This window comes from Athene cunicularia, assembly GCF_003259725.1.
Source record: "Athene cunicularia isolate RWA chromosome 11 unlocalized genomic scaffold, athCun1 chr11_part1, whole genome shotgun sequence".
Lineage (NCBI taxonomy): Eukaryota > Metazoa > Chordata > Aves > Strigiformes > Strigidae > Athene > Athene cunicularia.
In genome coordinates this window covers 2,858,291-2,930,379 of record NW_020799113.1, presented here as the reverse complement: position 1 = coordinate 2,930,379, position 72,089 = coordinate 2,858,291, and the positions used below count along the sequence as shown (strand labels likewise).

The 72,089-nt window shown below is 37.8% G+C and overlaps 1 protein-coding gene across 1 annotated transcript; it reads left to right on the top strand.

Moving 5' to 3' along the window:
* Positions 1 to 14,546: 14,546 nt before the first annotated feature.
* CDYL2 (chromodomain Y like 2) lies at positions 14,547 to 42,642 on the top strand. The gene is made up of 6 exons (XM_026856689.1): positions 14,547 to 15,153; positions 23,155 to 23,372; positions 30,252 to 30,424; positions 34,980 to 35,190; positions 35,912 to 36,055; positions 38,100 to 42,642. Exons 1-6 carry the CDS (start codon positions 14,973 to 14,975, stop codon positions 38,256 to 38,258), a joined length of 1,086 nt encoding a protein of 361 aa, XP_026712490.1. The 5' UTR covers positions 14,547 to 14,972; the 3' UTR covers positions 38,259 to 42,642.
* Positions 42,643 to 72,089: the final 29,447 nt, after the last annotated feature.

The following is a 72,089-nucleotide window of genomic DNA, read 5'->3' as shown; positions in this document are numbered from 1 at the left end:
ATAATTTTAAAAGAAAAGTACTATCACACCTATTTTCTGGCTATGGTACAGTTTTATTAATGGACATGTATTGTAAATTATATGTTCTTGGACAGGCTACTTTGGAACACTCAAAAACTAAAAAAAAAAAATTACTTTTATAAAATTATTCCAGTGTGCTTTAATACCAAAAGCTGAGAAATATGGTAGATATACAAAGAAAATTAAAAGCCCTAGGGCTAAATATTTTTATAAAAGTAATTTAAAAAACCGAACTTGAACAAACCAAGTTGACCTTGCTTGTTGCAGTGCTGGAGCAATTCGGTTCTGCATAGCTATGAGTATAGCACTGTTTAAATAACATATCAGAGTCTACCAGTGGTGTAATGCTTTGTGACTTCTACTAAGACATAATCTATAGCTTTTGACTCAGATGATTAGGGAAATGTCTGATATGCTAGGTTCTACTGTCACTTACGTAATGTATGTAACGTAATATATGTATATTTAAAAAAAAAAAAAAGCTATCCTACTATTTGGTTAAACTATCTTTCCCTTTCTTTTTTGTGATGCCTTTTGAAAAGGTTTTCAAGTATCTAAAACCAAAACATTCCTGAGGGTGTGGCCCTTATGTGAAAATACAACTTTCCAGAATGGTCATGGTGCAAAAGACTGTGGCTTTCTTTTAGGAAAATGAAGGCATCCTAGAGCACAACAGGACTGGTGTGCCTTTCCTTACGATAGATCTGTGCTGCTCATTTTTGTGTGTGTGTAGCTTAAGAAAGTAGTAAATCTCTCATGTAACATACGGCTAAGGCAGTCACTTTCTTCACCAGTGGGGACATGTAATTTAGGCAATAGGTGCAGTGATTTCAAGATCATTCCTAATCCCAAACTGCTTGTTCCACTCTGAAGTCTAAGGCACGTCCTCGATGCTCGGCCCTTTTCTGTGCTTTTCCCATCCCAAATCATCCCATCCCTTTGTGCTGTTAGTGGAATTTCCCCGGATGTTGCTGCCCTTGTCTGTGGGAAATCATCCGGCAGTCCTGCAGCCCCCGCTGCCCCTCTCTGCCTCTCTGGCACCCCACTGCCTCTCTCAGCTGCCTCCACACATAGGAAAGCCTGCAAAGTAAGACAGGTTTTCCACAGCTGAGTCCATAGAAAACTTGGCTTCAAAATTAAGCTCAATGTGTACAGCTTTCATGTAGGCTACATCAGTATTATAAGGACAGGGAAGTGTAGATTATGTACTTTCATCAGTGAATGAAAATCTCATTCATACTCGGCTGCCCTGGACCACTGAGCTCATGTACCACTAATGCAAACTACTGCCTGAATTTACCCCATGGAGTTTCCTGATCTCTGAAATGCAGAACTGGGTTATTTTAGTATAAATTGATTCACTAGTCCTGAATTTCGTTTGAGAAACTCATGTAATTTTGGTTCGCTGTCTGCTCTGAGGTGACAGCAGTTCTTTTACATACCCCAACAGTCTCCACAAACTGTTTAATAAGTTTGAGGTTGAGAAGAAAATGCTGTTACTTCTTCATTTCCCACAATACAGTTTATGGTGAAGCACCTGAATGGTTTCTCAGGTCAGAAAAACTAACTCCTTATTTTTGGGCACATGTATCCAAAGGATGTCCTTGGATAAAAAGACCTGAATGTACTTTAGTATGGTAAAAAATATACAAACCACTAAACTCGAAGTATTTAAACTTTCCTTATATTTGATTAGTGCTTTATATGCCTGCTTTCAGAACATTCCTAAAGTGCTCTAATTTGTTTAATTAGCATTTTTTAATTCATAGCGTGTGGTTTCAAAAAGCCCAAACACTGAAAAAGTAATTCTTTTAAGGGTAGATTATTAAATTTTCATAGCACGTGTAGCTTCCAGATGTTGCTTCTTTTTAAGGTTTTGCACTTACATAGTATTATGACTTGAAATAAATTGAGATATATATTTAGCATTTGATTTTTTCACAACCGAATGAGGATATTGTTGTCCTGTTTTAGAAAGGGCACAGATTTATGTGGATGTAGAGCAGTTTGTAGACAGATGTGGGTAATTATATAGTTGTATGCAATGATCCAGTATAGCACAGGGGAAAACTGTTCTCTTTGTCCATATGACTGAACACATGGGTACAGAATTAAGACAATAAGTAGTAAACTTTTTGCGTAACAGGAATAAAACGGGCACAGAGCTGAACACTGCGCATCTTCTTTACATTTAAATTTTCCTTTTTCTTTGATCAGAATTGTGCCATCTAAGAGATGCATTATTTTCTAAGCAATGAAAACAAAATAAGTGACATATTGATCTGGTGAATGCAGTTGTTATAGTCTTGCACTTCATAAAAATATTCTCCTTCAAAATTATATGAAATAAGGTGAATTTGAACTTCAAACACAAGTAGTGAACCGTAACAGTTATGATGAAATTTTGGAATACAGCTTCTGGAGCAGCTACAAAATTTTAGACAGAGCCATCACATTAGCACCCAAATTTTACAAAACTTAAAGAAATATGGAGACCATCTGTTCAGTTAGCTGCAAACCACTTTGCAGGATTTAAGGTCTGGAAAATGAAATTAGCTAACAGAGATACAAAAGGTGCCGGTGGCTGGAAGTTTACCCTTCATAAATTAGAAATGAGTACTTTTTAACATTAACATAACATTTTATTTATAGTACTTAGAAAGATTCCCTAACAGCAGTGGTGTACTTTCTGTGAATCTCTTCAAATTAAGATGTGATGATTTTCTAATAGATGTTTAGCTAAATCAGAATTTGCTGTGGAACTGCTGAATGAAACATTCCTGTGTAGCCCAAGACAGGCTAGATGGATGTAATTGTCCCTTCTGGCCTTCAAATCTGTGAATCTGTGGGCCTGTAATTAATGATGTCATGACAGTTAACTAATCAAGTCTGGGCCATCATACTGAAAAGGAACATCCTCTTAAGTGGAAGTGGCACTGGTACTTCTTCAGTGCCATGGTATATAAAACTTATTCTAGATCTGTATTCTAGAGTGTTTTTTCAAAATGTTATCAAGATACTCCATCCCCAAAAGTTTTATAACCACTGACTAATAGTTTGTCAAAAAAAGAAAACTAGTCACATTGGAAAAAATTTTGTGGTATCATATGTCATTCATTCTGGAAGGTCACTATTATTTTAATAGTTTTTCATTTTTAGACTATACTACATAATAAACACCTAAAATGCTAAAAAGCTCAAACAGGCAGAGACTCTTTCACCATTATTATTAGAACATCTGATGAACAGGCTATTATTAGCCTTTTATTTTAAACAGTGGTTACAAACCTATAGTTTTAAGAAAGACATGGTGACCAACTGTTCCAGAATGAGTTCTAGTGTGTGAATAAAATAAGTCCATATCACTCTCATGTAGCAGAAATTTTCAGTACTTTATATTGTTACAACTAACAAACTATTTCAGACTCTTAAGTCCTTAGAATTATAAATTTTCTCACTGTTCATGCAGCATATTTAGATTATCACAGGATGCTATTCATTGTACAATGCCTACAATTACTTACATAATTAGATTTCATATTGCCGACTTACGAGTCCTGTAACTAGACAGGCATTAGATGGGGAAAAGAACCTAGATCCTAAAATACAAACCCTGGGGTAGAAGGGAGCTTGAAAAATCTCTTTGTTCTCTAAATATCTACCATTAAAAAAACCTAAAGCCAAATAGATTTTTATGTTGAACAAAAAATGCAATTATGTTGCTTACACAAAACTGTGTGGCTTATTGATTAACTTGGACTGGACTCTCCACTGTTAATATATATAGTATTATGAATGGTTTAAAAAAAAATAAGAAAGTACATTACCAAACAGTTGAAAGTGGAAAGATTTCAGACATTTTGATTATCTTGACTAAAATTATTTCATATTATATGGCCATCAGAGGAAGTTACTAAACGCCTGAGAATGCTCATCTGAGTTAAGAAAAATTTCCAACAAAATGTAAGAAATGTACAGATGATTCATAGACCTTCTTGTCTCTTACTGTCACCTTCAGAAGACTCTCTCTAGCCATTTAGAGACAAACTGAAGAATGTTCCATCCATTTTTTCCCCAGCGGCTGTCATCTAACTAGCATATATCCTTACATGTGTTGCAGAATATCTCAGATTCCCTTTAAAAGTAATTCACAGGTGAAAACTTGCCTTTTAAAATCTGGGCTATTTGTAATTGTGTGCATTAACAGAATCAACAAGGCAGAAATTGTAAAGATAACGTAGCATACGGTACTGCATGTGTTGTATTTGCCCTGCACTGCACTGTGCGTATTCTGAATACTGCATGTGACATTCAACAGCCAAGGGCAAGGTCTTTTCCAGAATAACACTGAATTTTTATACTGCAAAACTAACATCTTTGTCTTTGGGGCACACTAAGCAATCATTAGTACTGATCTGACAGACAGTCTGTACTAGATTTTGTGATTATCATATTCTGACCATTTAATTTAAAGAACATTATGGCCCACTGCATATTAAAGGGAAGTGCTCACTGCTCCGAGCTCCACCTGTGATGCTGTTAAATAATAGTAATGATCATTAGTATCCATTTAGTAGGATAGATTTGCATGGTGCTTTGTAACTATGAAAATAACATTTCAGAGTAGTAATTGGGGAAATACATACTCTTTAGGGAAATTCTATGATGATTTAAAGACAAACTGTCAGTTTGTTTAAATCTTTCTTTCATGACCACCGGAAGTTTCTAGTTTCCTTGGAATTAAACTAAAAACTTTAACTATGCATATCATCTTGAAATCTTCAAAACATCAAAACATGAAATAGTTTCTTCTTCTTATCTAGAAGACAATTAGTTAATATCCCTCAAATTATTCCAAAAGGATGAGGTTTATGTTCCTTCAGTAGGCTACAGCTGGCAAGCATAATAAAATCAATACTTTCCCCAATATTTGTCAGTATTTCTGTTGAAGTAGTAAGAATATAACACTCCTCCATCATGCGTGTTACTGTTTATTTGTACGTTATTTTTCTACGTATGCCTTTGTACATAACTGCTCTTTGGAGAAAAAGAAAGGTTGACACTTGATCAGAAATTCCTTATGTAATTCCAGAGCCATCTAATCCAGGCGTATTCTTTTTCCCAACAAAAGGAAATGTGTATTCATCTTACGAGTCTCTTACCACAAGAATCTCTTACCACTCCCAAATATGTTAGGACCTTCTTGGTCTTGTCAGGACATTGCACTGCATAATCTGCTACAAAACTGCTAAATACAAGCAGCAGCTAGCACAAATACTAAATGCAGATATTCAGTACAAGTCAATCTTGGGTTTTTTTCCTGGTTTTATATTGCTCACTGGGCTTCAAACCAGATTTGCTTTATCAAAGTTTTCATTTTGGAGACTGCTGTACATAAAAATTACTTCAATGCACCTTTCCCATTTTCAACACCAGGTCTGAAATCACTTTACAGAGAGGATGTTCCGTTCAGATAAGGCACATAAAGAGAACAGCTGAGGTGGTGAGGAGGACTAGGAACAGAAACTCAGACTTTCAAGCCCCATCTAAGTATCCTGTCCCGTGCAGCATTCTGTTACTATCTGTGTACAAACCTCAAGGTTAGGAACAAGAACTACAAGTGCATTTTAATTAGCATGTTTCCTCTTATCTTTGTGGTGAATGTATGGTAACTTCTCCCTTTTATCCCTGTCTTTAATTCCTTCATATTGGATGAAGAGCAAATATGTAGCTATCATGGAGCATGTTGTACGTTTAGACCCCAACTTAGCCCATTCCTTCTTCTGCTTATACCATTATACAAACACTGAAAATACACTGAATAATAACTTCACAATGTATCTCAGTATTTTTAAATGTCCATTTAATGACTAAGAAAATCTTTTTAACATTATGATCAGCTGACCTTGGTTCTCCAACCCATCTCTCCCTGTACATCTCAGAGAGTAGATTGCTCTTGCTGTATGACCTGAAAGTCAACAAACCCTGATGGTATCAGGTCAAGAAAAGAAGGAAGTTCAGAGCTGCTTGTGGGAAACTCCCTTCCAGCCTGGTAAATCCAGATTTGACTTAATGGAGTCAGTTCATACACCCACTTCCACAGACTGCATAGAGCTCAGTTTTCCAAGTGGAAAAGAATTAATAAAGAATTATTAAATATTTTAGGCAACATTTATGTATCATAGAATCATAGAATAATGTAGGTTGGAAGGGACTTTTGGAGATCATCTGCTCCAACCCCTTGCCTAAAGCAGTACCAACTTAATTAGGTTACTCAGGGTCTTGGTCAAGTTCTGAGTATCTCCAAGGATGGATATTCCACAGCTTCCCTGGACATCTGTTCCAGAACTTGACTATATGTGCAGTTTGTGCTAGGAACGACAGCAAGAACATCAGAACATGGACTCATTAGAATTAGAAGACTAATTAGGTGCAAGTTTCATAAGAGTCCCTAACAACTTATTAGCCATTTGTTAAAATTCCTTTTTGTAATTTCATAAAGCGTTTGCAAGTGGGATCTTAGTATTAAATGTGACTCAGAGGTTTCTTATACTTAAGTGTGAGTTTAAGCTTCCATTCATAAAATATCTGGAAAGCAGTATGGGTGTTGGAGCACCAATGTCTGTTGGTCTCTGCACTAACCCTCAATTAATAACAAGCAGACAGCTGCAGCCTTCCACAGCTTCAGTTTGTGACTGGCATAGCGCCACGGAGAGAACATACACCAGCCTAATCCCAGTGAGACAAATGTAGGGAATAAATCTCAGAAACCCTACATTTATAAAAATATAGTGCCCCATTCTATGGAGGCACATGGAACAAAGCCCTTTGCCACATCATTGCTGTAAATGTGTCTAGGAGCAGCTGAGGTATTAACACAACCGCCAAGTTAGGAATCTGACTAACAAATACATGGAAAATTTCCTCAGTAATATATTCACTACTTACATATTCAATACTGCTTCGAGCACAGACATTTCTAAATGGTTCCTCAGCTTCATCAGAGTTCCAGTCTCACCCAGATGCTTGATAACGTCTGCATCATCTGTCAACAGAAAGAGAAGATAGCCGTCAGCATGGAGACGTGGTACATGCCTCCACAGTAACCCTTAGAGTGATCTGGCAGGCACTTGGAGCAGGATGGCAAGAGCTGTACCTCTCCACCAGAGAAACCCCGGTGGTGTTCCTTGGGACCTCCCTGAAAGGAGTAATGGATTCCAGTCTGTAGCAACCCCTACGGCTGGAAGTGCTGCCAACACTCGGCTGAAACCCTATCATCAGGAATAATGACGATCTAGAAGAACTCATCAATTCACACTTCCTTAGCTTGTGTGAATTACCAAGGAGAAACAGGACTCACTGAGGTCAAGGCATGGTGACCATCTGTTGCCAAAGTCGGCTTTTGAGAGGATCTAGGGCCCGAGGACAGCAGAAGGGTAACCTGTGATTGTCTCCTCTGCGGCAGCCGCTCCGATAGCAGCTCCCGGGGGACGCTGCCATTGCTGCAGGAGATGCACAGCAGCATGTGGCCGGAGCCTGCCACGCAGTGGGGTGTAGTCACTCTGACTCACTGCAGACATTTCTACAAGCACAGATGTGTCAGTGCCTTTCATCCACGCCGTACACAAACGTCCTCCTCACACAGAGTCCCATCTAATTGCTCCGAAACACACTCTTACGTTAAATCAATGAATATGCTTTTATGCCTTTGCATCTCCACGTTTAGAGCACTGTCCCCACTTTTTAAATGCAGATTTGCAACTAGCTGCACTCTCAGATGATTTAAAATGCATCCATCTGATGAACACTGACAGCTTTCATAACTGCCCTTGCTACCGTCCGCAAGATTGTTCCTTCCAGGCACCAGTAGTAAGTTGATTTTACATGGGACAGAATTCAGATCTTGAACACAGATCTGCAGCGAAAACCAGTGCAGTAATTGAGGCCAGAACTTGACCTACTGACCCTGCTCATCTGAATGCTATTTCTGAGGGGATAATGATGTATTATTCTTCCTTTTTAACAATTACTCCTTCACAGATAATTTTTGAAATTTTATGTGCCGTTTTCCTGTGATGTTGCACTGGTATCCTGGATACTTACTTGTAAAGTTCTGTGCTCCCATCATGCCATTATAGTTGCCTAAAGAATGTTTCTTTATTCTTTTTTTCTGCTCTACCTTTCTTTTTGGCTCATTCCTATATTCTGCCATCACATTAGATTCATTTGTGTAACCAAGAAAATGAAGAATTCTACTCAATTCTGAAAGAAACCTTTGTGTTTTGTGACTTCTCTTATTATCCCACTACTTTACAAACTGCTACTTCAGCTTTTCACTCAAAGGATTGTCCCTCAACTTTCTATATTGTACAAAGTTACCTATTTTTAGCCCTTTTCTTCTAAAACCTATCCCTGCATGGTATTATTCACAAAATTTGACTGTTACTACCTTTGCTATATAGATGCTCCAACCAGTTGCCTCCTATTCTAGTTTGGATAGAAAGCATGAAACAGACAAATCTTTTATCTTTCTGACATCTCCTTATCCCCGTCCATCCATTAATATAACACGGACAGAGTTCTTAATTTTCTTCTCCCTCCTGTCTCAGTGATGGGGGAGAGATTACCATCCTCCTTCACATTCAGCCCTGTAAACTGGGAATTCTTTTTGCCGTGCTGCTCTGTCAAATATGTATTGATCATTTCAAAAATACTTGCATCTCCCTGTGTACAGTAGCTAGAAAACATACTGTTACTGGAGATTCTTTACACAACATACCCAAGAATTGCTATTCCACATCCTGTATCTTGGAGTAACGAATATATTCTCTAATTATCCATTTGTCCTGTTTTCCAACACAGAGGCTTAATTTTTACCAAGCTGTCATTTCAATATGGGGCATGTTCCTTGAAAATATCTTCAAAGCTATTACATTGTCCTCTTTCTAAGATCCCTGTAAAATTCACTTCAAAACCTTTGGTAGGATGGTGTGTTGTACAGTGGCCACTTAGACTGACCAGTGTCACCTTGTAGCCCCCTCAATACACTGTACCCTCCCGTTGTCTCATCTCCCTGGCGTGTAGGCTTTGCAGGCCCAGCAAGCTGCCCTTGGACAGTCCTCAGTTGTCACATGAAGTTGGTAAAGCCTCTCCGAACAGCTCGAGTTCATGTTCATGTTGAAATCCCAAGTCCTCAGCACCTATGGAAACCACTGACTGACAAACAGCTCCCCAAAACCTAGGCTTTCACTTCTTTGTGCTCAACTTTACCAATTTGCTGTAAAAGGGCTAAGAAAATATTTTTCTACCTACCATACATGAACATGTGGTTTATTTTATGACAGTTGTACCAGTAGCATTTGTAAAGCAATGAGTCACTGAGTGGTAGTACAGCAGAGTAGTTCAGATATTTATTTATACTGTATTATAGCTGAACCTTTGTATTTTTTTAATGTGGAATCTTCACTTCTGACTAAGCGTTGGGATGGATGTAAAAGTATTGAACTGAAGTCCTGGCCTTGAGTTGAATCTGAATGAAGCCCATATGGTGGAGAAAAAGACTGAGTGACTGTACAACAGAACACTAAAATAAGTTAGAATTGAACAAGGTAAGGGAGAACAAACTGCAACTGAGCATAAAACAGCATTCGTTTTTTCTAATGATTTCGGGTGCAACTTTTATGTAAATTAATAATTCCTTCCTGCACTTCTGGACTTGCTTTTATGTCAGTGAAAAGTACCTTTAGTGATAGGCATATTTTTATTTTTTAACTACTGCTCACACATTTCCACAACTGTTTGGAAACGTGAGTATTTTTAAACAAATTCCAGGCAGTTTTACTGAAAGAACTGTGATATGTTCACATAAACATTGGTTTGCTTAGAAGTCACTTCAAGTCCTGCTCCTGTTCCTATAAACTGCTTTTAAAATAAAAGTTAAAAACCTCATGGCTTAAATCCCAGGGATTCCTACTTGAATTTTACTTGCATCTAAGTAAATTGGGAATAAGTCTGCTGACTTGTAGTACTGTAAAGGAAGCATAGGCAGAATCAGGTCCATACTAGGTTGTGCTGAACTCTCCTTTTCTGATAAACACACACATACCCCGTACATACGCTCTCACATGGTATAAAACTGGAGAGTCCCATTGAATTTGGCAGAGAAACATCTGAGGAAGTAGTCCACAGTATTAGAAAGCTGAGAGCCATACATGTGTCCAAAACAGCCAGCTCTTTGTAGAGCTTAGCAAAATATTTTGTCTCCTTGAATTTAAATTTCTCATTCATCTTTTAGTCATCTGTGCTTGTCACAGAAATAGACTGTGCAAAACAGTTCTGCTTAAAGCAAACCTCATCCATGTCTCAATTCTCTTAGATTAGCAGTGTACACTAACGTGTTTTTAAATCTCACTTATGGCAGTAAATAGGAACAGCATTTATTTTTTACTTTGTTGGTCTACAAACCAGGAAAATATCTGTTGTTTCTAAATTTAAAGTGTGCACTATAATGTACAAAACAGCTTTAGCAGTATAGTAAAAATTACCAGCTGTACTTTAGTACTGAAATAAAAGTAAGCATTTATCATCAAATTCAAATGTTCTAGGTAGCATTCTCACAGATTCATTCTGAAATAAATGGTTCTAGCAAGTTTGTAGAGAGTGTGTTCAGAACTAACCCCTTAATAACATAAAGGACATCAAGAATTTGGTATGCCCTGCTTCTTGCTTTCCTTTCCTTAAGAAATATGAACACTGAAATACAGTAATGAACTGATTTATTGCACAAAAGAAGACAGGGAATTGATAAATGAAATGCATCATTATGCTTTAGAATAAATAGAAACCCCCATGTTCTTTGGATTTCCGTATATGTTGTATGTGTTGATTAATGTTTGTAAGTGAAAGGGATTGAAACCATTTATGGGGGAACAGACCTAAAGAGGTCTCCCCCACATTGTGTAACAGTTATTTTGGTGACATGGGTGCACACCTGCACTGCAAAGGAAAAGATCCTGCTCCTCTTCCATATAAAGAACTTCTTTGTCAAGATTACCTTAACCTACTGCTAAAGAATATATATTTTTAGTGCACCCTTCTTGCACCTTTGAAAACCATCTTGCTTTCCAAATGAAACCTAAATATTTTTTTACAACATGGTTACGTTTAAGAATGAACAGCTGTTTGCTGTGCAACCTATCAACAATAAACCCAGGCAGAAATATGTTCTGTATCATGAACATACCCAGTATGAAAGGGTTTATATGATGTAATTGCCTGCAATGACAGGGACTACACATGCTGACCAAGAAGTCCCTGCCTCATCCCTGTGTCATCTGACAATTTGCCTTTTCCGATCCTTTCCCAAGGGACGGTGTCAGTCTGTACCAAAATGGCCTTCTTCCAGTGCAAGGTTCTTGTGTATGCTACTATTCCTGTTCGCTCCAAAAACCCAAAATGATTGTGGCACTTCCACCACAGGTATTATTTACACACGTACACTTAAATATCCTAATTAAAAAAAAAAAAAAAAAGGGGTTTAAATGAAATGCTTAGTCTTTCCCAAATATATGTTCTGAATGTTTTTTCTGGAAACCGTTTATTAAATTTGACCCAGTTTCATAAATACTTTTATTCTCCCTTCATGATGTGTTGAACTGGTTAATCACATTCTCTTATTGCCAGTATTTTGTTTCCCAGGAACAAAGACCACTCATGTTTACTCCTTTTATCCTCTTAATTGAAATGCATAATGCCTCATCACCAAAATACTCTTTCCATGTTAAAAAAATGCTCTCCATGAAAGCTTTTCCCTTCACTTTTTCCTCCTTGGAGTAGAGCAACAATTTGAAAATGAGAAATCAGTATAGTTAAAGATAGGTGCATGAGTGAAAAAAAGGTGAGGTTGAAGGCATGTTTTTTTGTATGCGATTCTGAAAATGGCAAAGTATTTGTCCATCCTTTCTGAGGTTCTTCCTTCAGTGAGCAAGTGGGGGAATCCAACCAGTGTAATCCCTTGAAAGAAAGAAGTTACACCGAGGTAGCATCAACCTGACACAGGGTTTGTGTTCCAAGTCCAAACTCCTGGATTAAACAGGGAGGGGAATGCATGTGTTGTTTAGCTAGTACAGGCGGAATAGCACTAAACCAGATTCTCTACTGCAATGATAGATGTGGTCTACTGAGTTCAGCAGCAATTTGATTTTTCCCCAGGACATACATACATACACATATGTTTTGTTCCTCACTATAGTGAGCTGCAGTAATTAACAAATCCTCAGACAACCACAGGCCACTACAGAGTTCCCTGGTTCGATGTATAGTCTTTCTGGCTAGTCCCAGATAGGAGGATGAAAAGTATTTTAAAGCCAGGGATAATTTGGACAGCTTCTCTCTATAAAGTCAACAAGATCTTAAGTCTATTAGCTCAACAATTGAAAGCCACGCATCCCAAATGAGGACCAAAAAAATGCCAGTTCATCTTTGTTCTGAAGACTTTTTCCTCTTTTCAGACAAATGATCTCAAACTTGCCTAGACTGAGCTTCAGTTAATTGTTTTGCCACCCTGAGCAATCGTGAAGGGGACTGTGCTCAATTCAGAGTAAAAAGGATGCCTTGCTCTGCTTCTGCAGTGGTTCTGTGCAGATATTTGATAAGACAGAGCACAGGAACGAGCTATTTGGGATGCTGCAGTTGAGTGCCCTGGAGAGGGAGGAAAGCTGTCCACTATGACTCAGACACAGATATCTTAGCACAGTTCCCATGTAAATGAATTGAGATAGTAGTATAATGTTTAGTTGCTAATTACATTTAGACTCCTTTGGGGAACCCACCAAGATTTCTATGAATGTACAGTTCCAGCCAGTGAACAGACAGAATTAATCCACTGCTTTGCTCTAACAGGGGACCTAAAAAGAACAATTACTTACACTGCTGTGATTGCCCTTCTTCAAGGTTAAATTCTCCATACAGATTCCACTGTTGTTCTTCACATGAGATGATTTTTCTTTGAAGAGCAATGAAAGCTATTACATTAGCTATCCACTTATTTATTTTTCTAAATTAACAATAGTGCTTTTGGTTAATGATAATGATTTTTTTATTCATTAGTGGCATCATTATCCCTCATAAGCCACATTTTAAAATATTTAAAAAATTAAAAGAATTGGAAAATAAAACTTGGGAGAGTCTTCAAAAGGTTTTCTCATCATAACCTGATTTTCCAGCCGTGACTTTTCATGGCAGGTGTTTGTATAACAAAAAATGTTTGTTCTAAAATCTTTCCGTACCTTCCCCACCTTGCCTATTCTAATGCTTCACTCTGACTACCATTCCATTTTTCCTAATGACTTGATCTAAATTTCGCTTGATGCAATTTAATCCCATGACTAGCTGTCCACTGATTGTACTTGGGTTTCCATATGCACTCTGCCACTAGTTGAGATCTTGCCAGTGCTGAGGTAGCACAAAGATTTCTTCAGTTGTACGGTCTGTTTTCCACAACAGCATGATACTGTTAATTCACATTCAGCTTGCAGTCCCAATACAGTCCCTTATCCCTTGGTGCAGAACTGGTCCTTAAACTGACATTCTCTAGCATAGATTAATGAAATTCAGTACTTCTACATAATCCTGCTTTTATGCCTGTCATTTGCTTGGGGTTTTTTTAAATTGGTGTATTTACTCAAATATTGCATTGATTAAAAAATACAAATTTTTATAAGTTGGAAGTAGCAAAGTGGATGTACACTACTTTAGATAAGATCTTTGGTGCGAAATACTGTAATTTGTAATAATTAGTTCTAGTAGTATGGGGAAGTTTATAGGGACATAATGCATGTGTGGATTCAGGAGAGTGATCAGTGACAGTATAGCACAAGATGCTTTATTTAGCTCTTTCAAAAAAGAAGTAGCTGAGGAATGTAACAGTAATAGTCTCATTTTGCAACCAGATTTTAAAAAAATCATGCTTTTGTTAATAGATTTTCAAAAAAACATGCTTTTGTTAATGATCTCCAGGCTCTCTCTTGTTTCTTCACATTGTGGCTGTTGCAGGTTCTCAGATCAGATTTGGTCAGGTGTTTATGTCTCTCCTTAATGTTTTCAGAAAGAGAAATGGCCTTGCTGGGACTACTGCATTCCTCGTATTGCCAGGTCTGTTCATGGGAATTCCTAGTCGAACAGAAACATGTTAACACTGATTCCTAAATGTTATGTCAAGTGGTTTATACACACACCAGGTAGGTTTCCTCAGCATGCTCTGTATAGGATCCAATGGGAATATAGTGTTGGACTAAATCCTGTGAAAATAAGGTAAATTTAAATCTGTAAAATAGGTTGCTGCATTTTGGTTAGCCTGGGTAGGCTTTTCATGTCAGTCAGTTCATATTTTAGGCACTATATTTTGGGAGAATATCATGAATACTAAGGCACCTTTACAGTCAGTGTCAGGGAGGCCTCCCTAGCTGTAAATGAAGAACACCCCTTTCATGACCAAACTATTTTTCTTTCTAAAATGCTATTTTTGTTTTTTCTTTTAGGTAGAGAGGATTGTAGACAAAAGGAAGAACAAAAAGGGCAAATGGGAATATCTCATCAGGTGGAAAGGCTATGGAAGCAATGAAGACACCTGGGAGCCTGAACATCATCTACTACATTGTGAGGAATTTATTGATGAGTTCAATGGACTACATGTTACTAGAGAAAAGCGACCAAGACATGGGAAACAGGCCACCACTCCAAAATTTTTACGGGAAAGTCGAGGGTATTCTGTTGAGAAAATACCACATAGACCTTCTGAATCTGGAAAGTCTAAAGGGTCAACACACAAAAGGAAGAGAATTAATCCATCTCTTCAAAAACCGAAAAGAGGATACACAGCAAAGCCGGCATCCGCTAATGACAGGGCTGCTAAAACTGTGACTTACCGAACTACTCCCAGCGGTTTACAGATCATGCCACTGAAAAAGCCACATAATGGTCTGCAGAATGGAGATGGCAGTCATGAAAAAGATTCTAGACATTTTGGGAATGGCTCACAACAGCAAAATATGGATTTAAATGATCATGAAGGAGAACAAAATTTGCCCAGCATGTTGGAAGTTAGTAATGATTCACCTGTTGTGAACGGAATTGGTATGTGATTTAAACAACTACTGTCTTTGGCAGGGGGCTGGGGGTGGTGTTAATTGCAGCAGCTGCAAATAGAGAGTCCACTACTGGAAAAATCATCGTCATGCTACACTAGTGATATGGTGAGAAGAACATAAACAAACTTCATGCTCTTTCCCCATATATCAGACCATTTTTTTATCAATTGGCTTCTCTCCTTCCGTTTCCCACAGAGTGACATGAAGCAATGTGGGCTTTGTTACATGACTTTACAGTATAAAGTCCTTGTGGGGAAATGATAAGGTACGGAGTGGGAATGACAACTGAGGTACGTAGAATACTGCAGCTTCGGGTCTGTGTATCACCAAATAACAAATGACTTCTCAGTTTTGTGTGCACAGACCCAATGGATCTAGAAAGATTTGGATTATTTTAGAAACAGAATTAATGCCACTCTTGCTAAAGTGTCCTAATAAGTACGGCTGAATAACATTCCAGTTCCTCAGTATTAATGCTCATCATATTCAGGGGCACTCAGAACTGCCAGGCCCTTGTCTCTGACAGTGACTGAATACATCAGAAGTCTCAGGACATACTTTACAGGAAGGTACAAACAGCCTTGAAGGGGACAAGAACAAATAGGAATTTATTTCTAATCCTCATAGTTACTGACTGGCTTTGTTCTCAGAGAATAAAGGTTTATGTTCTCTATAAATACTATTCAGCTTAATGCATCTAAGTAGCTTCTCATTATCTATGTATCCAATCTTTTTTTTTTTTAATGCTACCAAATTTAAAGCCTAGACAGTGCTTTGTGGCAGTAATTTCCAGGAGTTAACAATGAGATGCATGTTTTATTTGATCAGGGGTTTGGGTTTGGGGTTTTGTTTGGGCTTTTTTGACCTTTACTTTCATTGAATAAGCTCTTGTCCTTATATGAAGGGATAAAGTGGAAGACGTCCTGTCAATCAGCATGTAGCCCCAGCCTTTTTTGCCTTCCTACCACATGGAAGTCTTTCCAGATTCCTGGTCGTTTTCAGTATCCTCTTGTGCCTTTGGTGTGTGGGGTTTTTTTAATACCTTTTAAAAACAGCAGGAGCTGTTCCAAATGATTTCCTACTGCTTACTGATATAGTGGTGATACAACCTTTTGAGAATTATTTTTTCTGCTGTTACACACTGCATAAAGGTTTTCATTGAGTGATACACGGTTGCTGTTAGGTTTTTTTTTTTTCCTTGCTGGTTACAGTTAATTTAGAACACAGCTATATGTATGATTCTTTTCATTATGCATTTAATATGCTTTACTCTTGCCAATTCACCTTTTTCTTATGACTCAGTGAAGCTCTTCAAAATCTTTCCTACTTTTTACTCTACTTACTTTGTATTCCCTTCAAATTTTCCTCTCATACTTCTCTTCCCAGTTCATTAATACGTACATTAAATAAACTAATCTTTCTGCAGGTCCTTGGGGCAGCCAACTACTAATCATTTGACATGATGAAAAGTAACCATTTGTTCCAATTATTTATTTTTATTAGCCACTTTCTATAGCCCATGATAGCACTCATTTCCTTAACAGCTTCTTGTGAATTGCCCTGCCAGAAACTTTTCAAAAGTCAACATAAATTATATCACCTCGCTTTCCATTTTCCACCCTACTGGCAATCTAGCAAATACTACTTGATTTGGGAAGTAGAACTGACCTTGCCTAGTCTTACTGGTTACATCCTATGACTACTAGGATCTTTCAGCCCAGGCATCAAATATTTTAAGACTCCCAAACCAGCAAAATGTTATGTTCAGCTTTAAATGCCTAAATGCCTCATGTCAGTGACACTTAAAACTGAGAGTGCAGGCTTTTGTATTTTGACGAGTTTGAGCTCGTGTAAGACTGCTTTAAAAGTAGCCTGCTTCTTTTAAAAGGCTTGCATCTATAATTACAGATGCATATAAAGTTATTTTTCTTTGCTTTCTTACTGTTTCTAATGACGTTTTTTTTTAATAATTTGGTTTATGTTATTCATTGGGGATGTTCTCATACAAAATACATCTTTAAAATGCATTAATTGCCATATTTCAGAACCTTTCTCTTTTTAATGAAGAACTAAAGGGCCACAGAGAACTGTAAGGTCAAACAAGCCTTTCTTTTGTCCCCACAAGAGCTAATGAATGGCATCCACCAGCTCCTGTTTGACTAATCCCTGTAAGAGAGCTCTATTTCAGTAGAAAGCTGCTTTGCCTAAGCAGCCAGGTGTTCTGTCATGTACAGAGGGCTCCTGGCCTAACAGCTGATGTATGCAGCTCCTTTGAAACATTTCTTTATGATGATTTTTGCATTCTCCAAATCCATCACTTCTGTTCTGTGTTTTGCTCTCCTTTCTCCCTTGCAAGATGACTTCCCTGTAGGCAAAAGCAAGAGATCTTTAAATCTCTACCTGGTTCTCATCTGAAAAACCCATACTCAGCAGCACTCCCAAGGTCAGAAGTCCCTCCAATCTTGCTTTGTCATAGCCAGCACATGCATAGTGGGGAAAACTACAAAGAGGAGAGATGAGACTACCAAAGTAAGAGCAGACAGAAACCGGTGAAGAAGGGTCAAAAAAAAAAAACCCCTAGCTTTTTTCCTAATACTGCCCTACAAGTTTGAGAGAAGTCACATCTCCTGATGCAGGATTTTACATCATCTGAAATGTCAAATCGAAGAAACTTGCACTACTCTTTAACTAGTCCAACAATTTACTGAAAACTCCCTCACTATTCACATTCCCAGGGAAGTAGCACAGAAGATGCCAGTGTGATTCTGCCATGTGTCCTGTTAGCATCACACAAACTCATTTTAATCAGGATAGATGTCACAATAAAACCGGTCTGAAATTTTACAAATTACAAATGAAAAAAGTTACAGAGAAAAATACCAATTTATTGAATAACAGAAGTTTTGTTCCAGACATCTTGGGTTTCAAAACTTTCTCCAAATCTGAGCCAAGATCCCAAGGCTTTGTCCCTTGAGACTGGGAGCAATGTGGCAGTCTGCTTGGCAGGACTCCCACGTTTAGCTTTGAGGCAGCCAGCTATGCCAGAGGTTTCAGGCAGTCTGCCACTGAGTCTGGAAGTCGAAAGCCCGCCATGCCCCATCAGCGCTCGCAGGGCTCCAGGCACTATGTGTAGAACAAAGAGGGAGCCTGGAGGACCTGGGTTTGGCTCCCAGAAGCTGTGGCTCCCAGGCAGCCCAGGGCAGGATCCGATAAAGTAGACATTTGTGCCAGCTTTGAGATTGCCTATATGGAGCTCAAATGAACGTCAGACTCATTTCACAACTGACTGTAAGAGTGCACAGAAAATGTATACGACCATTTCAAATTGGTCTTGAGATGAAGTCTAGATTTGGAAAACTCAAAAATTCCCCACAATTAGAAAACCCAGCTGTAGGCCCAGCTCTGCTACCAATGTTGGCCTGTGGTTGAGGGCCTCCAAAATCCATTCACTTGAACCAGTATCCTTTCATATTATAATAATGTTTAACTACCAGTGTATTGAACCAAGCAATATAATTAGTAATTTATAAACTATAGCTAATCAAAAAATATCTTTTTGATGTCTGTGGTATGCCAGTCCTGTTGAAACAAATAATAGCTATTTGCAGACTAGTTTTTGATGACTCCTTGAATGGACTTCCACCAGTCTGTATTTGGTTTTGTGTATACATCCACTTGGGTACAAGTGTTTCCTGCTCAACCTATTGATAAAACTCTCACGAGTAAACTGTTTACCCCAGAAAGGGGACTGTATACCTACAGATATATGCACAAAATCATATATGCACCCTAGTGGAGGCCTAGAACCTTGCTGAAGTTGGGACAGACCTTTCTTAGCAAAACCTCTCTTCTACCCTCTACACATCCCATCATAAGGAGAGCGAGTCATCTTTACTGACAGTTATTTAAGGGTCTGCAAATTGGAAAATGTTGAAAAACTCTGTGGGAGAACATCCACTGATGCTCCCAGGAGCTAACAGTACTGTTCTTCCTGATGATATTTGTTGTCTTCTGTTATCACATTTCTGTTTCTCTCCAGATATTGTAATTGAGAGTGATTGTTTTGTCAAGTTTCTTGACAGCATCAAAAAACATCCCCTTTTAATTTTCTCTTTCCTGTTTCTACATCGCTCTATTTCTGTACCATCTGCTGAAGAATTTTTGCTTGTCATGTATCACTAACCACTGTTTTTCTCCATTACGAAAATCTTTGTAGTCTCATGGTGCCCTTAATTTAAATACTCTCTATGAACTTAGTCACTGCTTCCTCTTGGTATTTTAGCTTGTTCTGTTTTATTTATTCTGGAGCAATACTGGCAGTAAAAGACAACCAAATATGCTTGCTTTCTCAGTTTGGATAAAATATCATTGCTTTTAGATATCTTACAGATGCTCCTTTAGCTGGAGAAGTCTGAAATTAATAGTAAATTATCAACAGAACACTGCTTTTAAGTATGTACAGTATTAACCATTACCCACAAGAAAGACAGAAAGGAGACAGAGAAAGGCTACTGGGAAGACTGAGGAATGCAGAACTGTTGTTCACTAAATCCTTCAGTAGCAGAACTGGAGACCACTCACTGAAACCAGTAGAACATCAGATAAAAGCACAGATGAAAGAAAATTCTTTGTGTAGTAGCTACACAACTTCTCAAACTCCTACCACAGGAAGCTGTGGAGACAGACAGCATCAACAGGCTCTAAAGGTGATTAGAGAAATCCATGAAAAGGTCCGTGAGCAAATGCTGAAGGAAGCAGGAAGGATGAATTCTCTCGTATTCTTGTACGACACTTGGGGATGATACTAGTGGGAAGGACTGCAGAAAGTGGCCAAGCTTGCATTTCCTCCTTAAATAGCAGCCCTGCTGCCATTCTTGGGGAAGGATTAACTGGATGCACCAGTGGTCTGGGAATATCTTAAGTTCCCCTAAAAAATATTGAAACTTCTGAATACCAGTGTGGTTTTAGGTATTCCACAAGTTCTACTGCTGATTAAAACCAAGATTAAACTCCCACTAAAGGAAGGAAGGTTTTCTCCCATTCTGTTTTCTTTTTGTAGTTAGACTCTAAGTGTCACTCACTCCAAGCCAGTAAACCACACTTAAAGGTACCTAAAGCTTCCTTAGTTAATTTGTGACATCCTTCATTTGTTTCACATGCAGTATAGATTTTTCTGAGGATGTCTCTTTTTTCCTACGTCACAGTCATTTTTCATCTTGACATGTTCAGGTCCTGTTACCCTTGTGTGCTTTAAGCAGGTGCTATTAACCCTCACGCAGAGACAATCTGGATGCTTTAGTGGCTCCAGAGCAAACCTTCAGTAGCTCCCTCACATCCATGCTATGACATTGCTAAACTGGCCTGATTTCACATGACTGTTGTCTTTAGATTTTGCTGATCATTTTCTCCAGTTTATCAGAATAAACAAGATTGCTGGGATGCACTGTATACACTGAAACAACAATTTTTTCACTATATGTTGTTCTGTTAATCATCCATTCTTGGAAATGACACTTTTCCATTTATGCTTCTCCCATATTTAATTTAGATCTTGCTTTCCTCTGGTTAAATTCCTGTCAGCTGGCATGCAGATAGTTAAAATATTGTGATAAGATTTATAGTTTTTTACATCATATATTTAATTTACAAACTGAATACATTACTCAAAGAAGAATACAACAAAAAAATTATTACTGTGAGGCTTTTTGTTGAACTGGATTATCTGTGTGAATTAATCTACTATTCCCTTACCATCTGTATTTAAAATAGATGTAGCATAATCTTCAACATTAGGTAGATAATCAGTACAGTTAGTCTGACAGATCTTCCATTCGGTGTTCATTTGTGCCTCTGATTTTATAAGTTCTTCACACTTTTTTGGGAGATTTAACTCTTCACATTTTAGTAGTTTATTCCTGGGTCAAGCAACACAGTAAGGATCGAATAGACAAACATGCAGTATTTATGTCTGCCTCAGTCAAATAATGTTTGTTTCAGTATTTTCCTGTAACAAATATTACTGTATTACTATTATAATCAATATTACTATTCAGTAATATTATTCCAAATTATACTAGTTTTCCATCAGTTGGTTTTTGTTTGTAAGAATACATGTCAAACTATATGCAGTAGCAAAACCTTTCGAAAAAGAAGAAACATGCCATAAGAAATTATTCATCATTTTTAAAATTCAAGCGCATGGTGATTTCTACACTTATTGATAATTTTTGTCAAGAAAAGAAATTTCAAATTCTGCTGATTTCAAATGATTTTTTTTCAAATAGATGATCTAATGTAATTTGTCGGTGTTTGCATTGCACCAGTTAAATCCTCTATCCAGGATAATGTAGGCAATGCTTTAGATGGTATCTTATAAGAATGAAAAAGAGTTTTATGATTGACTGGAATAGCAGACATTTTAGCAACTGTGCAATTCTGTAGATAGATATGTGTGTACACACACGTACACATTACATGATGAGGCCAAATGATGCACCAGTTAAATACTATTAAGCACTCTATATTAACATCCCATATGGTAACTGCAGTGTATGTACAGGCATTACACACACTGTGAACAATTCCACAGGCTATTGCCAGCTGAGAGGTATCAGACAGTTCAGTTACCTACATAAACATTGAGTTGAAACATAGCTAATCCAAAATGAGTTGGAGTTAACATTGGTTTAGAGAATTCACCATTTGGTTATGAATTCACCATTCAATTCTGTTCCAGCAGAGCCTTTTTAATTGGATATTGGTCATTTAAACTATAAATTTAAATCTATGTTCTAATATTTATGTCATCTGCCCTTTAAAAATTCCTGGCTCTTTGATACCAGAAGCTGGAACAAGTCAGCTTTGGCAGGAGTAAAGAACAAAGGTGTTTTCATTCGGCTCTTTCTTGGCCTTCCTTAAATATGGCATATTTAAACAAAAAACAGATTTGGAAACTATCTGAATGAACAGAGTGACTTCAATCTCTGTTCCTGTCTCTGCTTTACTTTTAATGGCAATAGTGTGAAACATCTGTAATTAGAAAAGGAGTATTGCATTAAAATCTTGTAAAGATGTTTTCAACGTTCCAGCTCAGCATTGTTACCAATCATAACACACTGCCTATTACAGAGGCACTCTAAACATGAGCAAAGTAATAGTTTACAGTTCATACACCGTGTAAGTCAGAAGAAACTGTCATTTAACATTGACATACTATTACTGTCATTTGTTTTTAAGAAGGAACTGTATCTCTCTTGTCATAGTTCCCTTTTTTCGTTGCTGCTGGATACCCTCCAAAATGGCATCAGTATTAATATTTTCTATGTACAAAGTCCAATATTAGTCAAAAGTCAGTAATTGTTGTTACTGTAAAATGTAATGAGCAGAAGCTTAGGATCAGAGCAAAGAGGATAGCTAACTGCTACTTCTGATGCTAACCAGAGGGGTAGATGGAAGAGAATGCTGGTTGGGTCGGCTGAGCTAACACTGTCACACAGAGATCTGCCACAAGTGTGTATTCAGATTGTCACTGAAAATTGATAATGTCTTTTGGTCACCACAAAAGGAAGAACATATAACTTTGAAAGATGGGATTTGGACTAAATCTGACATGTCAGGTTCTTCCAAAGTTGAGCTAGAATCTTTCTGTGAATTCAGGGATCAACCCAAATTCATATGAAAGAGTATGATACAACTGCTTTCATCTTAAGCAGAACTGAATCCCAGTAAGAGCACCAGTCCTACATGCTACAGTCCACTGCATCTAGAGGTTGTCTGGTCAGACAACAGAAAGTACTGCATGTTGGAATACAGAATAGTAAGTATGGCTTGAAGCCACAACTGACTAGCCAGGTATATTTTTGATTTATCAAATTTATCATATAGAGGCTATTGTAAATACTGAGCTATGTTTAAGCTAGTAAAAAATATCACTCCATTTCTTTGAAGGTATAGACCTGATTATGCTTTGATTCTTTCCATCTGAAAGGTACTTCTCTGGCCAATGGAAGCTTGAATCTACACAGCACTGTGAAAAGGAAACTAGATGGAGAGAAAGATTATGTCTTCGATAAGAGGCTGAGATACAGCGTGCGTCAAAATGAAAGTAACTGCCGGTTCAGGGACATTGTAGTCCGGAAAGAAGATGGTTTCACCCATATTTTGCTGTCAAGTCAGACTTCAGATAACAATGCACTGACCCCAGAGGTAAGCATGTAACCATAAAAGCCAAAGAAAGCCATCCCAATATGTGGGTTATCTTGGAAACACTGCACCTGAACTGGATTTTAAGTATTTCTTTCCTAATTGATTATCTTAGAAAAGAAATATATGGAGTTCAGATATATCTAACTTTTTCACGCTTGGGATTCCTATCAAAAAGAATGCAGTGGAAATTAATTTTTAATTTATATGTCCGAAACTGAAAATCAGAAGTAAAGAAAGGAATGGCAGAGTCAGTATTTCCAGCATGGAGTTGTTTGAAGCAGTTTTTCACATGTTGAAGTTACTGATATTTGTTGTCCTTGGGATAAATCTGGTCTCTTTCATTTTATTAATTTAAATAGTGCTCCTGTTGTTGCATACAGAGAATTTCAGGCTATATCCTGAGACAAAATTCTAAAAGTATACCTTGATCCCTAATTGCTTTTTCTCTGAATCACTTTAGGAGTCCTAATTTATGAAATCTGAACCCATTAGGGCCTCTATTCTCAGGTGGATTGCATAAAGTCGCACAACATATAAACAATATTAATGAATTCCCTTGTTCCAAACATTATACACTGAAGGTCAGACTTGGACCTGTAGCTTGCATTACTCAGTATATACACAGGTCACTGGAAGGGCTGAGAAGCTTTTCCTTCCACTCCCCGTGAGCCCAGCATAGCAGGTGGCGAGGTCCTGGTAATACCTTTCCTATGTCAGAACAAAAGGGATGTCAATAAACGCCTCCATCAGGATGCATGTCCTGGAGAGCAGAGAACATTCTTGAGCCGTGTTCCATGTGGGCAGTAACAGTCTGATGGAGAGGGGTTACCATAGATCAGAGAGGAAACAACAGGAGCTGCCTCCCAGCACCAGTTTTGCCTGTCTGAGCATTCTGCAGGCAGAGTTCCTCCACGAGCTGCCTGCAGTGTGGCAGATCTCTACCTTTTCTGCCCTCCAGACACGCCAGTGCAGCTGTCTAACACAGTAACTTCAAGATAAGAGTATACAAAATACCCGTTTGAGCACCATCTGAGAGAAAAATAGATTTTAGCTTTGAGGAATTACTTTATTCAATAAGAAACTTCATAACTTTGAAATTATTTACTTAACAATGATCTTCAAATAAAACCACTGGCAGGTATGATGGGCCCTAAATTTGACTCCCCTTCCCAAATGCATACCTGCACATGGACATTAATACACAGAACAATACTAAAAATAGTTAAAACTGATGGTACATAGATTTATCACTCCTAGTTTTTAAACTATATAATATTTAAAAGGACTGTATTGGTAATTAACACAAAACAGTAAACACCTTCTTTTAACGCTAATTCCTTAAAATGCATTAGATTGTATCAAATCCATCATTCCATCCACGTATTAATTAGCACTAATTGACACTGCATGTAATTTAAATGAAGAGCTTAAGGGCCCGAAAAAATATGAAATCATGGACTTACTATATTCAGGCTGAACAGACATACCTTTACATTACTGGCTGTGCTGTTCCACATCAGCAGTGTTCAAACGCTCTAACCAGTGAATTAATTCAGGCTCTTCAGGTCTGCCAAACCAATCCGTTTTATTCTTTAAAAATTTTCAATATGCCGGGAACCCACCTCTGTGGAAGAATAAATGATAAGCATATAATAGTCCTCTTCTTGCATCACTGGCATAGACTATTTCTAGAACATTTATTGAAGCTCACTTGAAAACGAGGAAATACATTTTAGAAAACTGCATTACTGACCAGGATCTGGATGGTCAGGAATTAATCAAGGTAATGAGTTCTCCACACTGAGATTGTCTGTTTAAAACTCATCCAGGCTGAGAGCAATTGAAAGCTCTTGCCCTCTGAAGGTTGCTTGCTAGCAAACACAAAAACGACTTCTCTGGCCTCAGTCCAGGCTGCAGCCCGTGATCATTCCCACCACAAAATCCAGCACCTCCAATATTGGCAATTCCACATCCTTGCTGGCAATTACAGCAAAAATCCAAGGAACTGAAAGGAGGAACGTGTTGAATGCTTTGTCCCTGCAGTTTGTCACCCATAACCACAGGTGAGACAAACTGACAAGAGTATTTTCAGGACGTTTAACAGCATTTCCAGTTTTGATGCCTTTTACCACCAATGAATAGAAAATACGAACACGAAATTCTTACAAAATGAAGAAAGCCTGTTTCACTTTGTCAAAAGAAACACTAACTTCAAGCTTTATTGGACATTCAGTAAATCATGTTTGCCAAATAGTAAATGATTAAGTTACTAAGAGCAGGTCTGCTTATTATAGTTAAAATAATGGTCTGGTTATTCATGGCCATCTATCTTAGGAGAAAAAGGTGTGCATTGCCCACAATTACTATAAAATTAAGCTTATATAGAATTATTCTCACCCCTAGACATCCCTGCTTCCCTTTGTGCTTTATCTTCCGATGAAATTTAATAGTTTTGTTCAACCACTGGCTTCTGATATTTATGCCGATTTAATTAAAATAATGAAGAACTAAGTTACGCACACACACACACAAAAAAAAAAAGCTTAGAGAAGTCTACCTGAAACTTCATCCCTTCACCCTATCTTTTCAGTAACCACATCACACCTGTGGGTTTGTGTAGGTGATTTTAGCATGAAATGTGCCCATGATCCTTCCAGCAGCATTTATACTGATTGCAGTTGGCTCAGTGCCACTCTAGTAATTGAGTTTTTTCTACAAAAATGTTCAGGGCGCTATAGAAATTCTTTCTTATGTTTTACAAGACTTTATAAAACTTCCAAGCCAGTGTCATGAAACAGCACAGCTTGTTTTTATTTCAGTGGTTTAGGCTTGCTATTTTTAAAATTAATTTTTTAAATGGATATGTAAAATATGTCATCATTATAAATTCCATTAGGGCATTTTCTCTCATGGGTCTTTTGCTGCTTCTGAAGCTCTTTCTCCAATCATGATGTTGCTGGTTTAACTCAGCACATTTCAGGGATCCAAATTCCGTTTCAAACTTAAGATTAAATGGATCCATCTGCTGGTTTTACTTTACACTATTAATAGAGCTAGGAATTAATATTCCCCTGAATTAAAAGCAAAACATACCCTAAACAGCTGAAGTTTCCATTGAAGACTGATAAAACTACCTCAAGTACACTTCTCAGAGTGTCAGGTTTCAAATTTCTAGCCGTGAGAATTAAATGGCTTGAAGTTCTACCAGGTGCATTTTGGAGCACTGGTTTCTCTTCACTTACAACTTTTCCCAACTTTAAAAAAATAAGCAGGTACAAATTTCCTGTTATCTGTATTTTTGCTCTCATACAAAGCAAATTGTGGAGTTTGGCCGGTATCTCTGCCTGAAGCTAGCCTTACGGGTTCCTAAGTCCTTTATTTAATCAGAAAGGACTCAGAATCTGTCTGCACAGTCAGTAACAAAAAGTGTATTTATGTAAAAAGGTACAAGTGTGGAAGAGGTTCTAAGAAAAACTGAATGGCTTTAAAATTTAGTTTTACTGTAATACTTACACAATATTTACCTTTAAGAATATCAACAGTGAATCCTTAGAGATTCAGAGGAGTTAACCTTTTAAACTAGTATTTCTGTTTATATAAACAGAAGACTTCTGTTCAAGATACTTTGTGTAATTACGGTGATAAGTTCCCAAGCTCTCTGATTTCCCCAGAATGTAAACAATATTCAAAGCAAAGGGCACCAAATGCCTTTTAAAATTTCCTACATCTCGTGAAAGGCATTAAAACAAGCTCTTAGAAGTTTAATTAAGTTTTTTTAACATTTTATGTTTATTTTGCAGTATAAGGTGTCCTGTTAAAGAACTAACCAGCTTGTTTTCTTGACACGATCAAAAAAATAAGCAACCTTTGAGAAAGTGATAATTTTATTATATTTCGGTTTCAATAAAACAGTAAGTGAAGCATTAGGCCTGGTCTAAATTTATAATTTGATCAGTTATCATAAGCTAAATAACTGGTCTGTACTATTTTGTAAATACTTCCTCAGAAATTGTAGTCAAATGCATTCAACTAGAAATATTGTCCCCACAACTGAAAATTAACTAAAAGACCATAAATAAGCTACTTCAATAAAACATGCAACTGGAGAATACTGCTGTGGAGCCCTGCAAATAGTAATGTTAGATCTGGTCTGCTAGAGAAAATTTCATTAGACAAATGCCGTAGTTATACCAAAATGAGGGAAGGTTTAAGGACTAAGGATGAGAGAAAAAGAATATGGAGTCTGACAAAGAAATGTAACTAAAGACACAAAGTATCTCTGTATTTGCAAACTGAATTCACTACCACATTAAATGGAAATCTGTGCTGAAAAACATATAGCAGTTCTGAACTAAAATGAGGAAAGCCATGATGCCCAGGCATTTGGAAGCCACAGTGGGCAGAGGTTGGCTGTAACTAGGCTGAGTCACGAGGTGACCCCGGGTGAATTTTGGACTTGCACCAGCAAAGGAGTCACGGCATAGAACAAGGGGAGTGAGAATTGACTTTGCTGGCATTGGTGTATTCCAGTGCACCTCCAAGCACCTTTTGATGATAAAGTTAATGACAAACGTACAGATAGTTTAAAAAAAATACTTTTCGGAGCTTGAAAACACCGATACATGATGGTTTCCTGGTTTCTGATACTCTTTTCTTTTGCTAGAAACTGATGGAGCAGTGGAACTAAATTTCCACTCCTGCTCAAAAATGCTATCCAAAAGACTGTCAAAGCCTTCCCCTTTTCAACTCTGAGAAATCAGTTCCTAATAATGGACTTTGAATTTCGCCCTCTCTAACACATTGAAAAACCAGTGACAGCAGAATATTGTTTTTTCCTACAAGCAGTATAACCTCTGCTCAAAAGTTTGGTATGCTTTTAGGTAGCTTTAGCCATCCAAATCAATGAGGGGTAAGATAAAAGAGAGACAGGTTTGTAATGGTAATGATGTGTTTGAAGGATAGCAGGGGTAACATCAAAGAGATGGTACTTATGCAAATATCACTGGAGGAAGGGGAATGGTAAAGAAACTTGCTGAATGGACTATCATATCGTGGCATCATATTTAAAACAACACTCCTCATTGTATATAAAAATGTTTGACTGGTATTCCTCGATATTATTTATACATGCACCCTAAGAAATAAGAGATTTTGAGAACATTTAAAATAAACTAAGAGAAGGGTCTTGCATTCACATGGAACTAGGAAAATCAAAATACATATTTTTTTCATTCTAATATCTACCATACTCTGAAGTTTCTTTTTTAACTTTCTTTTTTAACTTCAGGGATTTTTTTCATGTCCCCTTTACAAAATGTGCAAGTTTGCTCTGTTTTTTTTTACCAACTGAGGGCTGAGACAGCCTCTGAGACTCTGAGACTAAACAGTACTTGTAAAATCACTGATGACATTTTTGTACCTGCACAAGAATTTCAAATACTCTTCCAAATTCTGCTGCTTTTAATTACTTCACTTCCACCCACTGTCACATACTCGGTATTACAGGCGCTCTGAAGTGCACTTGTTAAAGTGAAGCATCTAAAAGTTCACCACCTGCTTTCTCATGTCCCGGTCTCAGAAGCCAGTAACAATCATTTTTATGCAAACACGTATGGAAAGCAGACAGGTAGCATTGCACTGTGTGCTTTGAATATACCAGTTCAAGCTTGGTCTCATAAGCCACAGGATTTCTAATAAAAGGCTACCTGCAATGCTATAAACAAAACTTTTGTGTTTAGGGACATTTCTTAAATAAGACACTTCAGAGATCTAAAGAATTTTTGGAAATGGAAAGTAGGGAACAAAAATAATCACAAGCTAGAAAATCTTGGTTTTCTCTCACATAGAAACCATATGTAATTCCCCAACCGCATTTTGTTATATTTTCCCTAAATTTACACTAATCATAGCAAATATTTCAGTACAAAAGAGAAAAATTTGACTCCACAGGATCCTGTCTGTATGACATATGAGTATGTTTAAGCAGAGGAGGTGTCACACTAGATGAAGTCATGGCCCTTGAAGTGAGAAGCAAATCACTAAAAAGAGGGGAAGCTGAAATGCTGAAATCAATTACAGCTTACAAACTATGCTGAATTGTGACCAGACAAGGTTACCCATCAGAAGTTTATGAAATAATATTTCCTTTTAAAAATCGTTAGAAAAACAACTCTCTGCCCAGATGAAAGGTCATTTTCTTACAATACCAGCAGCTCAATTCTATACAGATTTTGATTAGGTTTGATTTATGGTACAATTAACAGCTTGATCCAGTTGTAAATCAGACTCAAAATATGTCTCTTTCAAGCGACTTTTTTGCTCTAACTTTTGTAGACCTTAACAATATCACTGACCACAGAAAAATGAATATTTGTCATGTTGATGTATATGATGTCCTCTTGTCCTGCTTTGCTCTGGTTGAAGTCATATAAACCAAAGTAGTTGAAGAACTGAAAACTGGGGTTTATAGATTTTGCTCACAATCTGTTGAGGTTAATATTGTTGTGATAACTGTGTTACTGAGGATACAGTGATATACACTGAATATACACGATGAAAATAAAAAAGTGATATTTGAAATTATTAAAATGCAATCAAATAGCATAAGCTAGCTAGAATTTCCCATAGAATAAGCAAAGAACAGCCAAGTCCTAAAAACTCTTTGAATTAGTAAGCATCAACAAAGCACTTCCAAATATAAAATATTTTGTAAACTCCCAGTGTTATCATTCTATTTAAATTATATAATTCTATATAATTGATGTAAGTATTAATAGTGCCCAAAATTTAATTCTCTCAAAGTCAATAAGGTTTGTAAAACTAGGGAAATGATATTGCAACGGCATGCATGTCGAATTGTTTACTTTTCTTTATCCACAGATCATGAAGGAAGTTCGGAGAGCATTGTGCAATGCATCAGCTGATGACAGTAAACTCTTACTTCTCAGCGCAGTGGGAAGTGTATTCTGTAGTGGCCTAGATTACTCATATTTAATTGGCAGGTTATCCAATGACAGAAGAAAGGAAAGCACTAGGATTGCAGAAGCTATAAGGTGACCCAAGCTTACCTATGATCTCTAAATTATGAAATGCAGTGTGTGATTATAAAGATATTTATCAGGTCCAAAAATGTTGTATATTTAAGTGTTGATTGCCTTCTAATTATAGTCCTACAAATTTGTTTAGTAAGAAGAACCTTGGACCTTTCCTTATTAGAAAAGAAAGCACATTTATTCCAGTGCTGACATCCGTAGGGATTTATTTTACTCCAATTCTCTGTATTTAATATTTCAAATCGTTCCTCCAAATTCAAATACAACTTTGTTGCTGTTTTTCCAAATTTCGCTATTGCTTCATGTTCTAAACTGGTTCCTGAAAGGCAGATATTTTACTTGTTTTAATGTTCATCATTTTAATGAATTTCAGTACAAATGGGAATCCATGGCTTACTCATACTCAGTTGGAATGACAGTCTGCCACTGTATTTCAGAACCTTATTAGAAGGGTCTCCACTCTTTTTCTTAAATTTAAATTACTTAATATATATGTAAATGTAGTTTTATTTTCATAACTAAAATGTGACTTTCCTTATATATATCACATTACCTTAATAGAAATCCAGGGTTTATGACATGCAGTGTACAAATCAATCTGCACAATACATCACCAAATATTTCCATTATCCACAAGCTATACTTTATACATATTTAGCCGACCTTCCAGTATAAATCAACATTACTCCACTAAAGCCGATGATATTTCACCAGTCTGTACCAGGAGAGGGTTTGATCCCTTTTTTCCCTCCCCACTTTCTACAAAGAAATATTCTTCTGAGAGCTTTAAAACTTTATGCAACAATTCTATGAAGGAATATTAAAGAATTTGTTTTACAACAGATCTATGTTTTGGATATATTAGTATAACATAAGATCAGGTTTAGTTATTACATGCCATGTATTAACCACCAATTACCTTGGTTTCAGCTACTGCAGATCAGTTTAGATTCTCAGTTTAAAACTTGAAATTCTCAAACAAGTAATTATTTTGAAAGAATTTTAAATTTACTTCTTAAATATAATAAATTATGATGTGTTTTTAAACTATGTTTGAATAGCATAGTAATATTTACAAGTACACAGCCTAATTAATTATTTCTTTTTATGTGAGGTATTTTTAATAATGTGGAACCAAAAAAATGTGAGGGAAGAAAATCACTATTCTTGTTTGAAAACACAGGCACACTCACACCCCATTAAAAGATAGAAATTTAATATTATTCATGTAAATAATGTCTAGACGGGTATTGTTATAGATGTATACGTTTATCTACACACATTTAATATACAGGTATACTTATCAATTCAACATTTAAATGAGTATAAGCCAGACTACGAGACTCAGTTTTTCCATCCTTGGACTCACAGAACACTCTTGAAATACTGGTACAATGTACTGCTCCTTGTCAAGAATGTCGGCTTCAGGCCCACTGGAAATAGATTTTTATTGTACTTCTGGAAACAATACACTGCGTTTTCCATGTAGCACTCTCTGTGCTTTCTGTGAACAAAGGACTCAACTCATGGAAAACGTACTGTAATAAGGGGAGACAAAAATGTACACTTCACTTTTTCAGTGGCTAGGATGTCCTAAAACACATTAAGGGATCTCTGCCTCCACTGCTTTACATCAAGTTTGAATTGTATCAAAATTAAATTAAAATCTTGATTACCAGGTGTTTCTGCTTTCTGAAGTATGGATCTTGTATACTGGCCACAAGTCAAAACTGAAGTTTAAACACCCATCAAGTCTGATCTCACATGAATTATATATTCGCTTGGCCTCTGTGCTCATCCACTGCCTTTGGGGCTGGCAGCACACAGATGTGTGGCCCCGCAGGTTCTCTCCGGGTGCTGGGCATAGATCGTCAGCTGCATATGCAGCCTACAGAGCCCCGCAGCCCAAAGACTCCCTGGAAGCCATTCCCACATCATCAGTCGGGCATCATTATGTGATCTGATACGTAAAATTCTGGGTATGCTCAGAAGAAACCAAAGAAGGACGACTTTACTTGCTCAGTTTCTTTATAGCCTTTGACGTACTTCTGAGCCCCGACCTGCAGCAAGACCTCTGCAATGACACAGAGGTATCTGAGCATCCCAAAGGGTATTTGATGGTCAGCTTCCCAGATATCCTCTAGCAAAACCAAAAGCCTTCTGCATGTGACACTTCTTCCTTTCTTTGAGCTTCTGGCTCTACTGTGCAACCACAGTTAAATTTTAAATCCTTTTCAAAGACTACCTTGAAATTATATAAGGATCTTCTAGCCCAGAAATTACATGTTTAACTGACAGTTCAGAGGCATAGATAAAGACATGCCAGGTTCTGGGTACAAAGACAACTCACTGAAAAACAATAAAATCCCAAACAGGAAACAGGTAGTGGAGTGCTGGGCACGGCAGCTTCTGTAGACCAAATGCAGGCATTTGTTCCCCTCAAAAGCTCCCAATATTTTAATCTTCCACTCCTTCCTGTAGGTGGCACGTCCCATACCCATCCACTGTACCATCCTCTGTGCTCCCCATCCTTCCCTCATGACAGAGGCTCATTGTATCTTCTCAGTGTCCTGTTCCACTCTCCCCCCATCTCCAGCTCCTCCTTCCCTTGCTTACTCATATGAAGATTTCACATTTCCTTCAACCCTTCCCCTCCATTAATATGTTCTGCATTGTTCTTCCTCCCCATCATCTAACTGTTTCCTCTCCACATCCCTAATTGCTTTTCCATCCACTTCCAGTCCCATTTATCACCACGTACTTCCTGCTTTTCTCCACAACACTTTTATTCTGCCTGCACGTGGCCCTCAGATCTGCTGCCACCATTTATCCATAGTTTGTTCTTTTTACCTATCATTCGTCACATCTGTGTTCCCATCTGCAGTCCTACTTGGAAGGCTTACTTGCATAACTACTAAGGTTCTCAAAATTCTGGAATTAATCAGGTGCAGTGATCCACAGTCATTACTCAACCATTAAAAAATGAAGATATAATGAGATAGGGGAACAGCATTACTTCGGCAAACAAAAATGAACCACAACTCTCCTTAAATAGGGGTTAACCCTGCTATCCTCCAGAAAGAAACAGTCTTGAACAGGCAAATATTTCACTCTCTTTGTCTTGCTGCTGATCTTCTATTACTCCCTGTAGGGACAGAGCTGCATCAATTCCCATGAGTCCCTATTTTCCCATGGTCAAAACTCAACTCCTTACTAGAAAGCCTGAAAAACAGAACTCATTCATTTAACATTTAATGCTCGGTCACCTCAAACTCTTCATTTTCATTTAAAATATAGCCAATGCCCTTGCACTTCAGTCCAATAAAATACTTCTCTTCGGTATGTTTTCTATTTTTTGCCGGGCAGCACTCTGACCTGCAAGGCACGCCTCCTGTTCTCAGATGCAGAAGTCCAGGTCTTTTTGACCTCAGTGGGAGAGCTGCAACTCATCAAAGGGCACATTTGACAAAATATTCTTACCTAAAATCTGTCAGCAAAGATGCACTGTGGATCTAATAAATACTTAGTGCAGGAACAGAATCCCCTCTTTGGTTTTGAATTTGATTTATACATGTCTCTTTTCTAAAGTAATTGAGCATCTCGTTTGCCTCTGTATACCTGTTGTGCATTGAGCTGCTGGAGTCTGTAATTTGCCCACAATTACACTCATGCTTTTTCTTAATTGGTGTATAGGCTGTTCCATTCAACAGATGTCTTTCCACAGTTGCTGGTAGGTAACTTATTTAAAGTATCTCCTCATTGCAGAGAATTTAACACGTTCTAGTTCATTCATCCAGATGAATCTGATCGCATTTACTTCTCCATTATTTCCCATTGCTTCACATTTACTGTTGTAGGCAGGCAAGGGCATCTATTTGTTATGTCTTTGATGAAGACATTTGCAATGAAAACCCAACAGATTACGTGCCTAATTATTTCCCTGTTCAAACATTTCTCTCTCTCTCTGACTCCCCTTTCTGGGTCTTGTTCTTTCTGCTGGTGTGCCATAAACTGTCTCTCAGTACATCGATGGAACTTGCAGTAACCTTGAACATAGGATCTTCAGAGAACTTTTCAAAAAAATAAATACTCAGCAATCTACCTATGAATTTCCTGTCCTTCACACTATCATATGTTCATAAAGTTAGCCAAACCAGATTGTCAGAATCCATACTAGCCATTGTGGAGCAAACCGAGAAGTGCTATGTGTACAAATTCATGAGTTACTGGTCCAGAAGTAAAGTTAAACGTAACCAAACCATTCTGCAAAAAGTACAACAGTCAGTGCATTCTAATTAATCAGTTCATATACAATATATACAAAACTGTTTAATATCCCAGGTATTCAGAAAGATTAAGTACCTAAATATTAGCAAAATTTTACATGTGCAAACTAGAAAGTACCTTGCAATTCTGACCTCATAAAACTGGGCCATGGCCATTTATTGTGTTCATCTGTGGTTCTAATTTGTTTTCAGATTAAGTACTTTAAGCTTGGGTATTTATCTAAGTGTTACTTCTGTATTCAAGATCTTTCTTTTATTTTTTATTTTAGGGATTTTGTAAAAGCTTTTATTCAATTTAAGAAGCCAATTGTGGTTGCTATCAACGGCCCTGCTCTTGGTTTAGGAGCCTCTATTTTACCACTATGTGATATCGTTTGGGCAAGTGAGAAGGCATGGTTTCAGACACCATATGCAACAATCCGACTCACTCCAGCTGGCTGCTCATCATACACATTCCCGCAAATTCTGGGTGTTGCACTGGTAAGGTTTTCCACCTCAAATTGCTGAAGAACCTTCCTTGAATTCATGCTCTTCTTTCTGTCTTTAAAAAGTACAACAGAAAACCACTGTTTCTCTCAGTTGTCATGAACAGAAATGAAATCTGTGGAAAGTTCATCTAATCTCTTCCAATTTCTTATCACAAAATGACCTCAGAATTCAATATATGACACATGCTGTACATAAGAAAGATTGAACACAATCTTTGAAAGATTGAAAAAGCATGGTAGAGAAGGGAAGAAATGCATTAGCAGAATGATGTTGCAGAGACTTGTCTGTAATGTGTCAGGATTGTGCAGTAACAAAGCAGGATACTGCTCTCTGTTCTCTAAAGACAATCCATAATAATCCCAGTAAGGTTACTTAGTTTTTACCAGTATAACAAAGCAGAATTTGCCCCACCAAGTACTTCATACTCGATGCCATGACTCTTGGTACAGTATCACTGACAGTTACTCTAGTAAAATCAGCAATACAGATTCATCATGCATGCCAGCACATTTCTCTCACATGAAACGCATGCTGGTGCTCTGGCCACCTGCACAATCCTTAAACAGCTACCGAAACTCCTTTTTAAGTATTTTACAGTATGGAAAAGCAGAGGGGACCATTTGTAAATTTAATCTTGAAAATAGCGGGCAAGTATGGAAAATTTTTTAAGGGAATATAGCCCAAGATCACAAGCAATCTTTTGGTTTCACAGGCAAATGAAATGTTGTTCTGTGGGAGAAAGCTGACAGCACAGGAAGCCTGCAGCAGAGGACTAGTGTCACAAGTATTTTGGCCAACAACATTTAGCCAAGAAGTGATGCTACGAGTGAAAGAAATGGCATCCTGCAGTGCAGTGGTAAGAAATAAAACCTCTTTGTGATTAAACTATATTTCACAGAGGCAAGGTGTGTTCCCAAGGCTCACCACGTTGTGGGTCCTCGGTTTCCACAACCATACCTGTGGAAGAGGGCTAACAACACAAAATCTGGGTAAGGATCAGGGAGCTTGTGGAGTTTCCCATCTTTCAGTGGCAGCAGGGGGGTGGGGTGAGGTGTGTATTTCCTTTCTCCATCTCCACATTTATTCAATGCGAGTGGAACCTCCTTTCCCCAGATTTTGAAAGGGGATTTTAGCATAGGTTTCCTTCATGAAGGTGGAAGAGTCTGAAACTGTACAACTGTACTGGGAAATCTCTGTAGGGACAGTAAAAAAAATGTATTTGCCTTTCATGTTGTCCTGGCCTACTATGTTTCAGCTGAGTCTGCCTTTTTTTCTGCACCTGCACAGTTCCTGATTCTGCAAAATATTCTACACAGTGCACCAGAAGGGTAGGATAGTGCCAGCTAACCTCTGCTGTGAAGAAGAGGGGAGATCCAGACACAGAGGGATTTGAACACAGTCTGGTCACAGTATATTATAACTCTCCTTTTGTGGACATAAAAGTTGAAAGAAAATCCTTTCCTATTTCTACTTTCTAAGGTTTTTTCCCTTCAGGCAGATATACTCCTATTCTGGGCATATCCTTGTTTGAAAAAAAGTGCAGTGAAAAAAGTGATACTGGCTGCAATAAAACTGCACTAACTAAAGTGCAGATTGTTGCAGTTTCTTGCTACATTTCCTATGCCTGAAACGGTCTTAGCATCCCTCAGTCTCAAAGATCCGTTGTAAAAGAGAAGGTAGAGACATGGGAGATTTTTAATTAAATGAAGTGTAGATTAGATCTCACAAAAGACATTCAGAATGAAACTCCCTGAAAATGTAGCATAAGCTTATTTAATCATGCTGATATAAAGTGTGTTATATGAGTTGGGAAAACCTCTGGGCCTTACTGTGATTTCTTCCTTCCTTCACTGTTATTGGCTGTCAATGAAATTTTCTCTTGTGACCTGTTAGAGAGACGGGTGTGAACTTGCAGACAAAGATGTGAGTTAAAGCTGTCAAAGACTAGATTTACTCTCTTGAGATCCTAAATACAAAAACCAATGAATCCAAGTTCACTGTGGATACATTAAATTTTCTGCCCTCAAAAAATGAATTACTACTGGTTTTGTTTGACTAGTTGGGTTCCTTGTGAGATACATGCTGGTATATGGTGGTATTTCAAAAAGAATTTTTAAGGATGCCATCTCAGTGGGTTTAAAAATGGTTCTGGGCAAAACAAGCTGATCTATGGGAGCAACCATAGACCTGCTGTTCGTGCCTTTAAGAACTTGCAGCAATTACTGAGGGCTTGAGATCGGGCTTCCCATTGCAAAAACCTTAGGTGATTTGTTTTGACTACCTGCATATGCTAAGCAAATCTAACTCCAGAACACAGTCAGAGGGGGCTTGTTTTAATTAACACCCTTCTTTTATAAAATATTTCACTTTTATAAAAATATAAGTAAATGAGCTTAAGAAGCAATTTGCAGTAAATGCCCTTTCCTATTAATTTCTGTTTTGATAAGGAAATGATGCATGAGGGAAAACTGTTAAAAGATGGTGGACATCCACATTTGGGTTTCCAACCTCTATAACCTTAAAGACTACCTTCCAGAAAACAGATAGCCAAGACATCATGCCTCACACATTTTCATTTCAAGGGATCACATTTTCAACAGGAGGGAGTTCAGCTCCTTCTAGTCCTTCATGGCAGACCTTCAATAAACCACAGTACATCAGAATCCCTCATTCCTTTTAAAAATGTTGGCACTAACGCATAAACCTCAGAAGTCCTTAATTCTTAAAGATGCTGACTATCAGCAAGTAGAGTTATGGCTGTAAATCAAATCTAATTTCTGTGCCCAAAGGAGTTACTTAGATTGTGAAACAGATGCAGTAGTGTAAAAATGCTTTTCACGCCATTCCCCATATTTTTTTTCAGATTCAAAATAAAATACTGAGTGATATTTTGGTTTTAGGTATTGGAAGAGTCCAAATGTCTTGTGCGGAGCTTCCTGAAATCTGGACTTGAAGATGTGAATGAGAAAGAGTGTCAGATGTTAAAACAGCTGTGGAGTTCTTCCAAAGGACTGGATTCACTATTCAGCTACTTGCAAGACAAAATTTATGAAGTCTGATGTCTTGGCCTAACTTAAAGAGAAAATACTCCACTTGTGAACAGAGTCAAACATTACCTGTGTTTGAAAAGCAGAGGCAATGCATCAGTGAGGAATTTGTGACAGTGTATCCTAGTACATATGGTTGTGTCGATTTCCTTGTGAGCTACACGGCTGCTTGTAGCTGGTTTGATTTCGTGTAACCAAGACATAGGCAGGCTTGTTCAGTGCACATAATCTCTACAGAGGGCTGCATCTTTCACATTGCTCATCCAGATAAAAGTATACATTCCATGTGCTGAGAAGCACCACTGAGGCCCAATAAGGCACACCACCTGTAATGATTTATTTTGTCTGTCCTTCTTAACTTATTCTTGCTGTTGCAACACATCTGGGCTGACACAGAGGGCTCAATCTAAGAACTGGGTCAGCACAATTTTGTAGACCCAAACACCATACTTTAGAAATATTTTAATTATTTTTTTCTAACAGTGTAATGAAAAAATCTGATAATTTATATGTATAATATGTAAAGTTAGTTTTACAAAAACTACTAGGATTTTTTTCTTTGTCGAATTTATTTAACTTATTTATTTTGTGTTCATATTCAGCTGTTTATTGATCACAGATCTTATTTTCATAGTTCCCTCAACTGAATTAATGGCATCACATGAGAATGAGAACACATTTTTAGCAGCAAACTGTGTAGAGAAAGAATATATAGAAAACACAGAATGCTGTGGGCAGTAAAAGAAACAGCCATGTGCATGCTCCTCTATGTGTAAAATTGTACAAAAAATATATTAAAAGAGATTGATTTGCCAGGGTTAAGAGAAAGAAAGTGGATTCTGAAACAGTGAGTCCCCCTTAAATCTCTTTTCACTTTCTGCCTTCTTGAGGAGCACTGAAGGGCTTGCCAACAAGATGCTTTATTTAAGTGAGTTTACTATATTCCTGTTAGTCGGATATCAGTAACAGGGTGAGTGGTGCCATTATGTGGCATCATACTGTTTTTCAGGTTTAAACCTCCCCTTTTGGTCTGAAGTCTAAAAGCAAATCCTTATGAGCCTTAGTCTAGTTGCCTGATTCCTCAGGTGTGAGATAATTTCTGCTCTGGAGGCCTTTGGGTGTGGGCCAACAGTTTATACAAGGTGCTAGGTATTGAATTAAGTGGAGGGAGAGATTTTGTTTTGCTTTTCCCAGCTCTCCACATCTGGCCACCCCACCATCTGTTACAAGAACTTATGGCTATCCATAAAAGCAGTCCACATAAATGACAAAAAACCAATCTGCTATTTTAGAATGTGATCCTAGTACTTTTCGGTGACACTGACTCCTGAACACTGGATCTCTCTCAGTTCTTTCTTGTTCAAAGGCAATTAATATGGAAATAACACAAGCATGCTCTGTGACTTCACCTGCCATTTTAGTGTGCCCAAATTAAAACCTCTTGAAGCAGAAGCTTTGCGCATTTGTTTGCTTTGTAATTTGTGCACTTGCTCTCCATCCTTGAGCTCAGTGACTTGCTTACGGTTTAAACCTCTGCAAATGAGGCTGCTGGGTTCTCTCTCTCCCAGTATTTCCATGAAGACTTTCAACAAAGCCTTTGTAAAGTTAACAAACAGTTGGTTATAATAAACAGTAGCCTTCAACACATTAATATAACATTTCTTTTTCCACAATTAATTAGAAGTGTTATTTCTGTGGTCTAATTGTAGCACTGAATTTTAAAGAAATCATTACCCTAAAGGCAGAAGTTCTCATGGAAGTTCTTCATTAAAAAGACAAAAGTCTGGCTTCTAATTAGCCTGTTTTAAATGTTTTCCAAAAAACCTTATGAACACAAGTAACTTACTTTAAAATGTCTGAAACAGAACTTTTTCAATAACTATTTGAAGTGATAGATGCACCACTTGCTTATTCCCACAACCTGCCAGCAATGCCGCAGAGCACATGGTTGGATCAAGGCCACAGGACCCCCTGCTATGCCAGTGTGCTCACATGAGCCACCTGTATGGCAATCCCATTCAAAAAAGAGGGATTACTCAAGTGAAAACCACTCACATGCATAGGTGTTTGCACAGTCAGGCCTCCAGCATATGACTTCAGGAAAAAAAAAAAAAAAAAAAGAAGGAAAAAAGAAAAAGGCAGTGGAAAGATGGAAAGTACCATGATTCCTCAATTTCCTTTATTTCCTTTATTCCCGTCCAGAGAGCCATAATTCCTAGTCATGTGTTAATAAGATATTAGTAAGTTTATTTCAATACTATGCTTGGGTTTTGTAGATAAATATAGAAAAATTGCTCAGCAATGTGAAGGTATGCTTTCCATATGAGATTTTCAAAGAGAGAAGAATCATAAGTTGTTAGATCTTTAAACGGCATCATTTCATCTGAATTTTCAGATATCTGTATCTTAGCATTTTTTATGACAAAGGAATGGTTGAAATACATTTTCTATAATTATTTTTCCATTAAAGCAAGCACTAACCATAGTTAACATTTTTAATTATTCATATCTATACAGTTACAATCTAGTTTTCATGGAATCTATTTTCCCTTCAAAAAAAGAGTAATAACAATGTCAAAAGCTTCTTTTCCAGTATTTAAAGATCAGAATCGATTTTCTCTTGTGTTTCTGTCTTTACTAGGTATTACAGATATCTAGATATACTGTACATATTAGTCTGGGTACCTTTACTAATATTCACAGTATTTAAGATTATAAATGCAATTTATTGTTAAGTATGTTATTTTATTCTTGTGTAAATTGTTTTGTACAATCTTTAAAAATCTACAGTTTTGAATTTGTAGATATTAAAGGTAAGCAATTTATTTTGTGTTGTCCTGCATGTATATTTTTGCTGTAGATAAGTGTTGCTTAGTTTACTATTTCAGTATATTTCTGTTTAAATGAATAAGCTTACAAACTTTAATACAGTATATATTTTCAGAATATAAACTTTTATATTTCTGTGGTAGGTTAGGGTATGCGTTTTAGGCAATCTTTTTCACTACTATTAACTGTTCTTTTAATATATGATATAATGGTTTTGTGCCAATAGTTTTTCATTAGAATAAAATGCTCTTTTAATGTTAGGGATAAACAGACAATTTTGGTTGGGGTTTGTTTTATTTTGGTTTTTTTAATTATTATTTTGCCAGCCTTTACAGTTTTAAGTGTAATTTATAAATGTATTGCATTTGTGAATAAGCCTTACCATTAGGTACAAGAAATCTTTAAAGCTACATAATTGCTTATGTAGTACTAAGGACTTCCCCAAATAATTGCTGTAAGAAAGTTAGCAAATCAGAGTACAGGGCCTTAAGTTTTTCTTGTGAAAAGGATAATACGGGTTGTTTCTTTCGAACAACATAGGTAGACTTGTCAGCATGGGCTTTGTTATATATAAACTGTGCATTTGTGCTCCCAACCACAGTAGTTTAATCTCAGGCTTTGTGTGGCTGGGTCTATAAAAGTCAAATCTGGCTAAAGCCAGCACTCTTTAGGAGACACTAAAGAAGTTTACATAAGAGACTTATAGACAATCTTAATCATAGTACATTTGGGTACTCGGTATCCTAGATGTGTTATCTGTGTCTGCCCAATTAACCGTATGTTTTAAGCCATATTAAATCTCTTTACTGCTACTTTAAATACTACACTGAAAGTCATTCACTGCTTGCTTACTCAGACAGGATTTCAATTTTTTAGTGAATAAAAATATTATGCCTTCCATAAAAACAAAGGACCAAAGAATTGCATTATTCTAACAAAGCATTAGTTCCTTCGCCAGTGAACTAGTTTAACATTTGTACTGAAGATCAAATAGTCTCTTTCTGCTACAAACACTGCGTTCTCATCCGTGTCGAGTGTAAGGGGAAAAGATGTATCCACTGACCTATTGGGAAAGGAGTGACGTTCAGCTAGGATGGCATGTCTATTGGTAAGGCTTATTACCAAACCTCTGAGATGAAGCAAAGAACCAAAAATTCACAAATTATGTCAATGTAAATTTATTTTCAGAACTTGCACAAATAATTAATTGTAGAACTTTGCAAATTAGGCCCTTAAGTTATTTTGTCAGAACGCCATGGAACAGACTAAAACAGTTTCTAATATTTGTAATGAGAACATATTATAATATTATAAGGGTACAGGCACCCCTATATCACAGTGTTGTAAATATTTTCTGAAACTGGTACAGTACTGAGGGACTTGTATCTTCTGATATATCAAATATTGACTGTCTAGATCAAAATGTACACAATTTATTTGTTGATGGTCCTGTAACTAGTGTATGGACACATTTCTGGGTGCCTTAGAAGTTGTATTTTTCATGTGTGTTAATATGCAGTATTTATACATTGTGAGAAGCTGCTTTGAATAAAAACATTGAAACTTCCATTTCAATGCAGTGATTTGCAGTTTTCCATGATCAGAATGAATGTGGTAAGTGGTAGCCACAGACCCTTGTACTATATATGATAAAATTATTCATGAACTCCTGCCTTTTAAAAGAAACAGCGATACAGCAGGGTTTTTAAAAAAGTTAAAACTTTAAAATTTTTTTGTTGAAATGGCAAAACCCAGGGCACTAAAAGACACTGCAGTACAAACTCTCTGAAATCACTCATCATGATCCATCTCATTTATCACTTCATGATCAAATCCAAGAAAACCACCGAGAACCTTCTCCACCATTATCACTTCCACTATTTCATATGTGCACGTCATATGTCGTATGTTCATATGTCACCTAAAGCATTTCTGCCCAGAACCAACTACTGCATACAGTATTTCAGCTCAACTTGAGGGAGTTTGATTTTGAAGTAATATTTGCCAGGGAAGCCAAGATTCAGCCCAGAATGCCCTTGATGCAATGTGAAGCTAGATCACCTTGTGTGCCTCCTACCTGGTTACAGACAGCAATCCTTCCATGGGTGACCGTTTGGCTGTAACATCCATGAATGCTGTTTCCAATCATGTATCTCCCATGATTAGAAGAGTTAACTGTAAATTACTTCTGCCAGGGGCAGAAAAGGATGGATATTTTTACAGGAAGCCAGTGTTACCCAAACCACCTATACAGAAAGGTCTGGAAAAATGACCTACACCTGCTTCAAAGGACAACAAATATGTTCTAGCAATTACATTAGTTAGCTTTAAACTGACAGACACTGTTAGTAAAAACTGGTCAGCTATTTAGAGCAGAGGATTGAGCAATTTAGTCTTGCTTCACCATCAACAAATCCAATTATTTATTACGGTGACTCTTGTCAGGAATTAACTTATCATAGCTTGCAATGGACTGTAAGCAATGTGCACATGATGAAGAGAATACGACACCTTCCCTGTCTTAACAGTTTTATTGATGTTTTGGTCTTAACGTAGATTGCCAACATGCAAATTTTATTTTAAATAAATCATTTTTAAAGGAATGCAAAAGTTCTTTAAAATTAAAAAATCCATCCAAATACTTTGTCAAGACATGGTTTTTTAAAACAAGATAAATGTTAGTCCTTGTTGCTGTAGATTAATACATGAACAAACTACATGGAAGAGGAATGCATTAAGTAGATACAAAGAAGGTCTGCAAATTTAGGCAGACAAAAGACTAGTCTGTGAATTTCATATATAAAAGAACAGGAAAGTATTAATCCCACTTAAGATTAAAAAAGTACTCAAACAGGTCAAAGCTCTACATAAACTGAGACACGCCATTTCTCATTTTGCGTTCTGAATAACAGAAACAATATTGCCTATGGAAAGAACATGGGGAGGTTCTGAAACAGCAAATGAAAGCATGTAAGAAAATCAGGAGGACACCATTTTAAATATTGTGGGAGTTCAAAGCAAATCAGGTCTCAGAAATCAGACTAGGGAGCACTTTGGTTAAGGAGGAAAAAGGGTGAAATTCTGGGCCTGTTAACTCCTGGAATTCACCCCTCCCTGGTGCCTTGTTTTTCATTAAACTCCCTCAGAGATTATAAAATTTAATAAAACATAACGCATCTGTTCACAACTGATGTCTGACTTATCCTCAAAACCAATCTACCACCATAGCGTGGAGATAGTTTCAAATTACTAAGAAAGCCAGACTAACAGCTGACTCTAGAATTCAAAGCATTTGAATTTTTCTAGCATCACTTCGCTTTAATTTTTACTCTTTGCGTGGTTTTATATACATTTGTAAGGAACAAATTTTAATGTACAAAATGTACAGATATACAAAATAAAACCATTAATAACTTTGCTGAATTAGAATTATTAAGTCCATCTGGCTTGACACAATAATTTTCACCTGAAAATGTCAGAAGTACTATGGGAGAAAAGGAAATTTTCATTTTGGGAGAAGGAAACAGTTTAGTAACTTCAAAAATCCTAAGCTAAACTGTATCACCTTTCCTTTATCACTTTGTGGCATTGGTGTCACCTGAACAAATTCAGGGCATCTAAGTCAAAAGCCACCAGTGGAGATCCTCCTGACTTCAGCTGGTTCTAGACCAACCCCAGTGGTTGACAGATACCACAGCAAACTCCTTCATGATAAGTACAGGGAATATCGTGTAGCCATCTTCAAAAAATAAGGTGGCACTAATCAGAAAGCCATAATTACTACAGGAGACAGGGTTCCATATACTTATTCAGAATTTAACAGCAGTGTCTAAGAAATTTTGTATCCAATTCAACATTTTCAATTTTATCACTGATTTGTTAATAGAAAGACATGCTCTGCTGTGTTTTTAATATTCCTCAGCTCTTCAGTCACATTTATCAACTGGGACTCAATTCATGTAGCATCTGTGAAACTTACTTTATACATTGGCCATAGACAGAAATATCTTGTGGTCACAGACAGAAACAGCTTGGTGAACAACCATAAAGAGAAAAATGAAAATGCTCTTTGCAACTAAGTCATGTTGGAAACGGGCTATTGAACTGCCACTGCCTCATAAAATGTTAGGTTAAAAGCTGCATGTAACATGAGAGTTTCTGTAACGAAAAATTCTTTAAACACTAAGCAGCAATCTTGACTTGTTAGGATTAAGTTAATTACTATCATCTAGAAGTAAGTTATTTAGTCATCCAGCAATGTGTTTCTGATGTGTCTGTAAATAAGTGCTACCATTTCTATTACTCCAAAAAGATCAGCAATTTCATACTGTTGCCCTTCCAGCCTTCTGGTTAGCAATTACATATGCTGCCTACCAGGCTCTAGGGTATTCACTTTCTACAAGAGGTTCATTAAATGGATAAAGGCATTCACAGAAAACTCTTCCCATGCCTCATTATTCAAGATCTGCGTTATCTTAGGCTCTCACTTGTATATTTTGTATGCAGCTGCGGTGAGTTGTTTGTCAGGGACTTGGACTCTGGCAAACAATTCCCTCCAAGTCCACTTTTTGCCCATTAGACTCATAATGAGCAACAGCTCAAAACTCCTGCCAGCTGAGCTGCCAAGGGATTCCCTGCTGTTTCGAGGGTAAAGGTCAGATGAGCACAGCTTTGCTGATCGGCAGCAGCATGCCCACTGGTTGGAGTGTGGGGTTTGGAGTCGACAATTGCTTGACCCTGATCCTCTCTTTATTCCTGAAAGCAAGCCTTAATAATATCACTGGTCCAGCCCTCTGTGGGTTTTCTTGCCATAATGACCTTTCATCACTCCTTTGCACAGAGCTGCTCCCTGGAATGACATCTGAAGCAATGTAAGTTATTAACTATAAAGCAACCTGCAAGTTTCTTATGCCAGTAACCAGGTCCATCTGAAAAAAGCAGTGGACAAGGTGATCATAATACCTATACCATCCCCAGCACCACATTGTGCCTAGGTTAATCAGACCAGAAAAACTGGGCGTTATATTTTTCATGTATGTACATGTAACAGGATAAACCAGACTTATTCTCCTGGATGCTAATGTGATGCCAATTGGAAAGAAATATCCCAAAACACACTAGACCTGGTAGGATTCATCTTCCATAAATGGCTGTAACACAAAGACACCGTCCCTCTCTAAATAATGTTTTTTAAATAAATCCACATTCTCTAAAAATCTTCTGAAAGATTAACTAAACTTTAAAGAACTAGGCTGCAACATAGCTGATTAACATTTCCCAACCGTTTCAAGTATGAGAGAATCCAGCAGCACTCCATTTGCGATTCAAGCACTTGATAAACACACTCCACAACTGTACCATGGCTGTGTGCCAACAAAATGGTGAGTCAGCAGGCAGGGTAGGGAATCAAGTGTCAAGAATGCATTTAACCCCCACTCGAGAGTACACTTTTCTTATGAACAGAATGAAAACACTCCATAAAAAGAAAAAAAATTACTGGAATTTTTTCTCCATTAGTACAGGCAACCATTTCAGTTCTCCTCCAACTTACAGAAGCTCTCAAATTTTAAATTAGGACACATGCTTAAGAAAACAGCAATTGGCAAACTGATGAGAAAGAGGTTCATGATCACCTATCAGTCCAGTCCAGTCCTTACTCTGACAAAAATCCCACTGATAATCCTGGCAAGGCTGAGTGCAGAAAGGTTTCATGAGAGCATTAGAATCAATAATATTAAATACTTGCACAGATATAAAAAGCAGTACATTTTCCTAATCAAAATACAGTTCAAATGATCTGTCATGTTCCCAAAGGAGTATCTGTGCATGCTACCTTGCTTTACAGTGTTCTTGTGGAGTATTTGATGAAATCATGAGACTTCCTAAATCATTTTTTAAATTAATCCCTCTTAAGAAATTCCCCATTGAAGCATCACTTCGCATGATCACCCTAGATACTCTATTCAGGATAGCAAAAAAGGATAAAAAGATCGAGGATTAAAAAAAAACTTTTAAAAAGGTTTAAAAGATGACCCAATCTTCCACCTGAAAATTTGAACACTCATTTACAGAGTGGTTAAACACTGCCAAACCAGAATGGCAGCATTTTATACCTAGTTTCTTACTCACTCTTCACAGGTGTAAATAACCACATTGGACACTTGTGGAGGAGGGGAAGGGGGGGAAAAAAAAATACAGACTCTAGTTATTACTTTCACAGTGTTAAAGGGTAATTATAGACCAGCTGTGAACTTACAGTTTACCCCATTAACAAAGAGATACAGCTTCCAGTTAAAGGCTGAGAACAGCTAGCTCTGCCATACCTCACGCTGCTCAATCCTACAAACGCCTACACAAATGAATAATATTTTTTACACATCTTGCCTCACTGAACGCCACAGCCTAAGTCATCTTCTACAGGAACTTAACTCATAGCCAGTAATGTCCATTTAACATCACTGTTTGTCCTGCTCTGGATTAAGCCTGGGCTATGAAACCACAGAGATAAGAATTAGTTTGTATAGACTTCTAATGTATGACCAGGGTGGAAACACTCATAGCTTCCCTGCACAGATCTATGAAAGAATTTTTCTCCCATCTAACATCTTTCATAAAGTCTAAGCCCAAAGTTTAGACAAAGCCATCACCTTGGGCATTAAGAGCCGAGCCCTGCCAAACCCTGCTGGAGTGGTTGAAAAGACTTTTACCCCAACCTTCATCCCTGTCTTTCTGCCCGATGTTAGCAACTGTAGTGGGGGCTGCAGATTAGACAGCCACATCTGCACCAAAGAAGATAAATCTGAGCCGACTATGAGCTCAAATGGTTGACAAAAAATGTAGGACACTTGAAAGATGGCAACCTCCCACAGAGGAGCACAGCAGCAAGGAGGAGATGATTCTCTTCAAACACTGCATTCCCCTCCACCATGATCTTATGGACTGGAAATACAGAACTATGACTGACGACTAACTCTGATGAGAAACCAATGTCACTCACAGTGAATGATTCTGTCATGGCTCGCACTTGGCTTACACAAGTGTGAGAACAGAATCAAGTCCTCCAGAACTTTCAAACTACAGTTTTGAAAGCAAATTCCCCATGTATGCTGCTAAATTCCCCCATCTGAAATTCATAAAGAAAGAGGAATGTAAAAGATTGTCAGCTTGCAGTATTAAGCTTGCAGTTTATGGAAGGAAATCATGACACATCTTTCCTGTATGCAGAAAGCTCTAAGTATTCTTCCATCATTATCGCAGCGCTAATTCCCAGAAATCCTGCAGTGCTCTAGAGAGTTCTGGAGCTCTATTTCATATATCCAGCACTCCTCTCCTTCAAAAACTGTCTAAAAAACCCCAGAAATTCCAGCTACAAATAGAAAATTATTTGCCCATTCTTGCACTCCCATACCCAAACACCTTTTTTGGTCTTCTGTGTCTACATACCCAGGAAATGCTAACATCTACAGGTTATACCAGTTTACACTGCTTCCAACATATTGAACAAATCAGGAGAGTAAGAGACCAAATAAAACGCACATGCAACGACACCACAAGACTAATACAATTGTTGATTTAGCAGCAGAAAAATTTGAACACTTTACAAATCAGTGGCTTGTTGTACGAAGGCTCTTCTCCCAGATAAGAATGTGAATTATTGTTGAGAATTTTATTTATATAGTCTCTGCAATTTTTATGTAGAAAGCATAAGCAGAGACTGTTTTAAATAATTTCAGATACTCAGCACTAAATAAGTGGCTCGCTTTCAAGAAACAACCAAGAAAAAACATTCCACAGAATGTCATATATTCCTTCAAGTGCAGAGCTAGTTACATTTCATCAGGATGGATGCTTAAGTGGAGTAAGTGTCAGTGTGGGATCTGTTTTCAGCAATAGTTGTTAATTAAGTAGTAAAGTACTAATAAAATGTTTAGTTAGGTTGCATTTAAACAGCATTATAATGATATGTAATTACTAAAAAGAGTGCAAAAACCATTCTGCAATAGACGGCATTCAGTTTTCATGCGCTGTGCAAATCCATTTAAAAAAAACAGAAAGGATTCCAATGTCCACTGTGCAGTGGCCAGCATACAAGCAAGCTATGAAACATGCTCTAAGTCACAGAGGAGGGGCTTTTATTTAAAAGCATACTTCTTCTCTAACAGGAGCTACAGAAGTTAAAAGAAAAAAAAATAATTTTTGAAATATCCAAAGCACAGAAAAAGACCACCACACGTCCAAAAACATACCACCACAAATGGACTGAAATGACCTCATAAATGAAAAAAAAAATATTCATATTCCTAACACATACAAAAACAAGTAAACACACAGTAGCAGTGAGGCCATCAGCACTTCTGTACAATCATAATGAAAAATCACTGTGAAAACAAGGAAGAGCCTGTCAGGAAGCACACAATACACGCTGGACACACCACGGGTGCCAGAGCAGAAACCTGTCCCCAGCAGTACATGTCAAAGTGTTCAAAAGTGAACTTGATGGAAGAAGCACCAAAATGTTTTGCTGTGGCTAGGCATGGTGAGATAGGTATAATTCTGTGTATGTAAGCAAAAACTGCAGCAGGGAAAAGAAACTCAGCTCAGCCAGGATGAATTTAAATCAAAAGAAAATGCAAATATTTAAAACTGAAAAATATGTCAATTAATATAAAGGTTCAGGGGATAAAAGTGAAAAGATGAAGTTGAAATTCAGTCTCACAAAACTGTCATCATAGCAGAAATTAAATAAAATATACTGGAGAGAAAAATGTTTATAACTTATCGTCTTTACAAGATAATAACTAATAGCACCAAGTACAGAGAAACTTCAATTTCTAACAGCTCCTCTTACTGATGACAGTTGTTCAACTTGTAGTATAAATGAAGTAAGTAGCTGACAGTCTAACATGTCCCAAAGTTGCTCTCAGAATCTTTATATTCTTTATAAATCTTTATATTCCTCAGTAATAGCCATTTGTGTCTTTTAGACTAATTGATAGGCTGCTTTGAACATGATCCCAGTTCCAGAAAAGGTACTGTTTGTACTTAAATCAAATCTCAGTAACATTTATAGAATTACTATGATGAGAAATCATTTATAAATATACATGATAATTTTGAAAACTAATTTTATTTTTACTCCATGTTAAACCAAAGCTTGGCAGGCCCTTCCAACCTAAATTATTTTATGGTTTGCAAACTAACATGGTACGTCTCTGCATCATTAAAACCCTCAGATTTCCTGAGGCCATAGTTCCACTTGTTTTTAAGAAAACCCATGGAATGACTGTACTACACATCACGGCAGCAACCTTCTTCCAAGTCAAAGAAAACACAGCACCTCCTCATGCAATTTCTTTCAAGATTTGCATCCATGGAAATTAGGTACCAAATTTACATAGTTGTTTCGAGAACCTGTCTTTTGTGTCTTTGCTGGCAAGCTTTCTCAGTGTTTAGGCAAAGTCTTTATTCACATAGAATTGTGCCAATAACCCATTTTAAAATACAAAAGAGCCTGCTTTTGGTGAGCCCTGACTGGGTCCAGTATGTCCACTGAGGTAGCACTCAGAGCATGTTCTCAGTAATTCAGCTCTCACAGTCATATTCTTAACATGTATAACCACCACATGTTTAAAAACATTCTTTCTTGAAAATGTCTCATATCACCTTACAAAACAGGGGTCAGCTGAGATACTGGATTTGCAGAGGCTTGGATTATTTTTGCCTGTGTATTACTTGCATATGATCTACAAAAACACTAAATCACAGGTTTGTTTTTTTAATTAAAGCAGCCAATCACAGGTTATACGCATGAAAATAACTACCTTTCTAAAACAGGAGGAAGGCTTTGTTCGTTTGACAAGAATGGTACATTTTTTAGAGATTCAAAACTTACCGCTAGAAAAATAGGTCATCTTCAACTGATATAAAAAGAATTATAACCAACCAAGGACAAAAAGTCAAACCCACATGCTTGGGGTGAGGTTCTCGACCTGTAAGTCAATTAATGCTCTAAAATGTTCTCATTTCTATTCTGCAAGACCTTCCAATTTTCACTGTGTAAAACCTGTGCTTTGAACATTAAGGAAGATGACATTTACATTATGGGAGTATGATTTGCAGCGGGTTAATGTTCTACTTTGTGAACAGATTACCAAGAAAGAACCTTCCCTTGTCATAAAAGCCACTATTTTACTTTGGATTCAGAAAGCTGATTTCACCATGTAACTGAGTCATCAAGGAGACCGCTGAGCAGCAGCACCAGTCAAGAAATAAAGATTAGATTGCATCTGCTGCTGCTCAATTCTGCACCTTGCTCTTGCTCAAACCCATTTGTACTTGGTCACCACACTCTACTCAGGCCTCCCCTTGTACAATATGCACAGCAGGGTTGGGTTTTTTTCCAGATGTTGTGCTGATCCACAAAGCAACCCTGCTGATGCAGAACAGGAACCTCATTCCCATCCTCCCAGACAAGTGCCCTGAACAGTAAGTCACAGCAATATGCTTGTTCTCTCTCACTGGCCTAGTGAACATTTAACTACTCTTTGCAAAATAGAACAGTTTCAGTGGGAGACACTGAGGAAACCCTCCTTCACTTCTAAGTATCCTGTTCAGCACTTGGGATATACTTTTGGATGTTGCAGGAGGTATGTTCAAATCCATGAAGTAGATGAGGGCATTACAGCTATACCTCCCACATTCCATATTCTAAAAAAAAATAAAGCTATGATATGGGATGGAAGTAGACAGTATCTCTTCATTGGCCTTCTTATATTTTTCCTGAGTTTTCCAACTTGATTATGGATCCTCTGCTATAACCTATCAGATACACCAGCACCTAACTTGCTGTGGATCATGTAAACCCTCAGATTCAGGCATTACAATGCCAACCAACATAAGATCTACATTAACTATGTGTACATTTAGTCCACAGACTCAGTTCAAGTTTTACACAAGAAAGTTTTAATCTGAGAGACTGCTGCAAGACAGGCCCCCAGAATCTAGAAGTTCATTTTCTGCAGAATTTTTGTTAGAATATTTTAATTTAAATTTTTATATTTATCTTTTTAGAAGAACTATGTCTTCCTTTATTTCATGTGGTATTATATACCCACTGCTCAGCTACAAAGCAGGGTGTTCCATGTCACACAGCAGTGTAAGTCAAATTCAAGGAACCTTCCCAGACTGATTAGTAAATAACACTAAGTCATGTAATTAAAACAAAACCAAAACAGTAGGAGCATTATGATACTGCATTGTCACTACAAACTGGCAAAAGGATCATGATAATATGTATACACACCGTCGGAGATCAGACTCAGTGCTTACAGATATATAATACAGCCAAGCAAAAAGAATTCATAAAACTGAACACAGAGTGGGTGAATTCACGGGCTCCAATGTGGCAGCAAGGTGATCAGTAACACCCAAATGCTTTTCCCTTCTTTTTTTCTTTCCCAGTCTTTGGTGTCAGTATTATAATAGAGATAAGATCCCAAACTCAGATTTGCCTTAGCTGCCAAGATGCTGTGGTAACACGGACAAAGACATAGCTCCTGCCCCAGAATGAGGAATATTCACCAGCAGAAATACAGAGTTATAAATACAGATACATGGAAATTTAATATTGACCTTACTGTAGTAAAATCAATGAGAGATTTTTCACCAACTTGAATGGAAATAGGATCAAGCCCAGAGATGGGAGATATGCCAGCTCTGCTCATCAGACTCTACCTAGCCTTTGCACAGTCTCATTTATTACAATCATCACATTAGAGGGAGGTCTTCAGGATCAATGTGAAGCAGAAAGAGACACAGTAAGTTTGTGAGATTTAAAAATGGGTTTTGAGGATGAGAATCAAGAGACAATGAGACAAAAGACAAATAGGAAGAACGGGTCAGCAGCCGATACAAATCGTTACAACTCCAAGAGAACTGCGAAACAACTTCATGAACACAGGTTTTAGAAACTAACAGGGTAAGCACAAAAAACAGAGAGGTTGAAAAAGGAGCTTTACTACACGTAAAAAGGATGGCTGACTGCACTTTTTTATAAAGGTAATTAGGGGAAATAAAATGTTTCTCTCAAAATTGAGACTTAAATTACTCAATGCATGTATGGATTTGTTGTCAGCCCACATAGCGAAAGGTATTAGATAAGAGAGCTTTTAGGGATTTGAAAGGAAGTAGGATCTTGCCTAAACATGAGGGAACGGAATAATGCACTGAATAATTTACATAGTATTTTGAAGTCCATAAACAACAATTGTTAAAATAACCACAGAAATGTAAGGATAGTGAGAATTGAGTGTTCGGAGAGTGCACAATGGCATTATCAAGCAAACGAGCAGTTAGTGGGTATCACATGATTGATTTTCAAGTTCATTGTTACGGACAACATTTGATTCAAAAAATATGAAGATACTTCCACCATGACCAATAGTAAGACAAATGAATTAGGGATTGCAAGCCAAAGAGTCTATTTTACCTCAAGAAAAGGGTTGCCTACTCATCTCTAGTCAAGAGACACTTAAAAATACTGGAAGTAATTTTAAAACTCCAAGGAATGAAGGAATGATGGAATTTAAATGATTCATGAGGGTGGAAGACTGAGAGGTTTTCATACATGACCAGTCATTTACCACAAAAACATCAGATGCTCTATTGCATTATTTAATCTTATTTACAAGAAATTTATTTTTTCCCCCAAATTAAACTCCAGCCAATACAGCTACACTCAGACACACCACACACAGAATTTGCTCTCCTTCCTTTGCAATGTAAGTTTGCTGCAATCTACTATTTACTTTTCTCGTGGTCATATGTGCATTTCCAAGCAAATCAGTACATCCAAATCATTCAAATGAATCAGTTCGTACTTCAAATGAAGTTCAAATGAATTCAAATGAAGTTCAAATGAATTCAAATGAAGTTCAAATGAATTCAAATGGATCAGCCAGCTTACAGATAGAAAACAAAGTCAGTAGGTTAAAGTGGTAAGTTTAGCTATACAAAATCCAGGTTAAATTCTCTGCTCCAGCAAAACATGCAGTGTGACATTATGAACTGCTTTTAGTCTCAGTCTGCAAAGACATCCCCTAAACCAGATTGTATCAGCAAAGCACCTTATTCCACCACCAGTTTCCCCTTCCATCTAAATTAACACACTAAACTCCAAAATTGTGCTCAACCAATCAAGTCAAAAGAGACAAAAAAAAAAAAAAAAAAAAGCTTTTTTAAAAGCTCAGACATCAGAGGGGAATGGAGACTTATTTTTTTTCTGTCCATGCGCACCACTCTACACCACTGTTCAGTGTCTTTTTCTGAGATACTAAGGTTCCTCTGAAAACATCACAAAGACTAACCATTCATCCACACATGCGATAAACTCAAATTTTCAGGTCCACAGTCAAGTAATGCAAAATAAAGTGACTAAGATATTAGTCACTGAACAAGTATATCTGTAAATAAATAATACATATGGCTTCAATGGTATCAACAAATCTCTCTGGAAAAGGCATAATTCTATATGGACTGAGACCAGTGATAAAACACAGGCTAATTTCCACAGGTCAGGATTAGAGCCTTGGACCTCCTACTGAGAACTAAGATATCTTAACTTCCACTGGATCAGACACTCAGCAGATATCAGTCATGTATTCTCTACAGGAAATCTACCAAGGATATACGCAAAAAAAAAGTAAAGAGAAGAAGTAGTCCCAGAAGTCCCTTACTGTAAAGTCAGATACTATTTGTGGATGGTGGGTGAACCTCAGCATTTAGCTCCAATAAGGCAGATAGCTGCAAGGGAATATGTATTTCCATCTGGGCACAACTCCAATTTTATATTAATAAACTGGCTCTTATGTAAACAGAATCAATATCCTGTTTAAAAGTGATTCTCAGAAGAGCAGGAAATTAGAAAATATTAGTATTAAATTAATCAAACTTCTGTTCATGAAATATTGTTAATGAACAAATTTTTTTGAACTTATATACATATGTACATTGAAAAACATTACCCTAAACATATGAACTATGTGGTCATTTGAGATATACGAAAGCTACATATTTTCTTCTTATTAACGGTGATTCCATGAACACTAAATGAAGGCAATTTTTACCTTCAGGGATTATGAATTTTTTTAATTATATCATCTTTCAGATTGAATCATACAGAATAAGTTTCTTCTGCTCTTTAGTATTTCTTAACAATATTGGATGTGCCTCTAAAAGTAAGGAGAATAAAAAAAAAAAAAAAAGCATATGGGGAAGTAGAGATTTTCTAAAACACTTTATTATTGGCATAGCAAGTCCACAATTCCCTGTCCTTGTCAGGAAGCTTCAGAGAATCAAGTGACATCAGTTACATCACTGAAGGCATTCTAGACATTGCCTTGCATTTTTACACAGTTAAAGAATTTCTCTCAGCTCTCTACAGTTTTTCTTTTGCAGAGGGTAAAAGCAGTTCCCAGTTTAAAAGAAATGTATCCAAGACAGAGAGAGGCCTCCCTGGGGAAAGAGCAACGAAAGCAAGGACAAGGAGGGAGGCCACAAGAGTGAAAGGGGGTGAAGTTTTGGGGAATAAAATGTCCAAAGAGATCAGTAATGCGGTTTGGCTTGTGACCCTGATGAATATCAAAAGCACTCAGAAATTATTATATGGTCTGAATGCAGATAAGAAGCATGGACAGAGGAGAAAAAAAAGAAAGATTTAAGTCTTTCTCAAAGTCTAAAATCATACAAAATCATCTTCTAAGATGAGAAAAAATTCTGCTGAAAAGAAATGAGTTTATAAAACAGGCTTACTGTTCAAGTCTCAATTTAACTATAGCATTCATTACCAAACACTCTTTAAAATATATCACACCCAGGGAAGGTTACTTTTAGAAGAAAATACTCTAGACTGTCATTCTAAACCTCAAAACTTTGCCTCCTTGATGCACCAAGCTATTTTAACTTTTGAGTTGAAGAGCCTCAGGTTCTTTGGTGTGACCTATAAGGGAAGTTACACTTGAGAAGAACACACCTGAAAATATCAACTGCATAAACCAAACCCTGATTAACTCGAGGATTACTCGCAAAACTGAAGTGCCATTTTATTTACTGAGCCTTCTCCCTTTTGTGTTTGCACAAACAGTAACTTTTTATGAGGTCTACTGGAATCCCAGTGTGAGAGTTCACAGTGATGCCTTTGAAGCAATAAGCAAACATTTTTAACTGTGAGTGTGCTAGATTAGCTGTGAACTTCACATCTACTGCCCTGCAGCTGAGATCACTGCTAACGGTCCCTAACTGTGGATTCCACAAGCTGGTGAGTGGGAGAGAGATATGACAGTTCATTCAATTACTCACTCATCCCAACATACACTTGGTCTTTTATTACAACATACATAATTCACATGGGGGAAAGAAAGTAATGCTATTAACAGCCTTCAACATTTTTACCCTTCCAATAACATATTTCAACAACTTCAAATCATCTCCCTCCTCTCTGTTGCCTTTAAAAGGTTCAGGTGTTCATACCATCAAATCTGCATGCAAGTCTTCAAAACTGGGCACATGAATCTCCAAGTTTTAGTCTGCAGCTCCTAGCTTATACACACAAGCAGAAATGTCCACAAATTAAACCCTAAGGACTACAGATGCTCAACTGTACTTGCACAATTTGCAACTGCACAAGGAAAGGCAATTTGTTCCAGAAAAGGGAAACACAAACTACAAACTGTTGAATATACTGCAAACAAAACTATAGATTATGGACAAGGTTCTCTTCTATTGTGCTCTACCTTTCGTAAGTGTTTTAAAATAAACACTAAACTGTTCTTGCTTAATACATCTTAAATAGGCCTTTGGGATGCTCTGTGGACAACTGCAGAAAGTTACTAGTGCCACAATATACTCAATATATTTGAAATATTAACTTCTGTTAAAATATCATGATTTTCTATTGTTACATCTGTCAGCAATAATTGCCAAAGGACATTTGTATAGAAAAATTCTCCCCTCTGTGTCACTGAGTAAGGCTTCAACACAGCTCTTTCATCAATGCTATACAGTGGCCACTGATACACTACCTTTATACAGTCACACCTACAGTAAAACCTCTGAAGGCATAGAGAACTTGCTGTTGAATAATAAAATTATAGGATGCCTTGTTACTATGCACTGAAGAAAGTAGAAGGATGTAAGTATAGTCAAAGCTTAAACTAAACCGTCTTATTTTATACACATATGCAGAGTCAACATGGTAGCATGTTTTATGTATGAGACTATGTACAACAGCATATAACCACACAGACTTGGCAGTGACAATTTTTTTTTTTTCACATCTTGAAACAAAAATCAAACTTTTCTTCCACTCTCTAAGCTAAGAGTGCCTTTGTTTAAGCAGTGAAATGTTCAAGGGCCAGCCATTAGAACAAGGTATATTCTCACAGAACAAGCCTGTCTACCAGTGAGGTTTTATCACAAAAAGTAGGAAGAGCTTACACAAGGTTACTCTGGTTCCATTTAGGAACAGTACTCAGCCTGATTATTTGCTTTATACTTTAAGTCAACAAATCACTACACGTGAAGCCTAACAAAGCGCCTCTCTCAAAAACATGCTTGGGTACTGCATGGCAGCAGCTCCGTTAGGTATAGCTATGCTACAGAAATCCTCCTGGCCTTGCAGCCCCACCAAGGTAAAGCCTAGCACAGCAACTCTGCATTCAGCTGATAACGTCTCTGCCAGACTTTAAACATTCATGCTAGTAGTCCGTCTAGATGGAGGGGAACAGCAGATACATAGAGAACTAAACCACATTTGGCAGGGTAAGACTTTGCAGGGGGAAGGGAAAGGAAAGAACTTGGGAGGTGCTATGTAAGGTGCCAGCAGAACTAGTATTTGAGGAAACATCCCATACATTATGTAGTATCATATGGCCCTAGATTATGTAATTCCATATTATTCTTTTCCACACTCCCTATTGCACAAGGATGGATACATGCTGGGCTTGGTTTGTTTAGAGAAAAAGGCTCCTATGATACTGCTGAAGTTCACAAGCACGTCTGAAACAAAATGGCATGCAGTGGGAAGAGAAAGGCAAGCAAGAAGTCAGTCTCACTGATGATTACAGAACAAACATATTATACAAGAAAGCCTCTGAAGGAATTAATCTTCTTGTCTACATGGCTGAGTGTGAACGTTGTGCATACGTCACCTGAAAAAACAGAAAAGAACAAAATTCCAAGTTGCTGGCCATTTTAATGTATAGGAAGTTCATTCACGAATTTCACTCTTAAAATTGCTACCTTTCTAGCAAATCTGACAACGTGCTTTCAGCAATTTGCATAAAACATTTATGGAAGGGATACCATGCTCAACATTAAATTCAGCTGACATATAAACCTACAATAAACTAGAAACCAGCAATCAAAGTTTCAGCTTTTTCATAGAGGCACATACATATTGAAATTCACTTATTTTCTAAGCATGGCAAAAGAGTATTTTACAGAGCAGATCTTCCTCAATGACACCACTTTTCTTAACAGAGCTTATTTTACTATTCCTCTCTCTCTGCTACATGTAGAGTAAGAACTACAGATGAATTCTTGCTGTTACAAAGAAGAAATTAACCACGAAGGAGCACCAACAACTCCAAAAATAACTTGCTCTTTTTGAACTCCAAGTACTTTAGAAAACACACACACACTACCGGATAAGCATGTATGTATTACTGAAAGCCCTAGCTTCCTTACTACAGTCTTTGTACGTGGGTATTACCAGCATCTGCAGGAACAGTTTTCACTACTGCTGAAAGGAGGAGGAAGAAGCACAATGTAGAACAGAAGAAGTATATGCGCTGCTTATTACATTAAAAAACAGCTGTGAATGCATTCATTCCTGTGCAAGGATTACTGTAGCAAAGCCTATAACCACAGATACAATTGAACTGATTTTTTTTTTTTTTTTTCAGCCTCCAGAATCCTCATATAGTATAAGATTTTTACTTGCTCTTCCTGACATGTCCTAAAGGTTCCTGTATTCCGATCTCATGGTCTTTTCAGCAGTACCTTGTTACAGTCAGTTGCACTTCATCAGATCTACTAGGAGGCACCTATATGTTTGTAGCATTCACAAGTTCACAAATGCCACTCAGTTTACTTATTTCACTTATTTTGTTCTTTACTTTCTACTTCAAAATTTGAGAGGTGGGGTAGAGAAGAATGACATTACGGAAGATAGTTTATTTGAGTAACTACAGTACTTTGCCATAACATTTTTATACAAAAGGCAAGGAACACTGTATAAAAAAAAATTGCTAATCCAATTTCTTGTTTCTTACTGATCAGTAGATTTTTAACAGTCTATATCATCTGCCAAAACCAACACTAATCTTTCCAAGCACATTGACACTCAATATCCTCTTACAGGTGCGAGTGAACACAGCAGGAAGCTGAGATCACATCAATTTCTCAAACTACTTTTCTCAGTTTTAAAACTAATACATGATCCCAGCTCAGACTTCTGTCATTTTCACAGCAGGAGCAAAGCATGAAGCTCAAATACAGTACTTGGATTGGCTATTTCTCCTCTCACAAACTGCTCAAGTAACATTTTTCATGTTGGGTGGGTTTTTTTAAATGTAGGTATTTGCAAGTTGTTTAGTTTATCATGGCTGCAAGACAGACAGACAAATATTCACTGCATCAAATATTCTAAGGAATATTATTCAGAACAAGATCCTCCACCAAGTTGCTTGCATTATATACTGTGATCTACTAAAAATCAATGGAGCTGCATTAATTTATATCCATGGAGAATCCTGCTCATTATAAACTTGTACTGAGGTGTTTTTTCCCTTGGTCATGATACAAATATCAAATCGAGGATGCTTTCATTTTGAAGGTCCTCTAGTGTGCACTACACTGCAGAAGGTACTGAACCCTACAAAAAACAGAGCAGCCAGATGAAATAGTGTCGCTAATTTCAGAACATGCAGCTGATTTTTATCACATTTCAATAATGCTTCTAATCACCCATCATAAAACATAAACCAGCTCTCTGAAAGGCTAAATAACCAACTTCAGCTGCTGAGATCTGCACAAAAGACTCTGCTTTAGTAAAAGATACTTGCTTCCATCATTTTTAATACATCAGTTTCGGCTGTACTACAGAATCATTTATCCAAGTTTTAATTTTCAAGCTCTGTGCTGTTGACATTTTACAGTATTTTCTGAAAAAGAAAATCAAGAACAAAACAATGATAACAAAGAGGATGTTGAAGGTGAAGACCTAAGAAAACATGTCCATTTTTTTAGCTGTCTTGAGTGTGTTTTATGTTGTGTGTACTGAACTCTTGCAATGACAATTTTCCTAAGAAGAATTTTGATAACAGATTGGCTACTGATTTGCCTTTTAACAGGATCAAGAAATCAAAGCTTAAGAAGTATATACACCCACAGGCCAAGTAAAGCATAAAGGAACATGCTTCATTTATTGCTCTTTAAGGACATTGCTCTCAATCCTTAAAAATGGAAGAGGTTTGCTATGCATGAAGGTGTCACAGTGCTGACAAGGATACCCAGACAGCTGTCTACAACTGCCACTCCAGAGCAGAGGCAAACAGTAGCTTCACTTACCTCCTGATTGAATGCTTCAGCACTGTGGAGACTTAGCACTCATTCCTATACAGGTTTCCTCGAAAACCTTGGGTGTCAGGACTGGAGAAAACAAATAAGAGCTCACACTTTGTTATAATTCGAATTCACCTTTTCTTTTTAAAACAATGCCACAGGTTCTTAATCAATGTCTGATTAAGCATTAAGGGCACTGGATTGGCAATAACACAAAACACAACTTCTGCCACCAGTTCTTCTCTGCTTTATCTTACTGCAGATCCCCAGTGGCCCTGATCAAGAGAAGGATGAAGAGGCTATTAATTCCTGAAGAAATCAGTCATTCAACTAATGGGAATATTCTCAAAATTCTCTTGCAAGTATGAAATAAGATCTCTGCCAATCTTTTACCTGACAGTATGTTCAAGTATATTTTCCTGAGACATGTCATAGCAAAACTTCCTTGTGCTCTGTATTCCAATAAACTAAAATACTGTACCTGCCAAATAGGAACAGATAAGGAATAATAAGAGATAATAAGAAATGAACATGCAGAGCTTTCAGCACCAAGTGGATATCTAAGGCTTTTTCATGCAGGCATCTGTTTTACAAGATTCTTAGTTCAACTCTGAAGAGCGAAGAAATTAAGGGTGTGGACAAACACCCACCTTGCAAATAGCTGTGTTGGTGGAAAAGGTTTATCCCCACATGTCCATCACCAACCCAGCTGCAGAGGTTACTGCCCCTTCAGAGCAGCTGCCAGCTGTTCTCTTTAACTGGTACCAAAACCACTTTAGTCAAAACAAACTAGATTAGCATAGACCTGCCTCTTAATACTGTTAGGAAAATCTGGACCGATGAAAGCTGGCAATGCATCCCCTGCGCTTCCCCCTCCAATCCACTCATCCTCTCCCTCATCCAAGCAACAGTACTTAACTGACCCCTTTAGGCATCACAGGATGCTAAATAGACAAATAATTAATTTTTATTGAACAAGGGAAAAACTGGGGGAAGGGGGAAAGCAGGAAGGCCCTCTTTAACTGCAGTCTTGGTCTATCCTGGATTAAAGTAACCAGGAAGCCATGGCTTTATCTTCAGAATATCAATGGAGGAGAGTTGGAACGTTGATTTACTTCACCTGATGAGAAATATTATGTGTCCTCTTCAACATATAAAATACAGAAGAAATAGCACAAAAAAGAGTAAACTAAGTATACTGCAAGACAGTTTTAAAACATCTTCTCCTTTAGGATCAAGATCGCCTATCCTTCTCATGACAAGAAAATCTTTTACCGTGCAACCATTTGTAAAGTAAAACAATCTGAATAGTCTTTCTATTTTCCAAACTTCAAACACCAGAATGAATAATTACAAGAGTGTTCACCCTTGCTATTAGTTTTAAAGCCCTCTAGGGCAAGCTGTTTAATTCTTCTTTTCAAGGCTAAAAACTGTTTTTCCTTCTCAAGAAGCAGTTCAGAGAATAGCATGGGTTTGATCAAGAAAGATTTGAAATACAGAATAAAAAGAATCCTTCACTGTGGGCAGATGCTAGGAATCTCTTCCCCCACCTCTTTTTTCTATCTTTGAGGAAGACAAATCACTAAAAGTTTAGACATATAAAAAATAACAGCAGCATCAATTTTGAAGCAATGTATATTTCAGTAGACAGCACATCAGTCAGTTTGGTTTATAGAACCTGAGAAATGATGTTTTAACTTTTACTATTGCTTCTGTCAGTGTAGAAAAGATGTAGTTTCTCTGCTTTGGAGTACAACAGATAATACTGTCATGTTCAAAATTATACTTATTGTTTATACATATAATAACTACAACATTTGTCCTGCATTTAATTTTATGTCTATGTTGCTTGGTTAAAAACAAAAAAAGACATGTGTGAGAGTGCATGTGTGTTCATGTCTGTAAGAGCATTTTTTAATGTGCAGTGTCTAATTTGTAGAATCAAAACAACAAAAGAAAGGTAGAACTGCTGCATATTTTAGAGAAGGTAATTCCACAGCACTATAGTATTAACCTAAAAGCTAATTACACCTTAGCTATGGCAATTGCATTTCTGCAACACAGTGGCAACAAGCTCAGACCAAAACTTCCACAGCACTTCAATTTCCTCCTGCCCACTGCTTAGATAACAATCTCGCCAAGTGGTGTTGATTTTTTTTTTCAAAAAAACTAACATGTTTTAATGCATTCATGGATAAATATTGCAATGACAGATTTAACCCATTTGCCAAAGCTTCTCTGCACAGAACACTCCAAGGTTACCTCTTCTTGCAGAAGATAAAGCCTAAGCAATCATTTTTGTAACAGTTCATGATGGCAAAAATATCAGGTGTGACATAAGTAGTACTGATGTGAACCAGGAAGGGGTGGCTGACCACTTCCATGCTGAGAGGGCATACAGAGGTGAATCCTCCATACGTCTGTTTTGCCAGTTATCAGGCCTAGCATAAAGGACACAGCCAGCATAAAGATGAACCAATAACCAAATTGCATTTGATACAAAAGGGTCAGTACATGGGTGAGCGCTGGGTGTACAAAGAAGTCAGATTACACATAATTGACATCAATCCCACTGACCCCAACAATGACACCGCACAACCAACAATGGGTGGAACAAATGGTGAAATGCAGTCCCCCATAGAAGGGATGGGAGACAACCCAGTCAACAAGCCAAATACATAAGACCAAGGAAGCCACATACTGAATCTCTACACAGCCCGCGTTTTCAAAAGCCAGACCTGACTGGAGCCCAGTCCCAGGGAGGCAGAAGGTCCTTCCCCAACAGGAAACTCTGCAAAGTACCTCCACCTCACAGACAGACACTCTCAACTGCCTGCAAGTGATCCCAGCTTTCATCCCTCAGTGGGACACCTGACCTTTGGTTACTCAATGCAGACACCTGGGGCTCATTTACCCAATGGCTCTCCCTGCAAGGCTGGCCGCACCCTGGGGGGAAGCCCAAAGGCAAACTCACCCCCCCTTTGGGAAGGGCTGTGGGAATCACCCATACCTCAACCTTATTTTGGGGCTTGGGGTTGAAACCCCTGCATTTTAACGTTCAACTCTGTCAGACCCTTGTACAGCCATGGCCATTCAGACCAGCAAAGCAAGCACTGTATGAGGGCTGTCATAGAGTGCTAGACAGTCCTTTCCCTCCCTCTGTACCTGGAGTCCAAGCTCTTCTTCCAGCATGAAAATCAATGTTTTCCTTTGGGACCACTTAACCTGAAGGCTTAACTTTGTGTCCTAACTCCTAGTATACCATTCCAGAAACATTACTTCATTCCCACTCTCTGAAAGATGGCTAATAAAATAAGTGTCAAAATATTATTATTAAGCCAGAAATACATTATTCCACCAGTGTAACAATTCCTTGAAAGACCATGTACAAGTAGCAGTACAGCAGGATCAATAACGTCCAGAGGACAAGAGGAGAACAGAACCCTGAGGGTTAGTCTGCTTGAGCTAACTGACAATCAACAAAGAGTAACTACAACATGTATCCTGGCAGTCTAGGCACTCCACAAATAGACTACTCTGAAACAACATACTCTTTGGCCTTGATGGCAGTAACCCTTTTAAACAACATTCACTTCCCCCCCCCACCCCAAAAAAATCCCAACTGTAGGTAGTCTCACAAATTATTGATCTTATTCCATCTGTTTGAAAAATGATAATAAATATTCATCATTTCACATGCTTCCTTATTCCTCTGCCTTTTCTACTTTACTGTAAGCTCTTCAGGGCAGAAGCTAGGCTTTTTTATGCTGCAATGAAAAGTACTAAACCAAATATGCCTTTGAGCACTACTTTATTTTCAAAACAATAAAGGTCTGCTTCATCCAAACATTGCTTGCTTGGTCAAGAAAAATGTGCTGTCTAGAATCATCTTTTCTGCTGCTTTGCTGTAAGATTACTAAACCTTTCACTGGATTCATCACCGAAACATGTATTTGATGAAAAGAGGGCCCCTAATAAGACTTCCTCAAGATGGTACTCTTCCCTACACTTCTATCACTTTCTGTTGCTGACTCTTCCTTGCATTGCTGACTCCTAATTTCCTTCTCTGTGTGTGCATGCTTACGTGTGCATGTGCGCATTTCCTCCTCTACTCTTGGGCTCTTCAAAGCCACTGGTGTTTACACCAGAGCAAGTACACTGCTCACGATCAACACACAAAAGCAATAAGGGAAACAAGAAAATCTGACTTAGACTGGCTGTGAAACGGTATCAGTTCAGTGGTTCAAATCAGCATCAGCCGTTCTTGGTCGCTGGCCCCTGCCAGCAGTGAGAGTTGTGCTGTAGTTCTACAGAATGAATTGGTCCCTTCCCCCACTGCAAGAAATCCCTCCCTGGCCTCCAGCTGCCAGATGGAAGTGACAGCCAAGGGTCAGATCTTCCTTTGTTACCAACATGCACTTATTGATCTGTGCCCCCCCAAAGCACAGAACTCCAGCTCAACCTCAGCTCACAGACCACAAGCTGTTTTAGGTCCTGGGGCAAACAAAACACTGAAGCCTCATAATGGAGACCACAGTGCACAGTATTCCCTTTCTCTTTACTCCCCCAGCCGGTTTCTTCCATTTGCCAATGGATAACTGCACAGGAGCCTTTATACTACAGCTGTGAGAGTCAGAGCAAGCTAAGAGGAGCAGAGATGTGAGGTGATAAGGTGGCAAGGCATTTCTTCGTTTCTTTAGCTCTCTCAGGCCTTTTATTATTCCTGGGATGTAACAACATTATCTCTCTTCATATCCTGGATGGTCCTGACCTTGTTTTTTTACACCAAATCTCTCAAATTCTGTACTACTGCACCAAAGAACAGGCAACTATAGAGAACAGAAGAATGAACCTAAACAGTACAAAGGAGAAAAAAATTTTCCTGCTTCTCCATGTTTATGGGCCACATTTTTTGTTGGTGTGAACCAATACAGGCTACATCTGCTTACACAGGGGTGGCATCACAAACATCATAACATGTCCCTAGAAGGAATCTGCATCCTCCAACACGATGTTATTGCCACCATCTCCTCAGACACGCTGTGTGAGCACTGCCCCTAATGTTTCAGCCACATCTGGCACGCTACAAGAAAGAGCTCTAGAAGACTCCTCTAATTTGACAGAAACAGAAATAGCTCCACTGGCAGGGCTGAAGATGGCCACCTGTCCATAACCTACTGGAAACCACCAGCAGACATCTTTGCCAGATTCAGCTGAAGTATGCACCCATCTCTACCTTCTCATCATTATCCACCAGGCCAGTACCCTCCAGCAAAGGCAGATTAACACCATTAGGTAGAATTGCTTAGGGAGCCTTCACACAGCTTCTGTTACAACACAGAAACATCTGGCAGAGGTAAATTTCTGGGGGTGGCAAACTCTCCCACTAAGCCCAGCAAAATGGGCTTCCATTTATGGCCCAGGAACCTCTGAAGTACCTGAGATGATATAAAACCAGAAACAACTATAGTGTGGATAGAGGAATTACACAGCTGCTCTTGCTTATGTGACCAGAATGTGAGACAGCATACCAGGCTATGCAAAGTAGAGGCTGAGGCAAGAAGCAACCTTCTTGGCCCTTCATTCCATCTCAGTAAGTCTGTCCCTGTGAAAGCAACCTTTCTGATTTAGTGACATTCTACCTGTACTTTGCACAGGTACAAACAGCTGGACAACTAATTAATGGAGGTCTTTAACTGCAGCCTGAGCAAGTGCTGCTGGTGCCATGACTCGGTGCCATTCTCTGCCTTTTCTTGAAACTGCCTGGTCACAAAAGCAGTCCCTGTGTCCCAACACCTGCCTAAAGTACCTGAATCAATAGTTATTCTTCTGATTGGATAAGTTATAATGAGAAAGGGTATTTGCAGAACAGTTTCAGGTATGGATATGTGCTAACCACTGGCAGTAAGAAAAATCATCAAAATCTTGAAGAATGGTACAGACTTTCCAGGCATGTAATATTCTGTTGCCTCTTAAGAGGCAACAACAGCTACAGCAGGGAATTCCAAAAAGCCTCTGCTGTCATTTCAAATATTGTCTTATTTTAATACAGTCTTGCTTTTATTTTCATGCATAATCCAGCCTCTTCCCTGCACTGGTAATTTTATGCCCTCTAGAATGCAGTACTGTAAGAAACACTCAACATTGTGATGAGCACAAGCTCTATTCCAAAGAACCGGTGATGACATGATATTGTCAGCACCAGTTTTAATATCCATTCAGCTTGGATGTTGAACAGAGCAGGGGACCTTCCCCACAGACATACAGAAATAAAAGGCCTCTGTTTGCTCCAGTAACAATACCAACATACATACTGAAGGAGATTCAAAGAAAAACTAAACTGTATTTCAGAAAAGTCTATGCAAATGGAAAATCAGGTACGTTGTTGTAAGTATCAGGCAGCCTTTTATAAGGTATGACAGATGTTGGTGTGTTCGAGTCCCTCTGACTCCCATCTTTTGTATATGTTCCATACAGGTAAATCACTGTCTTCCACATGAATTCACAGGAATCTGATGACACAGAGAAGCTTGCAGCTGGTTTTGGTGGTGAACTCCTGCCCTGAACATCCACACAGAATGCTCCATGCACATGCTCCTCAATGCTGTGCAGTGACTCTCCCCCAAGGAGCATTCAGTCTAAAAGCTTCATGGCAGAACAGTAGTGTAGCATGAGGTGAGACAGTAAAGGTGATTGCTGACAGCAATCAGTAACGCACCAAGTGGAAGCATTCGCTTCAGCTGCTTATAGACTCATCCTAGTTAAATTCATACTATTTAAGTGTACAAGCCTCTCTCCTCTTTCCATTTTAAGACTAGAAAATGAGGTTATTGTGAACAGCTCAGGTATCTTGTGTCTGCAGATGAAGTGGATGCTTCTGTGGGGTTTGCACTACCAATTAACTTTCCCAAGTAATGAGGTATAATCCCCCTTGAGAAAGCCTGCTTCATCTGCGATATACTCCCTGCAGAAATGTAGCAGCCTAAGTTCAGATTCACGAGATTTATTTTTTTTAAATATTCTTTGAAAAGCTACAGGAATAAAAATTTTATATGGGAGCTCTTCTATAGTTTTCCTCTCTGGGACAGACTATATAATCAGTGAAGAGTGTTTTAACAGTAAGAAACATAACAATAGTTTATAATCAGTGCCCATATAAAGCTATGTGTATTAAAAACGTTCATCCAATCTCTGTAGAAAACAATGAAAAAAAATTAAACAAATTACTGCTGTGAATTAGTTTAGTACTGCTACTATAAGATGTCTCAGTTTCTCACGTATTATAGGTAGTGAAATTTATGATTTACTCAGGCTGCTTATTCACTGCCACTGTAATAAAAAAACCCAACAATTTGGCAGTAATTTAAACGGTTTCCATCAACATGAATAGTGTCAGTCCATGGACTTGTATCTGTTTTCACTTGAGCTCAAGTAAATTAGAAGTTAACCACTTAAACATGAATTATACTCATACAAGTTTAAGAACGAAGGAATCAGACCTAAACATTGATTCTGCATGCCCTTTGTTAATGAAACCAGCTCTGCTATTGTTTATACCCTAACTGAATGCTATCACAATCGTTTGGCTACAATAAACAGCTCTTGCAGATGGCTGACTGCTAAAGAGGAGAGAAAAAAAAAAAAAAAAGGTGTATAATGGTCACACTAAAAGGCTTTGATAACAACACATCAACTTCATAAACTTGTGTCCTGCAGTAACACAAGTGAACATTCAGCAGACCACAAGCAACAAAGGAAAATGTGGATGACTTCATTAGCCATTAAGTCTGCTGTGCCCTGATCTAACAGCATGATTCAAAAGTAAAATCAAGGAAATTTGTCAACAAGTGTTTCCTCGGCTCAGAAGAATCCTCAATTGTTATGGCTTTTACTCTGCACCCATTTGTGAGTGTCAAACAGACCACAAATGGGAGGATGCTGAGAAGACTGTTGCTGTGTTTTACCAATTCCAAATCAATAAAAACAGTCCTTTGAGGCAGAGGCTGAATCTGTATCAGTTTTACTTTATGCTAGGGACTAGAACTGATACATGCCATCACACTCTAGGGTGGAAAGGAAAATAAGTAGTTTCAACTCTCCCTCCTGCACACAGATCTTCCAGGCTTGTTCAAAGAATGCAGAGCAAGCCCCTAAGAATTTTAGTCACAGTGGTCCTGAGTGAAATTCAGAGTGCTTTTCTGTGGCTGTGGAAAGATGTTCTTCAGTGATGGGAGTTACATGGAGAACCAAGAACAGATTAGATGAATATTCATTATTCAAAAGTAGGATTAAGAAGTAAATGATGGTTTGAGGATGTAATTTATGAGACAGAATGACACAATCCCATACCATTTAAAGAGCGCCTTCTCAAACTGCCCCCGTACTTTCACACCCACACTTTTTCCCTTCCCTTAAATGTTAAAGAGCTGGGGAAGAGGCCTAGTGCACAGAAACCGCATATGGATACGTACCCACTTTTTCATGTATTTGTGAAAAAAACATGAGCTCTGGAATATGCAGGAAAAAACTGCACACAGAAAAAATTACTTCAAGCCACATTTTCCTCCTCTAGCCAGTAAGTATTTCTAAGTCATACATGGGGCAACATCTGATTTTTCTGATCTGCAATCTCATATAAACACAGAGCCAGTTTTCAGTACCAATAAGGGTACTTCATACACATCATTACTGGCTTCACAATTTGCTTTATCAATGAATTCAGTAATTTTTCAGGAATTTATTTGTTGAAATGTTATCTTTTAAAACTTCTAATTTTAATCTCATGAACTGCAACATACCCTAAGATCTTTATTCTAGTTCCATCCTTAAAAGATCTATGTTTTGGCAGTTGTTCAAGACAGCAAGTGTTTCTATAAACTGCAAGTGCAAATATGTCTCATAAAATGCATTGCAAACAGAGACTTGAGGAGACATTTAAGAAAACACAACTGAACAAAGCAGTGACATGGATTACCTGAGAGATTTGTTTTACGCATCAGTATTTAAAAACAGTTTCTTTTCAGAGCACTCTGCTGCGTAGTGTAACAGGGAAGTCTCTTTGTACTCCCAATTTTCTGGCTTTTATGAGTCTCAGTTTGACAGAAAATTTAAGGATAAAAAAAAAAATTAACAAACACAGAAGCAAAGAAACAAACCAAATTAAAGCATGTGTACTAACTCAAAGGGCTCTACCCATGGCTGGTAATCCCCACTTTTTAGATATGGGGAAAGATGCAAAGAAATGGAATTAGCCCACCTAAACTCACATCCAAAGTCAATAGGACAGTCAGGGACAGGCCTTCTACCTCCTAGGCTAAGCACCAATCTACAGTTCACAGAAATGGAAAAAAAATATCCACAGAAAGCTTAGTCCGACAGAAGAGAGGGTAGGAGAGATCAGTCGCATTGAGGTAAATACTTGTTTGTGGAGATTACTGCCTGTCTCACCAATACCCTAGGGACCACCTTGTCTGCACCCATAATTAGGGCAAGCCCCTCTGTAACTGCATGAGGTCATGTTTTTCTTTCAAGCAGCAGTAAATTACCATGCTTGTTATCACTCTACACAGATTCCCTCAAAAATTAGATTATCTCCAGGGCATCCTTTGCTATTTTGTCATTTTCAGTATCACTCTCACTATAGCAAGAAAAAAGGAAAAAAAAAAAAAAAAAAAAAAAAAAAATGAGAAACAAAGATATTCATGTATTGGGGGGTGGGGGGGAAGAGTGAAAGAAGCAGATCATCCTGGAACTGCCAATTTTCTGTATCCTTTGAGGATTAGATCCAAGCTTATAATTTCAGTGAGCAATTATCTAAATAGAAATGCTCTAATTGCACTCGGATTGTGTTTTCTCTGGAGTGTTATTTCTTTCAAGTATCCTGCTGTTTATTTATATTCAGCTAAATAAAAGGTATGTTGAGCTACCTAGCGATTTACACTGCAGTAGGGATGTTACCATTGCTACACAGGAGATTGCTGGTATAACCCAGAAAACCCTCTAGGTTGTTCTAACTTACTAGAACTAAGCCCTTCCAGTCTCTGTCTTATAAACTCATAGTTTAATAAAGAAAACAAAGCAATTCTTCCTGGATGATTGTCAATGAACTGCTTTGTTGCCTCTGGAATCACTGCCAGCTTGGGGAAAAGTAGGGAAAAAATTAGGCATGATGCACAACTACCCAAGGAAAAGAGCTTACCTAGCTTGGTAGCCCATGTGTCTGGAAGCAGCAAACGTGTTAGGGGAAAGACTGTCATTGAGGCAAAACACAAACACACACATTGCTCCTTCAGGAATAATAGTAGTTTACACTGATCATTTCAACATGTTTCAACGGCTGCAATAATCAATACTACAGATACAGTGGGAAAGACAACAGCACTAAGACAAACAGCCAAGACACAGAAGACCCACCAGTAAAGTTGCATACCTAGTAAGAGCAGAAAGGTTCTTACTGTTGCCCTCTGTCGTTATGCACCTTACACACCACTGCACAAGAAAAGTTCCATCTATCTTAAAGGTTAATAAGCCTGTAAAATGTGGACACATTTGAGGGGAATGCAAAAACTCCTTCACAGGGAACTGTGGTGATTGTCTAAAAAGAGGAAACGCAAAGATTTTTGCATTCTGCTTGAAAAACAAAATGCTTCATGTTAGTCTAGAAAGTTGTAGTGGCAACATTGCGATGTGGTATATAATTCTTAAAGGGTCAGGCAACAGAGAAGTCTCCTATTGCGCATACTCATCAAAAGCTACTTAATATCCTGTGTTTATTTATGCTTACACACAGTAATGGAGATATAGAAAAAGGGGAAAGGGCCAAAACTAAGAGAGGTTAGAAAAGGATACAATTCAGAAGAATGAATTAAAATTACAGAGTTGCAGGGGCACTAAGTATCAGGTCAGGAATAATTCCCTAGAAACATCACTGCCTTTTCCAAATTCCAATCCAGAGTAATTGCTTTACGTTAACAGTAAAGAAACAACGAATAGCATGTTCCTCCTCTTCTTATTGTGCCCTCATGAATGGAGAACTTGACAGGAGCAGTAACTGGAGAGGATCTTTATCTTTAATTTTATTTCTGTGTAGAATAAATTGAACAACTCAGTTTAACCATTTTCAAATAGTAAACAACTTTTAGAATCATGGCTCAGTTCTCATATCAAACCAAAAAGGCAAGACAAATAGGAGCTTGTGTACAAGCCTAATTTTTGTACCAAATTTTACCATGCAAAATACGCCCAGAGCACCTGTTGATGAGCCACAGGCATCTGTGACACAGGGCCCAAGAATAAAACACAAAAAATAAGTTAACTAGCAACTAAAACCATAACAGCCAATAAATTCCAATCCCTGACAGGGACTGAAAAACATACATTTCAGAAATACACCTA

What these genes read in the sequence shown, in the direction of transcription:
- CDYL2 (XM_026856689.1), top strand. Translation starts at nt 14,973, where the DNA reads ATGCCACTGAAAAAGCCACATAATGGTCTGCAGAATGGAGATGGCAGT. An exon ending in ACCTGTTGTGAACGGAATTG is followed by an intron (nt 15,154 to 23,154) that starts GTATGTGATTTA and finishes TCCATCTGAAAG; the next exon opens with GTACTTCTCTGGCCAATGGA. An exon ending in AAATTCTGGGTGTTGCACTG is followed by an intron (nt 35,191 to 35,911) that starts GTAAGGTTTTCC and finishes TTGGTTTCACAG; the next exon opens with GCAAATGAAATGTTGTTCTG.